Raw genomic sequence first — 72,089 nt, forward strand, 5'->3', positions numbered from 1 at the left:
TCTCCTCATATCACTGGGACAGTGGGCAAAGAAAATAGTTACTATCAGTAGGGACAACTGACCATGGCTACATTAAAGGGCTAGGATCACAGTTACATGATAGGGAAGAAAGGGACTTGTTGAAGACCCAGGAGATGCAGAGCGGTGCTTAAAATTCAGAGGGGTGGTAACTCGGAGCCTAATGATAACTCTAAGAATGTACTTGTAGCAACCATGACCCAAGAAAGCTAAGGTACCTTGGGGATGAAAGCTCATGTCACCCCATCAGACTAGCAATTTAGAACATACAAATTGCTGGCCCAGAGAGAGGGAAACATGAAATTTGTAGCAGACATGGAAGACGATAAATACTAATTATTCCTTTGGGACCACCTGCAGTAGTAGTGACAAAAGCCTGTTCTTCCTTTGTAAAGGCTGAATTTGACCACTATATTGAAAACTGACTGACTGGACCAAGGGATAAGAGCACTTCACAAGGTGTACTACACTGATCACTTATTTTACCTTACCTTACATCTTCACTCCTCCCCGTCCCCAGGAACTGCACTGTCAACAGGTTCCTTGGAGAGATAACCTGACAGCATCCTTCTTCCACTGCACCGCACAATCTGCTTTCTGCCTGGTTTCTCTGATGTTACCAAGTGGGAGATCGGTGAGAAGCTGTATTGGCTCTCATCATATGAATATCCAATTAGTACAGAAATGCAGTATATACAACCCTTGCAATGGAGATAAAAGCCAGGAAATACATTCTCTCCTCTCCCATTTTTCAGGTGGACTAATCTGAGAAGTGTTCTATGCACCACTTCAGATGGTCCCAGCAGGATAGAGACCAATTCTTCGTAGCAATCACCAGCTTGATAATGCACCCTGGTATTGGCTTTCCCTCCTTCCTTTTGTCTCTTTCCTTGTCCCACACCTGTTTCATAAGCTCAGTTCCAGAAACAAAGTACTAACATGCAAGCCCTTCTCTCACTTTCAGCTTTCTGAGGGGTACTAGGTAGGCTAAGACAGACATTCTTAGAAGATAAAAATATAGTTGGCTGAAATTAAAATACATGAAATCAAAAGACATGTTGGAACACAGCATAAAGAAAATCTCTTAGAATGTGAAAAGGTGAAGAAATGAAATACAGTATTAATCTAGGAGTCCAACTAAGATGAACTAAAGAAAAAAAAAGGAACTGAGAAAGTAAAGAGAAAATTAGCAGAACAATGCAATTAAGTTTTCTAGGGTACAGAAATGTATATGATCTTCAAAATGAAATGGCCAATAGAGAGCCAAGCTGGATGAATAAAATATTCATTTACTGTGAAATTTCAAATGAGGATATACGGAGGAGCCTAAAAGATTTTTTGAGGGGAGGGCGGAAGAGGGAGAATTACCTGAAAATAAAAAGGAATTACATTGCCATTAGCCTTCTCATTAGCAACAAGGAATGTTGGAGGATATTAGAGCAATATCTTTATATTTCTGAGAAAAAATTATTTTTAATCTAGAATTTCATCTCTCCAAATTAACAATCAAGTGTCAGAAAACAACACCATTTCAAATATTCCAGGAATCAAACAAATTCACATATCCTTCCTACATCAGACAGGATATACTAAGTTGTAGAACTCAAAAATCTTCCTAACCAAAAAAAAATCTTCCTAACCTAAACAAAAGTTTATTTCTCCCTCATGTTACATGTCCATTGCAGGTATATTCAGAGTTCTGTGTCAAATTATCCTTATCCCAGAAACCAGGCTGACAGAACTCTTTGTCTGAAACATTTTTGGTAACTGTCACACAGCACTTTCACTGGAAAAAGCAAGTTACTTCAAGGCAGCAGAAACATACAATTTTACCGTGTTTCTGAAAGGTGGGTGGTGTGTGGGGGGCAGAAAAATATATGGTGAAGAGCATTAATGACTATTAAACTTTCTTAGGAAGTTACATTTAAAATTTATTACAACTGGGCCAGTCGAGTAGCTCAGTTGGTTAAGAGCACGAGCACTGAGCAACAGGGTCACTGGCTCGATTCCCACATGGGCCAGTGAGCTGTGCCCTAGCTGAGCTGCCGCTGAGCTGGTGAGTGCACGTGCTCTTAGCAGCAAGGATGCCAGTTCGACACCCATATGGTACGGTGGGCTGCGCCCCCCGGCTACTAAGATTGAACATGGCACCTTGAGCTAAGCAGCCTCAAGCTGCCGACAGGTGGCGGTGGACGGATGGTTCAGTGTGCAACAAGGTTGCCGGTTCAACTCCCACATGGGATGGTGGACTACGCGGGACAGCAGCGACTAGACTTGGAGCTGAGCTGTGCCCTCCACAACTAAGACTGAAGGACAACAACTTGACTTGGAGCTGATGGGTCCTGGAAAAACACAATGTTCCCCTTCCTCAATTCTCCAATAAAAATCTTTAAAATAAAATAATACTACAATAAAACTCTAAACCAAAAAATACAGAAAGAAATTGGAACCATTAAACAGTGGATTCACAATGAATTTGTTGTGCTAAGTTGAGGTAGTCAAGGTTAGAGGAGGAGGAAGAGGAGGAGGAAGAGGGGGAGGGGGAGGAGGAGGGGGGAGAATTTAGTTGAAAAAAGTGAGATGATGAAAATGAATGGAGGAAGAGGAGCCGGAAGAGGAGGGAAAGAAGATTAAGAAGAAAGAAGAGAGGAAGGAGAGGGAGTAGGAGGAAAACAAAATCCAATTAAAATTTACCCTAGGAATATTATCCAGTCAGGAACATGGGTGTCATGGAACATATAAAGGAATAAATAGCATTACAACTTACTCTTGAACACAGGTGTTAACTGCACGGGTCCACTTACATGCATTTCTTTTCAATAGATACCGTAAATGTATTTTCTTTGTGATTTTCTTAACAACTTTTCCCTAGCTTACTTTATTGTAAGAATGTAGTATATGATTCATATAACATACAAAATATGTGTTAACTGACTTTTTGTTATTGGTAAGGCTTCTGGTCAACAGTAGGTTATTAGTAGTTAGGTTTTGGGGGAGCCAAAAAGTTATACTTGAATTTTTGACTGCACAGGGGTTCAACACTCCTAACTCTCACTTTGTTCTCCGGTCAATTTGATTTAGCTTTGGAGTAAATAATAATATTATAATATTTAATTTGCAATATGCAAATTAAAGGAAATGACATTTATTGACTATGTTAAGAATTAACCTACAAATTATAGCTTTCACTATGGTTACAAAACAATATAAATGTTACAACCTTGACTGTATAGTTGTTAGCTGAAGGCAACAAGTTAGAGAGGACAGAAACTAATGTGTTCATCTTACAAAAGGAAGACAAAAGTGAAGCTTTCTCAAAAGAAAAAGAGAGAGTGGTTGCAGTTCCTCAGTGGAGGAACTGAGACTAAAAGTGTGGCTGACTTGGAAGAAAGCAAAAAGTTCCTGAGGGTTGGGTAAAAGAATTAAATACACATCCATAATCTAACTTTGACAAATCTAGAAACAACTACATAAACATATTTAGAAATATAATAACCATCAGAAGAAACAAAAGCTGAAATGGCTAAATAAGGCTGATGGCAAGGAGATAGTTGTTTTTCAATATAAACCCATATACGAGGTCTGACAATTAAGTTTACAAACTCACCCTAGAAAAAGTGCTACATACCTCACTGCTGAATTATCACTATGGTCACCTTTGAAGTACTCCCCTTAGAAAGCTATGCACTGACGCCAGTGCCTCGCTCACCTGTCAAAGCAATTTTGGAACTTTTTCTGGAATGGCCATCAGAGCTGTTGTTGTTTTACCCTTGAGGTCCTGAATGTCATCAAAATGTCTTCTTTTCAATATTTCCTTTATCTTCGGGTAAAGAAAGAAGTCACTGGGGCCAGATCAGGAGAGTAGGGGCGGTGTTCCAAAGTTTCACTTTACATAAAGAAACCAAACCCCAGCAAATAATTCCAGGCAATCTGGCTCTAACATAGCTTTTGACTTCACTTTCAACTATACTCTTCTCCCATGTTCCATCACCCTCTTTTTATCTATAACATCTCTAAATCTCATCTATTTCAGCAATGCTGCTTCATCATCTGAATTCATACGCTCTATTTGAATATGTTTTTTATCTCCATATAAGATTTAATCCCCTTGAAGGTAGTTACTGTCTTTTATATCTATACAACTCCCAAAGTGTACCACTGGAAATGTTTAATATATTTTTACTGAATTTTATTAATGCAAATTTTAGCGCTGTATTGAACATACTTTCAAAATCTATATTAGTTGATGTTTTCTACTTTTAATGGAAGCTCTAATGTTTAGATATAAATGTTTAGATATAAATTTTTAAAAAGATGGTTCAACATGGCAACACAGGAAGATTCTAAATTCGCCTCCTCCCACAGACACACCTAATCTATAGCTACATGTGAAATAATTTCCTCTGAGAATGACCTGAAAACTAGTTGAGCAACAACTCCACATTGGGCAAATGAGAATGAAGCCACACCAAAGCAAGCAGAATAGGCTGGGACTGAATCTTGCCATAATCAGAAGGAAATTCACAAACCCGGAGCTTCATCCCGAGGAGCACAGGGTTCATGCCCCAAATTAGACATGACAACTTTTAAGACCTACACATAAGAGATGAGCCCCCAAAATATCTGGCTTTGAAAAGAAAAACTATGACAAGCAGGGGAAAAAAAAAGGAAAGAAAACCAATTGGGGTTAGTACTTTCACAAGACCCAAAGGGCTGCAGCAAATGGCTCTTAAAGGGCTCACACTGGAGTCATTCACCATTCACCAGAGCCCAAAACGGCAGCAGTTATTTGAAAAGCACCCAAATCTTATGTGAAAGAGATTCATGTGTTAATCTTAAAGCTTCAGCCAGAGGGACAGGTATGTGCTGGGATACTCTTCAGAACAAAGGCTGGCGGGCACCATTATTTTCACCATCTTTTTTTTAGTTTTTCCTCTCTTCTCAGTGGGTGCCATCTTCACACTCTCCATCTGCTGTGCTCCAGAGTGCCTAAAGAGGAGATTTTACAGGCGTCTGGTGTCCCAGTATTTACATCTGATGTCCCAATTTGCGGAGATGCGACCCAGGGGATGCCCCTTGATTTTTTGGCTCCCCCTTGACTTCTTGGGGCTCCAGAGGCCAGGGGGGCTTGCATCCTGGGTCCCATGGGGCTATAACAAACAGAGACAGTTCTTGGCAGACTCCTCCCTCAACCCCCCACCGCATGCCCAGCACTGCACCGACAGCATACAAAAACAAGCCCAGTCTTCCCGAAAACAGGCCTATTTGCTTGTCTAGGATCTTTGGCCTGTGGGGTGAGTAGGCTTCTGGTCTGGCATACTTCTAAAGGTCTATGGAGGTGCTCTCAAGGAATTGTTAAAACTAATAAACTTAGTAAAGTTGTAGCATACAAAATCAACATACAAAAATGCATTTCTATACACTAACAAAATATTAAAAAATTAATAATCCCATTTACAATTGCATAAAAAATAAAAAAACCTAGTAATAAATTCAACAAAGGAGGTGAAAGATCTGTACACTTAACACTGTAATACACGTTGATAAAAGAAAAAAGACAAATAAATGGAAAGATATTCCATGCTCATGGATTGGAAGAATACTGTTAAAATATCCATACTACCAAAGCAATCCTCCGATTCAGTACCATCCCTATCAAAACGTCAATGGCATTTGTCACAGAAATTAAACAAGCAACCCTAAAATTTGTATGGAACCAGAAAAGACACTGAATAGCCAGAGCAATCTTCAGAAAGAACAAAGCTGAAGGCATCACACATGCCCTGATTTCAAACTATATGACATAGCTATAGTAATCAAAACAGTATGGTATTGGCATAAAAACTGACATGTAGATCAATGCAACAAAATATAGAGTCCAGCAAAAAACTCCGTGTATATAGTCAATTAACTTACGACAAAGTAACCAAGGACATACAATGGGAAAAAAACAGTCTCTTCAATAAATGGTGTTGGAAAAACTGGACAGCCACACATGCAAAAAAATGAATCTGGACCACTATCTTACATCATACACAAAAGTGAACTCAAATGGATTAAAGATTTGAACTTAAGAACAAAAAACTAAAAAACTAGAAGAAAACATAGGCTGTAAGCTCCTTGACATCGGTCTTGGCAATGATTTTTTGGATCTGACTCTAAAAGCAGAAGCAACACAAGCAAAAATAAACAAATAGAAACACATCAAATTAAAAAGCCTCTGCAAAGGAAATCATCAAACGAAACCTACTAAATGGCAGGAAATATTTGCAAATCATGTATCTGATAAGGGGTTAATATTCAAAATATATAAACAACTCATACAACTCAGTAGCAAAAAAACCAATACAATTAAAAAATGGACAGATCTGAATAGACATTTTTCCAAAGAAGCCAACAGGTACATGAAAAAGTGCTCAAAATCTTTAATCAGAGAAATGCAAATCAAGACCACAATGTGATATAACCTCACACCTTTTAGAATGTCTATTATCAAAAAGACAGGAAGTGTTGGCAAGGATGTAGAAAAAAGGGAACCCTTACACACCGTTGGTGGGGAACGTGCTGTATTTCCCCATGTACAAGACGCACCCTTTTTCAAAAAATTTGGGGTCTAAAAACTGGGTGCCGTCTTATATAGTGGTTTCAGATTTTTTTTACTTGCATTTCCCGCTTTTTTCACGCATGTTTTTGCGCTCATACAACCACTGTATAGGACGCACCGTTTTTAGACCCTAAATTTTTCGAAAAAGGAGTATCTTGTACATGGGGAAATATGGTATATTGGTGCAGTCACTATGGAAAACAGTATGGAGGTTCCTCAAAAAATTAAACTCCCTACCGTCCAGCAATTCCACTTCTGGCTATTTATCTGAAGAAAATGAAAACACTAATCTGAAAAATACATATGTGTACACCCCCATATTCATTGAAGCTTTATTTACAATAGCCAAGATATAGAAACACCCTAAGTGCTCTTAATGGATAAAGAAAATGTGATGTATATATATATACATATATATATATATATACATATATATATATATATATGTATATATATATATATATACACACACACACACACACACACGATGGAATATTATTCAGCCATAAAACAATGAAATCTTGCCATTTCCAACATGAATGGAACTTGAGGGCAATATGTTAAATGAGTCATGAGAAAGACAAGCACCACATGATCTCACTTACATGTGGAATCTTTAAAAGCTCATAAATACAGAGAACAGACTGGTGGTTACTAGAGGTGGAAGGTGAGGAGGGCGGTGAAGTGGGCAAAGGGAGTCAAATATACAAAACTTCTAGTTACTAAAGCAAGTCATGGAGATGTAATGTACAGCATAGTGACTATAGTTAATAATACTATGCTGCATATATGAAAGCTGCTAAGAGTAAATCTTAAAAGTCATCGTCACAAGAAAAAAAGATCTGTAACTATGTTAATTAGACTTACTGTAGTGATCTTCTCACAATATATAAGAATATTGAATCATTATGTTGTATACCTGAAACTAATATTGTTATGTCAATTTGCCTCAAAAGTAAAATTTAAAAAAATTAATGTTTTAAAAAGTATTTTGATGTTTTTTCCTTTGTTCCTAATCAACATCCAATCTGAACTCCTATTTTGCAAGATTGTACCAGGAAACACATTCCCAAACAGAGAAATAAGCTCTTCCTTCCTTTCACAGATTGTGGGTTAGAGTTAAAACAATTTGCCTCAAAGCCTGACTTTACTGCATGCTCGCAATAAAGAAAGTCCGAAGCACTTACCACAGAGATGAGGTGCACATTAAATGTGACATCATAAAAGTTCTCCCCCCTTCTCTTTTCTTCCCTAACCCAATTTTTACTATACAGCTCCAATATGCTCTGGACATCAACACTTGGGGGGTCTGATGAGTTCAGTTGGAAACACATCCCTGCCTGTGTGGCTTCCTAGTGAGCTGAAGCATACTTTATTAAGATCTATTTGTCTCTATTGATCCTGCACCCTCATCCTGTTTTATTCAGATCTATGACCTCTTCCGAAAGATTTTACCTTTTCTGTAAACTTGACTGTAGTTAGAGGGTCTTTGCGTCAAGGCCCAGTGAAGTAGAAACATTCCTTGAAGATTACAAAAAGCTCTATCCTATTCTATTACACAAGATGCTTCTGGCTTTCTCTCCTTGCTTGCTGGATTTCTCTTTAAACCAGTTCCCTGAAGCTGGCAAAATAGTAATAGCTCTGGACTTCACATTCATGTACCGCATTTCCCCATGTATAAGACGCACCCCTTTTCGAAAAATGTGTGCTCTAAAAACTGGGTGCGTCTTATACAGTGGTTCTATGAGCGCAAAAACAGTGGGAAATGCAAGTAAAAAAAAACCCCAAAACTACAACCATTGTATAAGACGCACCCAGTTTTTAGACCCCAAATTTTTCGAAAAAAGGGTGCATCTTATACATGGGGAAATATGGTAATTTAGTCCCCTGAGGTGAAAAAGTATCTCTTCCAGTGACTGTCTAAGAATAAATAAACCTCTTTTCCAGAAATCCTCAGGAAAACTCCCATGACATTTCATTGGCTTAAGGTCTGGTTAACTGCCCAGTTCGAAGCCAAATCCTGGCAAAAGGAATACCTTGCTTTGATTAACAATTCTTAAGGCAATGGTATAACACAGGCCAATCAAGTCCCCTCTCTAAAGATGGTGCCAGCTATTCCTGAATCACATGGGTTCAGGCAGGGTGGGATACTTGAGTGATAACTGAAAAATATTAGGATGGATAAAAGAATAAATGGAGTCTACACAGGAAATATGTAACATTCACTATAACCATTATTTAGAATTTGTTAATACGAGGAATCAGCAGTCTGTTCTCAGATTATCTCAAATTGTGTGACCTCATGTCAATGATGAAAGACACCTGCTATAGGACAGATAATGTATGTTTCTAAAGATGTCTGCCTACACAGCATGAGAAGAGCCCCAGTTCTTGCATAAGTTTTTCTACAAAACAGAACATGGGTTTGTGATTTTGAAATAAGAAATGATACTAATGGGGAATTTATCTTTATCGAAAACCCCAAAAATAAAGTTTGCACATAGTAAACATTATGTGATTTAGTTTTCAAATGACCAAAACAAACAAACAAACAAAAAACCCCACAAGAAAACATGTGTGTTCTGAGCTTAAAATCCCAATAATATTCTATCTCCTTACATTTCAGCTAAACACTCATCAGTTACACTGAAAAACACATTAAAAAAACAGGATTACTTCCACAGTAAAAGAAATACCTCTTTAATCTAGGATATTCCCAATAAAACCCACTTGAGTCTTAATTTTGTACGAAAACTCTCATCCATTACTGAAAGCCACTATAAATGAAAAATAGGCATTTTTGCATGTTAAAAGCCAGTTGTCAATTGATTTAATATTTACAGCCAAAGCCTAAGCTCACATTGCAGAATCATGAGTCCCTTGGAAACTGCAAGGCTGTGTGAGCTTTCTTCTGGCCACATTAATTTTCAAAAATAGTTCCTTTCAGTGACTTCAGTAGAAGCCAAGACTCACCAGGAGTTTACTGACCTGTTATACCCTGAATACCATTAGGATTAAATAAGATTTCAGATGCCATAGACAAGTTTAGGACACAGAAGAAATTGAAAGGGAAATACATAAAATGTAAGATTTAGAAACAAGGAAAGGCAAAAAAATTAGATGACTCGTAATACACAGGAGAAAATACCATGAAAATATTTAAACTCTAAGGTTCCTATTCCTACTACAAGAAACTTAATGTCTAAAAATTTGGGCAATCGTGTCAGATGTTCTTCTATTTTTAATGTATATCAAATTGCATTAGGAATGTTTTCTATCCAAATCAAAATTTTAAAAATCAGGATAAAATGATCCATGTATCAGTCACCCTTACCTTGAGGTCAGGGAACTCTAGTCAGTGAAATGCTGGCAAAAATTCATTTTCTTCTTCTTATCATTCCATATACCCGACATGCCTTGGGAATCATAATTTTTAATGGTATGACAAAGCAGGATCTATGTCCTTCAGAAGAGTGACCAAGGCATTTTACAGCAGAATGAGAAAAGATATCCAGGAACAGAAGGAAGCTATGCCTATGATGACAAAACGTTCTGAGTGAAAAGTCAGACATTCAGATATTAGTTCTTTATGAGATCATGCATTTAATGGTTATCAGAAATGTTACACTGTCCATCTCAACTGGGAACTCTCTCTCCTCATGTATTTCTGGTGGAGCTGACCCTAAGATCCCTTGCCTCTCCTCTTTCCAATACTAGCTACTCAAAGAATCCCATTTCCCTGGACAGATAAAATCAGAACTGGCTCCACGAAGCTAGCTAGCATGGCTATTCGGTCTCCTTTGGTGGAACTAATATGGAAAGTTGATGGAAAAATGAGTTCTCTCCTTCTGGCACTGAGAACCATATGGATAACATTAGCCTGAAGATGGTGATAGCCATTTTTAGAACACTTATTGACTTCACCTGAGAATAAGCCCACCAGCAATGCCCAACGACTAGTGACGCACCTGTATTCTATTTCATTCCCTTGAACTTTTTACTGATAAAATCCAATTGAATTTCTAAACTCTGAATAACTGAATTTTGTTTTTGACTTGGAATACATGGAAGAAATTATGCCTCTCACAGTAAGAAAGGCTGTCATAAATGTCTTTCAAATAACTAATCAAAAATGTCAATTTTATGTATTATTTTGACTCCTCTGCATAGAAAACAATTATGTGATATTTTACAACATGTTTTTGTCAGTTTTTTCATCCAAAAAAAAAATCAGGAGGGGTGAAACCTGTTATTATGATTAAATGAGCTAATAAGACTAATGTCTGGTGCTTAGTAGATTAAGTGGATACTAAGTTTCTTAACACTCAAACTACAACATATAGTTTAACATCTAAGTGCTTGGATATTTTAGGAAAACCCTCTTCTTAGTAAGAATGCTTGAAGGAAATATGTTTCATATTGTTAGCAGAACCTAGCACCATCATTTTAAACATTTAATTTATATTTGTTCCAAAAGAGATGAGGTAGCTTCTTTGGAAGTATTAAATTGTATAAAAATACGAGTAGAATCTTGGCTCCATCAATAACTACCTTGTAATCTTGGGCAAGTTATTAGCCTCTCTGGACCTGTTTCCCAACCATAAAAATGAGTGGGATGTTATATGATGATATATATGATGATAAAATAAGTCAGTACCTGGAAGCACAAAGTGCCTTTACATACTAAATGCTCAATATGATTTCTAATATTATTATTATTTCAGGAAAATGACTTTAATATTACTTACCAGTTTTCTATAACTGGTTATCTCAAGTTACATTTTTGGTGATTCTTCTACATCTTAGAAATTCTTCAGAGTTCAAGAACTTAAAAAAAAACACCTTAGGGGTTAACTTGTATAACTTACTATAAATACAAATAAAATGTCAATGAAATGACTTAACTTATACCAACCGGTTTAAAGGCAATGCTGAAAACAGAACCAACAACTCCTATACCCAGTTAAATGTTCGTTTCATTCTACCAAGTAAGATTTAAAATAAATCCTTAGGCTTTGTTTTTGAAATAGGTAAATAAAACTACTAATTGTAAATGCATGGGAAAATAGTCTAAATGCCAGTGAGAATATAAAAGCAGTAAACTGATAGTTTTAAATATACTTCAAGAGTGCAGTTCCTGCTTTCCCCTGTTCAGACCAATAAATATAAATGTAAAATTGTGATTGTGATTTGGCACAGAGTGCAATTACAAATATGACATTATGAAAACACACAAAAAGTGGTCAAATATTCAAATATCCCAACATTTAAATATTCAACCTAAGGCCAAAATTTCAGGTATAACTCAAGAAACTGAAATTCTTTCATAAACTGTTTTCTTGTGTGGTTATTTTATACAGCTTGTTTCTACTGGAGGGACTGATGGTTAACTTAAAATACGTAACTATAAGACAGTTAAATTTTTAAAGTAAAATAGAAAACATCCATAAATTAGTTCACTTATCAAAGATGAAAACCACAGAAAATCTGAAAGAAAACAATCCTGTAACCTTAGTAGATCCAAAAAATATTGTCAAATAAATGCTTAACCAAAATATCAACATAATTCCATTGTGTACCATTAGTTCTTACATTAGAAATAGATATAAGCTTTTAATTACATTGGCCTAGGTCAATCATTTCTGCTAAAATATGCAAAAACAGGCAAATGGGGTTCCTACAATTCCTAAACAAAGCATTCTTTTATGTCAACTAACGCTTAAGAAAACAAACTTGTATGTAGACAAGAAAGAAATGCAACAGGTAAGTGTCAATCTTTACCAATTTATTTTATACAAAACAGTAGCAATGTAGAATATGGGAATTATCTTCCGCTGCCACACACGCAAGTTGTGAATATTCCAAGCCAATTTATACAGTTTGGAAGGGAAGGCTAAACAATAGCATCAACCATGCTACTGAACATAGGAATTTTTTATTGAAAAAGATTAAAAATTAGATAGCAATGCCTTCTTAATATTGCTCTCATCATTGAAGACTGGAGAAAAGTAAAAAGTCAATTTTTAAGAGTTAAAAACAAGAGGGAAAGGGAGAAACCAAGAGGATGCTACAACACTGCCATACAAACCATCATACTTCAATATTTGCATACTTGATAGCAGCATTATTTTTACTGAACCGTGTGCAACTACATTTAGAAACACATCGAAGCAAAATATCATGGCAGTCATCAATCAAGATCCAAAAGAAAGAAAGCAAACAAAAAAATAACTCTAGGATAAACACACTATAAGTAGATGAACATTTACGGAGAATGATTCAATATCTACATTCTTGGACTGTTCCATTCTGCCCCAATGAAAGTGTCAACTAAAGTTGTCAACTGTGCATTTTTGGAGGATTTGAGTTTTTCCAGTTCTTATTATACTGCATGCTTGGAACAAAAAGGGTCATAATAAATCCTTCTACACAATGAACTTTAAGTAGACAGCTGAAAATAAATTTACTACTTGTAAACACACACAAAAAAAATACAAGATTTTTTTCTTTTAACAATCAGTGCTTCTGAAAGCGCCATTATCTTCTATATCGACCTCTCTCCCCACGGTCTCTGTCCCGATCACATAATCGCTCTCTTTCTCTTTCTCTATCACGTCCTCTATCTCGCTCTCTGTCTCTTCTGTTATCTCTAGGGCGGTCTCTCTCTCGTTCCCGATCTCTTTCACGGGGTCTACTTCTCCGACCACTGACAACAGCTTGTGTGCGACGAAGGAAATCATCCACCCTCATATCATAATCATGCTAGAAAAGGTAAGAAATTGGTTAGGTATGTAAAAAACTGAATGGAATTTATATATTGTAATTACTGTCTGGTAGAAAGAATCTACAGAAATTCACTAATACAGTAAATTCACAGAATGTAATTCTGACATTAGAAACAGGATTTTATGTTTTAGCTAATTAGATACCTACAACGGAGCGTTTTTCATATGTCATTAAAAAATTACTTCATGCAGTTGCCTATGCAACTTTAGTGACTTTTCTATCCAATCTTGTTAATAATATTTAGGCCTAAGTAATAACCTAGTAATGACCATTAACCACATCATGTATACATACTGCCAATTATGCTAAATGTCATTAACGTTTTTATGCAACAGGTAAACCCTACTGATTTTTTCCTCCTTTGAGCCTACAAACTAACCTGAACCAACTCTGCCCTCTTCAGGTGAAATCAGGAATTTTACATTCCAGGTTTGCTTTTAAACTAAACCACTGTTAATGACAACTTATGGAATTTGATAGTTTTAAGACAATATGTACTTCGGGTAAGACTGTGAAGTCTATTCCTCAGAGCTAATAATACACAAAAGGCTGAAGAAGACAATGAAAGGTAAGATGAAACAACTAAGTTGGTGCAAACTGTCACTGGCGCTAATTCTCAGCTTGATCCCCTGCTCTAGCTTTCTCTTAGTTCTCAACTCGCCTCTACTTACTGAACTTGGTCTCTTTTCAAACATACAGCATAAACATACAGAATATAAGATTCAAAAGCACAATGGCATGCTACCTTTCACATACAATGAATATGTGAATGTTATATAAGCATTAGTCAGTTAAGATCCTCAAACTGTTTTATTAAATAGTAAAGGCCCTAACATGACTTGATTTTGAAAGAGTAATATCTTAAGGAAAAAATGACAACCGATAACAGTATCTGAAAGACAGGCTAGGAAACTATTGAGCAGACTGGCCCTCTCAATTATGCAAGCTCTTCATCTAAGTGGGAAGGTAAAGGGATGTTTATTTGTTCCAGCACAAACTCATCATCTCGTGTGTGTGTGTGTGTGTGTAATTCCAAATTATATATCTTGCTTTAATTAATAACCAAACTATCCTTAAGGCTATCAAACTTATATACAAAGGATTTATGCTAACAACTGCCAGGAGACAATTTCACTTTTAAAAATAATAGTACTATTTGGGGGAAAAAATGATACCATTCAGTAAACAAACTCAGCCTGACTAGTATTATAATGAAAACCCAGAAACATCAAACTAGAGACTGTCTTTCATTCATCCTGTTTTGAAGGGATCAAAAAGCTTTCATATCAACCATATCAAATTATCAGAATCAATAACTACAGCAATTATTCTTCTGCTACATTTCTTAACATTTGTCTGTCATTTCCTAGCATTGTCGTAAGAATCTGAGATAGACAGGAGGTGAAACAATTCACTTGGTTACTAGTTTTAACAAAATTTGGTAGAATCAAATAAATGACTAAATGAGGCTGGAGATTATCCTTTAAATAACTAAATACACGTAATCTAGCCTATGAAAATTAAATGAGTCAGAATATACAAAAAGCTGAGAAATACCTATTTGCAATATTAACTGCAGTTTATAAAGACCCCAATACAGAAAGAAAATATCTTAGTTTACTACACCCCTAGGACATTACTTAAGAGTTATATGTAGGAGTTGCCTCCATGTAAACAGTTTGTGTTTGACCAGTAAAAGAAATAGTCTATTTAAATAATCCAAAGGGATTAGCCATTTTTAATAAACACAAATTGTGAATTACTCCAAAACAGACTGCAGTGAGAATATGAACAGTCCACCATTCAACATAATCTGCTAGCCCCACCCTGAAATTATCTACAGAATTCTAAGTATTGCCCTCACAATGCTGCCGTGTCGCGCACTTACTACTCGTTTGTCTCTGTATCTCGCTTCATGTGGTACTGGATGATGTCCTGAGTAAGGGGGGTGAGCCTGAGGGGGTGGAGCATGGTGCTGATAGTAAGGATGGTGTGGAGGTTGTTCCATTCCAGCATAAGGAGCCTAAAAGAAGGAAACCACTTCCATAAACATCTACCAAATATCTTCATAAATAAACCAATCTCAGAACTCCCATACCCGAACCATCGATCCCAATCAAATAATGTAACCCATACTAGTCATCTACTTTTTTGATGGCACAGAAGTTCTTCAAAATACCCTATTTGCTTGTCGAAAATATGCCCATAATAAACTAATTACACATCTTTTAAGGTTTAACATGTTTATACTTTTATATCATACCATTTAAATTCTAATAGAAATAGCAAACCCTTATGTACTATGAGCCAGCACTGTCCTAAGCACCTTACATGTCTCATTTAATTCCCACAGCATCTCTGTGAAATAGCTATTATTCCCACTTTATGAAAGGGAAACTGAGGCGTCAACTAGTTAAGTAACTTGCGCAAAATCACATTGCTAGTTAAAGAGGTGGGGATGAGGCACATCAGGCATTCCAGCTCTAGAATTAGTTATCTTAACAGCTATGTAGAAATCTAGTCTTTTAAAAAAAACCCTAAAAACCTCCAGGAGCTAACGAACTTTTAAACGACATTGTAAAATGATTAAGAGCAAATCAAAGGTTACTTCCCTTGTTAGTGCCAAGGTACTATCAAGTATTTTTACTTTTTAAAATTTCAGACTCTAAAGGAAAAAAAGAATCTTATAATTCATCAATCTGTATATAGCACCTTACATGAAACAAAAGCCAGATGAGGAGGCCACATTACAAGCAGCATTTAATTTTTTTTTTAAAGGTAGAAATAATAAAACTACTTAAACTTCTGGGGCCTGCTGAATGGCTAAGCTGGTTAAGAGCACGAGCTCTGAGCAAAAGCGTGGCCAGTTCGATTCCCACATGGGCCAGTGAACTGCACCCAAGCTGAGCTGCAGCTGAGCTGCCAACAGGTCAGCTAGTGAGAGCACATGCTCCTAATAACAAGGTTGCCAGTTAGACTCCTGCATGGATGGTGGGCTACGCCCACCCACAACTAAGACTGAACACAGCACCTTGAGCTTAGCTGCCATGAGCTGCCGATGGGCGGCTCAGTGGTTAGAGTGTGTGCTCTTAGCAACAAGGTTTCCGGTTCAAATCCTGCATGGGATGGTGGGCTGTGCACCCCCACAACTAAGATTAAACACGGCACCTTGAGCTGAGGGGCCGCGAGCTGCCAATGGGCAGCCAGATGGTGACTGGACTTGGAGCTCAGCTAGCTGCGTCCTCCACAACTAATATTGAAGGACAGAAACTTGGCTGTTCCCCTTCCTTAATTCCGCAGTAAAATCTTAAAAAAAAAAAAATTAAAAACCAAAAAAAACCAAACTTCCAAGTTTTTAACTTCTTGGGAATTAATGCTTCAGCTATCCTTAATATCTTAAAATATACTCTAAGAAGAACATCCAATTTTCTCAAAAAAAAAAAAAAAGTTAAAAATTAGGAACAGGGTTTAATTTACCTTATATTATATCGAGAATTTACTGAGTATTAGGATCGGGCACTATACACTGAAGTTTACATATATTTTGTCAATTTAGCTCCTCTATAATCCTATGAGATTGACACAATTCCATTAAATTTTAAGCCATACAAGGACAGGCATGAGGTCCATTTTGTTCACATATATATACCCAGAGCAAGCAAGTACCCTGCAGAGAGTAGGTACTTAATATTAGCTTGATGAGTCAATGAACAAATGAATGCCCACTGCATTTTACAGACAAGGAAAACTAAGAAAGAAATCTATTATGAAACTTGCTCAAGGTCAGAACTGAGAAATAAGGTATATGAATCCAGGCAGAGTCTGTACTACTAGTCACTATAATAATAAACCGTAACACTGATAAATTATACCTGCATTAACACAAATCAAATTATAAGTCTTTAGTTTTAAAAACAACATGCAATTATTTATCTCCAAAGATATATATTTTACATCTCTTAATGAGTAACTGTAACAATCATATTTTAAGTAATCACTCAAAATAATGAAGTTAAATAACTTGTAAAATAGAATACAAACCATTCCTTGCCACGGTGGTGGTGGTCCCATGTTATGAAATTCCCTCACATAATCATTGTAGGACTAAAATAAAAGATGATAATGTCAATAATAAATAGAAATCAAACCCAGAACTACAAAATAAATCAGATCTTAATTTTATGTACTCTAAATATATAAAATAAAGTGCTTACCCCATTTAAAAACACATCTCGGCGAACTCCTGAAAATCGTCTGTTGGGAATAAGATTTGTGAAACTAAATTCAGGTAATGCATAAACTAGTTCCAAGAATGTAATTCAAAACTAAGCAAGAGTGAACCCAACTTACCTGTCTACTTCCTGGTATCGTGGGTCCTTTAAATACCCTGTTCAAACATCAAGCATTTTAGTAAATCAAAAAAAATTTTTTTTTATTATGGCATTATAATAAACCTTCCTTACCACTCATTTCAATTCTTCCCATGAAATATAGTGATGCTATTAAGTGAAGCTATTTTTGAATTATTCCATGTTCAGATATTCTTCTCAGATTACATGATAATCTAGGAAGTAATTAAATAATTTACTAATATCACAGATTCAAACTGCACAAGAGGTTTTCACATGGATCTTCTAAATCCATACCCCAATTTTCACTAGATAGAAAATTTCTTCATTCTGCACCACAGGAAAGGTAAGGGCAGAGGAATTATCTTGAGGACACTGTAATAGGATTTCCTTGAAACAAATGTTTACCTTCCACCTTAGGTATACTCAGTCTTGCTAAATCAACCACAAATAATTTTTAAAAATGCAAACTTACAAGGAAGAAAAACAAAATTGCAAAAATAAAGATGTATACACTTTAAATTAAAAGAACAATGGCGATAAAAATATTCTTTCCTACCTTTAGTAAGGACTCAGCAAATTAAAAAGAAAAAAAACATTTAAATGGCGATGTTACTGGAAAAAAAGTAATTTCATTCTCTGGAATATCCCATTTTGGAGAAGAATGATTGGCTTATCAAGCCACTTCTTATGTAATAGTGCAGTAATGCTCACTAACACCAATTTCCAAATTGTCTAATTTTTATAAGTGTATCACTGACTGCTTTAAATAAGTATCTTAAGTATTGTTTGCCTTTTTTAATTCTGTTAAGGGAAAGACTAGTTCAAAAGTTGCTTTAAATTGCAAACAAAATACTTCTCCTCTAAAAACATGAAGTCAAAAATTTTTATTTAGAAAAATATAGCATAATATCAGTTTCCAATTTAAGCTATCCATCACATGAAATACTAAGTATCATTGGGAATAAAAAGCATAGAGTGTAAGATTACTGCTTTCCCTAACTACATCTAACCTTAAAATACATGTGCAATATTTGTGGAGTAACTATAAATTAGCAATTTCAAGTAATTAACAGATTTATGATAACAGGTCACACTAGAATAAACAACCTTAATAAAGGAGAGAAAGAATTACTAAATGAGAACTAGTAATCATTTCCTAAAGTTTAAGTAGCCGTGTCCTAAAACTTTTTCATTTTTAAAACTATACAATTACAATAGAAGTTTCTGTGTTGTTGTTGTGTAATAATTTTAAGTCAAATATCTGCAGGATTATAAAATATTAACCTGGTCTCTGGTGAAACTCAGGGGCATAGTCAATCCTTGGTTTCTTTCTGCTGTTATGAATATCATAATCTTCTGGTCGACGCCTACACAAATTAGACACATTAGAAATTAAACCAAAAACTGCTGGGAGAACAAACAGCAAAGTAAGAGTTTCTGACAGAAATGAGTACAGAGAACAGCCCATTATTTACTTTAAAATAACACCCAAATTTGTGATGAGCAAATAATCTTAAAATTTCTAAATTTTAATTCCTCAAATTATTATAAATCAATCTTTAAATGTATTGTTTGAAGTATTCTCTGCAATCCTCATGTTACGATGAGATAGTTGGAAAGAGTAATCTGCTCAAAATATGTAAATCACATTTTAGTACTCGAAACGAAAGTAAACGAGCTACTCACAAACTAATGTAAATATCCAGTTTAACAATTAATAAATACACTTTCCCAAATAAAGTCTTCATTCAGGTGCAAAGGAAAACAAAAAAACCCTATCATCATTATACAATAGGTAATTCTAAAATCTATATATTTAAACTTATTAATGTAATTCTAGGATAAGTCCAAACAAAATTAAGAATTTCTCAAATATTTTTCTTCTGCTTTGCACAAAATCATACTTTTCATATCATACAGAAAATGTGACTTATTAAAAGTGACTTTACAAGAAAGTTTTGAAATCTTAATACTACGAAAATTGAATTTCTATAGTTAATAACATTTAGGAATTAAGGAAATTTCTTCCAGAGACAATGCCTTCAAATAAAACTGGCAAGTAATGGGGCGGAGTTTTAACAGAGTTCATAAACAAGTTCAAAGTGTATTTTTTAGAAGGTGAAATTTTACTCTGCAGTGTTGCTGCTCTTTACTGTCTTCCATAAATCTTAATTGTTAATGTAATACATCATTAAATACACTTCATTTTACTTAGCATTTAATAAAGAGCTACACAAAATTTTTTAAATATCCAAGCTTTTTAGGTAATAATCTTTTACCCTTAACGTCAAATAAAAACTATCAAAAAACTGTCAACTTAGCAACACTACTTTTCCAGCTATTTCTCTGAATAACTATTTTCATTAACTTTTGCAACACAAGCTCATTCAAAGTTAAATGCAATAACCCCAAGCCCCACCCCCAACAGAATAAAAACAGTTGCATCTACAATAAATAAAACTAAGAAAATTAAAATCTGGTTTAAAAAATAAACATACCGCTTTCTTGTAGTTTGGGGAGTGTGCATAAACGACCGGTATAAAACTGATAGTAACAGTTCATATAGTAGTCCAACTACTGACTTTAAGCTGTAAGCCACATACATATAGGAAGGCCCTGGCAGGCTTGAGAGAAGGTGTAGTGGTGTAATAAGTATAGTTTGCAGTCCATTGCAAAACTGAGGTAAAAACTTCACTTGTATGTACTGTATTGCACTGGAAATTTCTTAGCTTAAAACTTCAAAAGACATCTTGGTGCTCAGTCCTTTTAGGCCAAAAGTAAGGGAGCTCTGCCAGGTTTCCTCCTACCTAATCGACAGTGTCCTTTTTAAGCTCAAAGAACTGGGGACTCTTGTTGGATTATCTGTACCTACCACAGGATGTTTCCACCAAAAGGAAACTTAACCAAACGTTTCATCCCATCAACCATACATCCAACAGTCTTTAGCAGAATACTTTAGATTTAGCTGTATGCAAATCTATACAGGGGAAGGTGTTGGGTAGAAGGGCTTAAATCAGTCCTTTGCAAAGACTTCTCCAATTCTGTAACAAGTTAAACCCCCTTTTCCTGGAAAATGCTGTTTAGTTCATAAAGTAGTGATCAATAACCATGGCGATCCTCTAAAAAACACTTTTAAGTCCACAGGTACTGCCAGCATCTGGAAAAGTTGTAAACAGACACAGCAACAGCCCTTCTTTTTGGTTTGTTGCCGGGTCTCCCAGGGCCACTTGATCCCCTTTGGAAAGGACCTACTGTTTTCAGAAGCTCAGCAAGATGTGTGAATTCACTGGGTACATGTTAGAGAATATTTGGCAATGGGGTTAAGACATCACGGTGATAAAATTTGAAACAGTCCCAATAATGCTCCTCTTGAATATCAAAATAACTTAAAATATTTTATCCTCTAAATGAGGCGTCATCTTCTGAAAAAATATTAGTGATCCTTTATAAAAGTCCCATATCTGATAAGGCTTATCCAGAGACATACCTGAAAGAAAAGGCTTTTTACAAAATATTAACATTTTTTGCGAATAAAGACTTCCTCCTCTTCCTCTTTTCTAGCCTGTTCTTAGCAAAAGGCCTACCTCATTTCAATTTTATACATTGTATTATCAGAATATTAACTAATCTAAACTGGTTATTACTCTTTAGCAAATAACTTTTTCTGCATAAGGAAAGATCCCCATTTTCCTCTTGAAAAATGACTGAGACCAAGGTGACCATGTGAAATCCTCAATGAAGCCACAAACTAGTCCATGCAGCTTGATTTGAGGATTTTCTCTCTTTCTTCTTTACCGCAGGACAAACTTTTGACGAATCACATTCCTCCATCATGTTATTCTGATACATGTGCCTATTATCAGTCCAAAGAACGTTTCTAACCTTCCCACATCCCGGACTGGTTCTCGACGGGATGGACGTCCTCTTGATCGGGGCTGAGAATGCATTCTTCTCTTGTGACGCATTTTATGAATGACCTGATACAAGTCAATACTTTCATCAGGGGGAAATAGAAGACAAAGCTGGGTTCCACATTCAAGTTCAATTTCCTAGAAGAGGAAAGTAGTAATTTACAAGACGAAAACAGAAGAAACCTTAGACTTGTATCTTCCTGATGTCCAAGAACAAAACCAGGCTGTCTTGGAGGCTTCCTTCTCAAACTTGATAATCATATGGGATTCCAATAAACTTCCTTGAAAGGTTTAAACCTTTCAATAGTTTCATGTATTTAATATGGGTAAAGAATCTCCAAAGTTAAATATATACACTTAGGCAGTTGCCTAAAACTCCATGATAATCGCCTGCTGCAAATATTTCTTTGTGCAAAATACAAAAACATCAGGACAAAGCCATCCATCCACCTCAACACAGTGGAGGAAAAACATGTATGTTAGTATGTGTCAATAACTTTGATAATTATGAACTGCTAAATGCAATGAAATAAATTAAGATTAACTACAAAAGCATAGTAATGTATGGGTATTTTAAAATTAAGTTTTATTTTCCAATTATCAACATTTTCATTTATGAACGATGAAAACATTACTTCTGGTTCAAAATTATACAGAAACTATGAAGATCAAAGGTTTGAGTTTATTTTAAATCACTGCTAATTTCATTTGCAGACTTGAAAATCTTAGTACACATATTCTGATCTTTTCATAAAGCTTCCTTCTATACAGAAAACATAAGCAAAGATGTTAAATGACATTTTTTGAATATATGCAAAGTTCAGAATCTGTTAACCAGTAATAAAATGAAAAGTCATTTAAAATCAATCCGGCCAATTCTCTTCAAAAAATTTTCTTTCATTTGTATCAATGAAAATACCATATAAAACTTCCAACATTAATGGAGGTCTTATTAATCAGCCATAATCACTATAAACATAAATCCCAAATAAGAACATTTTCCCTTATTCCTGCACACAAACTTTCAGAAATGGTTTAAAATGTCCTTCAATAAAGATCTCAAATAAGGTTGCTTAAATTCGTTTTTCAAAGAATCAATTAAAACAACCAACCTGTCCATCACGTCCAATCTTTACTGGTTTATGTTCATTCCAAGGATTGGTGAGATGAGCCGACTTAGTGAAGGGTAATTCACGCCTAAATACAAAGTAATACCAATTATATTCTTTTGCAGGTTCCTTTAAGAACCTTATACTCCCCCTTCAGTGGTGAAATCCTACTTGTATGTTAGTCATGATTTAAATGTGGCTAAAATTTTTAAAGCATCACTTAGACTGGCAGAGCTTATTCCCCAGAACGGAAGCCCCTTCAGAGATGCGCTCCTTCCACATTCTCCATAGTGTGCGCAAAAAAAAGCTAAATAATATAGTGCTGAAGAACATGAGCTTGAAAACTAAGACAATTAGGGGCTTGAATTCCGGGTCTCTCTCTTAACTTCTCCGAGCCTGAGTTTTTTCAGCTTATAAACAAAGGTATCACCACCTACTTTGTGTTTAGGTAGTGTACAATGACATATAAAATGTTTAGATTTCTTGATTCTGTGTATCAAAAACTGTATTTTTTATTAACTGATCAACAAACAGGTGAACCTTACTTAACCAGGTAGTTAATACCAAATGAAAATAACTGTCCCCTATCTTAGTTCAGGGCTGCTTTACCTGATTCCAGTGTCTTCCCCCTTTCAATAAGGCACTATTACCCACCATCCATGGAATGACTCTTAACAATACAAATGTTTAGCATTCCTTTTTCCACAGCTATCAAAAATAAACAAACAAGCACACGCAATTATTTTGTAGAAGAGTGGGTACCGTAAATAGAATACAGAAGTTTTGTTTTTAATGTGGTTGTTATATCTTCTGGAGAGGAAAATAATCAGAAAATGCTTCCTGGAAAAAGAGGCATATGGAATAATCCTGGAAGACAAGCGGCTCAGGAAAAACCACATGTAAAGCGGTAAGGCAGGGTACATGTGAAGCAATAAGAAGGGCTTGGAACAAAGGCAAAAGCAAAATGCAGAGGGAAAAGCAAAAGCAAGTAAGTTGGTCCAGTGAACAAGCTATATAACCATTTCTTTTATCTTACATGACTTTTCTTCAAGATGAGATATTGAATGCTCAAATTTTATGTAACTTTTTTTAAACCTCAGGAAAAAAACCTGACATTTACAGGGAAAGAAGTCTATCTAATGTTAAAGTAACAAGGCGGCACTCTCTGTGGTGGTGGTGATGTGGCTATATGGGGGAAATGAGCCGTGAGTGATAAAAATGCCCACTGGGTATTACTAAAAGACTGGGATTCTTTTTCACACATCAAGAGGGGTTCAAGAGTGCACAAAATATTAGGATGATGAACTATTTTGGATTTGTACACCTTCTGTTGCTAAATGCATTTCATACTAGTAAAATAGCCAATAAGCCAATGAAGAGAATATGAAAATAATAACCTATGAATAGATTAAGTTCATCATTTAAAGTTGACAAATTTCCTTATCAATAATTTGAAAATGAAGGTCAATAGAACAAGTACCATTCAAAACACAAGTTGCAGCAACCAATCTAAAACTGGATAATTATTTTTTCTCCTACTCCTAAGAAAGCATCATCTCCAAATATTTTTAAATGACATCAATAATGTTTCTAGTCATAAAACCATAGACTAACAAACCTGTCCTTTAGCCTTTACAGTTATCCATCTGAATAATAAAAAAATGTCTATCTCCGCTGAGAAATAATTGATACGTTGCTTCCCCTATACACTGCCAGATTTTTTAGTTTTATTGATTATAATTTGATTATAACAACTACAACTTTGATTTCTGAGGAATTATGAATTTATATTTAAAAACTCTGGGTACAATGGAGTAGCAGGATATCACCTAGTCTTACCACCCTAACATCACATGCCAACATGGACAATTATTTCTGCATATTACGTTTAAATAACATAACGTTACTTAACAAACCATAATTAACCAATTTCCTATATGGAAAATTTGGATTGCTTCTAATTTTTCCCTACAGAAAATAATGGTAGGATGAGTAATATATATTTGTATGCATATACTTTTTTGCTATTCCATTAACAATCAACCTAATACATTATCTCCACTATCATTGCCCATGTATTCTCATAGTTCCTCACTGTCCCATAGTAGAGGTTTAACTCCTTAGGTTTTCCCACATTACAATTTATCTTTCCTTTTGGTCTTCTCTTTATTATGTGCTTCATAAAAAAGGTGACTCCTTATCTCCTCAACATATTTTCCCCTACCCCTACCCCAAGTTTGTTTCCATGTTCTTCCTTGTGCTAGTCTGCCTTCCTGAATATGAACAGCAGTTTTCCTTCTTATTCTTATCCAATTCCACCATTCTCATCAAAATCCAACTCTTAAGCCAACTTGTAACTTGCAAAACATTACTAGGATCCCTTTCAGGTAAGTTTTATTTAACATTTTATTTAACATTAATTTTATAGGTAATAGATTTGTACATGCCATATAAGGGTCACTTAAATAATTAGCTTTTTATGCTCTTTAAATAACATTCTATGCCCAAGATGGAGATACTTGTACCCGGGGTGCCACAACAGCAAACTGAAACTTAGATAACTTTCATGTCCCTATAAATGCTCTGCTTGACCAAAAATGCAGTAACACAGTATATCCAGTCAGACAATACCTAAACACTAAGCCAACTCCAGGCTTTCCCACCCCAAACAAGGTTGACAATGTAGATAAAGCCAATTTAATATTTCCTATTTGTGTTTTCCTTGTTCATTATTCTTTAGCCTATAAAAGATTTCTGCCTCCTGCTTCATTGTGCAGTTCTCCACAGGAGACTGTCCATTTCATGCAGTGTTCAAGTTTTGTTTGTATAACCTAAATTGACTTCTTTAATCATTTTTTAACATGTATAATCATTCAGTAAGAACATAACAGTGCTAATAGCTCAGTGTTCAAAGTTAAGTCTATTTTCCTAATAAACATATTTAAATATTAATTACGAGTTTCAAAAAATGCCAACTAAACACAGTTTGTTAACTTTCTTAAAAAAACTATTTGTTCACAACTGAGTCAGCTCCAAAATGTAAGCCAAGACAAAAAGTATTTTCCCATTCCACAGTAACTAAATGACATGTAAAATGACAGGTAACATTCCAAACAACTGTGTGATTCGTGACAAATTTATTGCTCTATTACTAATAGAGAATAAAATAAAGTTCGACTAAACCTTTGCAAATTGCATCCTATATTAGATTATAAAGGTAATGAACAAGACAAGCTAATCATATTGATGTTATTTTTACTTTAACATTGTTAAATTATATGGATCCAAATCAACCTAGAATGAGACACACACACACACACACACCCCCCCCCGCTCAAAAAAAAAAGAGAATAATCAGAAATAATAATAAATTAAAATTGAACAGCCGTGGAGTTTTAACATTATTCCCAACTGGAGTGGAGGCCCATTCATTCAAAACAAGGGGAACTTTAATTATCTACACTTGTAATTTACCTGCAAATCCAGTCAATTTTAAAGACACCTCCCAGCATTTTAGCATTCATTCCTGCGGGAAGCACCCAATGTATAGGTGATCCTCCATGATGTGACTCTGAAGAAAGTCTTGCAAATCCTAAGGGAATCAAATCACAACATGATATACAGATGCTAATAAAGTATAATCAATGTTTTTATATATATACAAATTATTTTTATTCTTACCTTGAAATTTTCCACTCTCTCTGACAGAAAATATTAAGATAACACTCCTTGCCGATCTGAATGCAGCATTTAATTTCTTCTCATTTACTGGCAGCGTGGACCACACACCCTACACAAATGATGTAAAGATCACAGATTGAAATTAATGCAAATCTTTCATGTTTCCAATCATATTCACAAAATAAGGCTACTGATGCTGTTGTACTTTACATTCAAATAAGCTATAATATATCAGCTGTTCAATAATAATTCATTAAAAGCTCAAGAAAAATATGGAGAAAATTACTAACCTTAACGAAATCATTAAAACAACTAAACACATGGGGGGGTGGTTTTCAAATCTTATGGGGTATGATACTATATAATAAAAACAATCAGCTACAATTATTTTAGTATCATCGCCATTTACTGTGGTAAAACATGCTGTTTGAAGGTGAATCACAACATATACATTATTCTTGAAAAACTGCGTACCAATTTAAAATTATTGTTATTATTAAACCTATCAAGTGAATTTCTGTCAACTTTCTAGCATTTCTCAGTTTTCTACTGAAAATTTTTAGTTACCAACAGTTTGGCTAGAGAGGCCTGTGTTCTTTAATAGAGCCACAATACAGTTATTAATTTCTGAAGCATTTTAAGCAATTCTTTGTTCATGAAACATTAAGAACGAACATGGTAAGGTTAAGGCAGAGGCTCTAATTCAGTTCAATCTGCTCATTCAAACTAGATCTCATTCACACTAAGGACTTAATTACTTCTGACTAAATCCACTGCAGCTGAAGAATAGAAACTTCCACTAGAATAGCTATTTGCTATATAACGTAATTCTTTCCATCTGTAAAGTTTGATGGGTAATACACTTAAGTTACAAATGTAGAATATTTATACTGACAGAAATATGGTTAGAAAAATGTTTAACTTTAGTTTTTAACTTTCTAAAAATCAGTAAAAACTGTAACTACTCATTTTAATCCAAGAATAGAAAAGATACAATAGCTGGTATAACAAATAGATGTATTTTTGCAGCAAAAACATAAAATCAATATCTTACAACATCCTATAGCAACGGGGCCTTATCCTTTTTTTATAAGGCCTGGAGTGGGCCATTAAGCTAACTCTTCCTTATCTTCTAAATCCAAGTGATCTTACTTCTAAAAATAAAAAAAACTCTCCATAAAGGAATAATACCTTTTCAAGATCTCAAGGTATAAAACCACCATCAATAGCAAGCAAAAACTGGTTAATTAAAGCTTTTTAAGAAAGTGTTAGTATAATAAATTAGCAATTCAATATAGAAACACAAAAATCAACAGAAACGTATCTTTTACTGTACAAGTATAATATATACATATATATTCTTTAATATCCAACATTTAACTTCAAAATTGTCTTTTAAAGAAAATTTAAATTCTATTAGGTTGCCTAACCAACCACAAAGCAGGCCCTAAGTGGTAACTGGGCTCTGGATCTTTAAAGCTTTTGGGGAGGAGGGGGGGATCTCATCTCAGAATCTTAAGCTATTCAAGATACTCAAGTCAGTCAACCCATATAAAAATGTCAAGATTAGGATAGTTTTAATAGAATTGATGCTAATACCTTAGCTTTGGCAAGAGACACATTCTCATGGTTGTTACTCTTTATGAGAAAAAATCTTGCATCCTGTAGGACATATTTGAGTTTACTCGTTTGATCTGAAAGAAAAAAAATCCGAATTTATTAATGAGAGAACATTATCACACAAATGGGTGTAAGTTGTACTAACTGAAATTAGCCCTCCACACCCACCTTAACTTTTAAAATTCATAATCACCCATTCAACCTGGAAAGTTAAGCCACAACATATAATAAAGCAAAGCTAAGAAAAGAACCAGCATTTTGAGAGAAGGAAAACCTAATCCAGTGATGTTCCGATATATCAGATCCATACTTAAGTATGAAAATGGCTACAAATTTTATAGATTTCTTTCATCAGATTATTCATTTAAATAATGATAGACCATTATGCTATTAAAATATATACCATCCATTTTGTCCAAAAACTGTAACATATCCTATGATGTTGCTACTGTTCTAAAGATATGCAGTAAGAAGTGAACATGGAGCTCTACTGTACAGTCATATTATTAAATTTTCCCCTTAATTTAATATATCAGAACATTACTATTGATACAGTAAAACCAACTATTAATGGAGAACCAATAAGGCAAAATAATGACTTTATGCAGCATGCAATGAAAACAATTTCAAATTTAAATGATACCTTTTCGGACAGCACGAACGGAAGATGATAATTTCTCATGCTTCTTTTCTGAACCTGTATTTAGCCAAAGTACATTTGTTCAGATTGAGCTTTAATAGAGATAAGACAAAATTTCTACAGTCTTGTCACATAAAGTTTTCATTCAAGACAAATTATTCTTCCTGGCGCACCCACACACACAAAAAAAAATACTTCTCAATGTGTACGAGTGTTTGGCTTTTTGGGTTGTTTGGATTTTTTTCAAAACAAAATGTATATCTGAACAGTTTCCCACTCAGAAAACTAGTCACTGAATCATCATCTTCCAAGAAAAAAAAGTGAAATTCCACTTAAGCAGTAACAGAACAAGATTAAAATAATAAGAAAAAGCTTAGTTTCCTCTATAATTATTACACTGAACATGCCAAAAATCAATACTAATGGACATCAACAAGTTCACACTAAACTACAGCCTCCACACTTTCTACAGCAGAATACATTAGATTCTGTCAGATAAGATCAAAAATAAAGGTAAAATGAGAATACCTGCATATGATTCTGATGCAGAGCTTCCACTCCTATCAAAAACAATTGGCGAGATGCCTCTAGCTCTCTTCCTTTCCTTCTTTTTCTCATCTAAAAAAAATTCAAACAAGATTTTAAAAAACATTATAATATAGGTACAGGTAACAAGAATGTATCATCATGTATCTGTTTTTCAATATCATCCCTAAGTATTGTTATTGCTAATCTCTCTCCTGATCCCTCAATTTCCTCAGAATAAGGTGTTCCCTTTCAAAGACAGTTAAAAAATGAGGAACATTTTGTTGCTTCTCCCACTATTTCAATAAAACACATGACCAGAATTGAAAACTATTTATCCTAAAGGTGATCTTGAATAAAGTTTTCCAAGAGGGGAAACAAAACCTGCAAAGCAAACACAGCTTTTCTTTCAATAAAATTTACTGTATTCCCTTCTATGCATCAGGTGCTGCTATTCTAAGTCCTGTTTTTTAAAAGTATACTATCATTCTTCAACACAATTCCAACTCACTCTATCTTAGATGTCTAATGAACTCCAGATCCAAAGCTTTTCAACTTAAAAAAAAAAACAAAAACACTGTAGTAAATTAATTATTCCTTTCTGGTGGCCATTGCTTGCTTTTATGTCTTCGATTCCATTCTTCTTAACCATCTCCTTCCTGACTTACTGCTTTTATTTCCAAATTCAATTTAAATTTAATTCCTAATATTTTAATGATACCCCATGTATTTCTGTAAAAAAGATGGGAATCTTCAGTAGACAGATAAAATTTGCCATTACCTGTCATTTAAGAACCATTTCAAGCTTAATTTGGAACTTTATAAGCATGCACATGAGACCTAAGATGGAATCAGGCTCTCATGTCTCTTTTTATTGTTATTTTAATTATACCAGCATAAGCTCCTTTACTTTTCAGCTAGGAGATAAGAAGAACTATGAAGGGGAAAAATGGATATACATATTTTTATTTTAAAAAACCAGAAAGTTGATATATAATCATCAATGATCTTACATACAATCTCCTATAATGACTCTATAAACTACTTTAAAAGCTTTAAGTAAATTATTTTCCTTAATATTCATTAACAAGCTCATGAGATACATAATGCCATTATTCTCATTTACAAAAAAGGAAACCTCAAGAGGGGTAGTTAACTTGGCCAAGGTCCCACAGTTCCTGGGTGGCAGAACCTAATTTTGAGCGCAAGTCCTGTAAATTGAAAGTACAAACCCTGAGCTCTATCTTTATTGACCAAAGAGAAAAGGTATTTTACTACTATTCTTGAAAGAGGATTCTAGGTCTAAGTAGTTTACAGACAGAAAACTGCAAGGGCATCATAAGCTTCTTGTCTTTTAAAAGTTTAAGCATCTTTCCCTTTGTAATTTACTAATAACTGCTTCTCCCTGTGGATGTAAGAAGCTTCTAAATGACTGATTTTCCTAACTTAGGGTTGAAAGGGAAGAGCAAAGAAGCACATAATGGCACAATTACAAAGACAAGCCCATATAAAGCTGGCAACCATGAAGGAATAGTATTTCAAATAACCAGCTATAGAGAAAAGCATTTATTTCCAGGCTTGCTGGCTTTGAAAATTGATACCCGACTTTCAAAAGTTTTAAAATCCTTTCCCTCAGGGCAAGCTATAAGACTTCAAGTGAATAGACTGAAGCCTTTTACTATAAAATGACTGAGAATCTCACCTCAATAGATGAGAAACAGGTTTTGTTAAATCCAAATCTTCCTCATGCATGTCTGCTTTGTTCACTGACTGACTACACATTCTATATAGTCCCTGTATATAGTAGGAAGTGGATTCACTGAATTAATAAATATGACATCCATATGAAAGAGATTAGAAAAATAAAACCTTGTCCAAATTGTTTTACAGTATTTCAAAAATTCTAACATGTTTCTTTACATTTTTCCTCTGAATATTTAGAAGTCTTAGCCTTATGAATTGATCACTAAGGATAATACATCTTCTGTTGCTATTTGAAAACAATACTTTATGGGCGTTAAACATATGGTGACCGAAGGAGACTAGACTTTGGGTAGTGAGTATACAGATGCTGTATTATAAAGTTGTATATCTGAAATTTCTATAATGTTATTAACCAATGTTACCCCAATAAATTTAATTTTTTAAAAATTCCATGGTTCAAACTACTAAAAAGATCTCTCACTATGATAATGCAGAAAAAAATAACAGGATTCTGCCCAACTGTTTTTATGTAATGTTAAATCTGGCATCACTAAAGGATTTTTTAAATCTTTTTTGTATAAATAACTCCACTGCTCTTAAGTTATGATCCCCTCTCCAAACTATTATCTTCAGATCTAAAGGACAACGAAAGTCATCTAACAACCACCTTTACCCACCACCAAAGTGTGACACTTTTGTAAGGAAGTTACTGAAAATTGGAGAAAAAATAAGGTAAAATAAACTGAAATCTAAAAACTTGATGACACAGAAACTGTAATCCCTTGTATTTAAAAACTGACATCTCCTAATCAAGGAGTCCCAAACCTATTCCATTTTTCTTTTGCACATTATCATAAAGAGAAAACACCCCATGATAAAAAGAATAATTTCTTGCATACTAGATACAATCTCTAAAACATGTTCCACATAAGAGATCGTCCAAGGAAAATTTGCAATTTTTCCTTTAATAAGGAAAATAAAGACTCCCAGGTACCTCTTTTTAAACAATGTATCTCTTCTCTTAATAGTTTTGATATCAAAGTTTTATAAAACCATTCAATTTGAAATATCTACAAAAATATAAAGAATCAATAAGTATCTTACTACAGTATCAGCATTCTCTAGGAGCTTGTTAAAAATGCAGATTATTTCAGGCCCTATCCATTTAAATCAGTCTCCTTTGTAGGACTTAAACAAGACAAACATTTAATTCTAAGAAATAGTTTCTAACATGGATACCAAAATGAAGAGCCCTATAATAAAATGTTCCTAACCCCATGTTATACACTTCTCCACAATAAATGAACATTCTTTCACATTACCAATGTAAATTTTGTTCTCGATAATTATAAATTATAAAGACATATCCCATCAGTTTTCAAAATGTCTGAGAGTAGTATTAAAAAACTTGATTCCACAAGTTTTTAACATCAAACCCAACTACTCATCTATTCAGTTTAACTCTTTAAAACCTTCAACCCCCTTTGAAAACCTGTCTACAATTCCCAAAGTTAGATCTCCAGTGAGCAGAAGGTAGAAAGCACTTCAGTTGCCAATCCCTAGAAAATAGCTGGCCATTTGCTTTATCATCTATACTATATCAAGAATATGACGTACTAATAATGTACTACTAAATTATTAAAATTCTATAATGACTACGTAACTATCCTATATAACAAAAGAATAGTATTTTTCTTGTATTCCAATGTTTAGTACATTTTGCTTATGCAGATCTGGCTGCATCTTTACATAAGACAGTTTTGAGAGTATAATCATCATGTAATGGCCAAAGAGCTATAAGTACCCTGACCTCTCCTTGCTGTACCTTCAGAATTTACCCCCAAAAAAGCAACCCCTCAGCCTAGTGACTGCAACTACTTAAGATTCCTACATTTACATGGATTAGACAGGGATAAAAATGGTAGGATGTGTAGTAATGAAAGAATGACCCAAGATGCTCTTACCCAACCTCTCCACTTTTAATACTCTTATTTTCCATTTTGTGCCTTTATACCCAGCTCTCTAGAGACCCTGCCCCAGTGAGTCAACGCACAGATATGAAAATGAAATGAAAGTTTGTGCTACCAAGAGAAAGAAATAGAATTCTTTTGATTTTTATTGCCACATGATGAAAATCTAGAAGCATTTAATACCAAGTGGATGGGTTCTATATAAATATACTTCAAGTACATCAGTGTCTAAATAAGCTGCTGTTGACTAATATGAAAAATCTAAGAATGTGTAACATGAAGACCTGAAATACATTTCCCTTATAGAGAAAAAAATTTGGACTTCTGTTCATTTAACACAATCATTTGTAGCTGTGAAATGCCTTTACAAAAGTATGTAAATCTTATTCAAATGCATGTATTTATAATACTCAAGAGCATATAATTAAAAAGAACCGCAAGACGGTCTTTCTCACATTCTTCATCTCCTCAAAAACCTTATAATTCAATTTAAACATGTTTAAAAATAAAACGAATCAGGTCAAATATTTTTTTAAAAAAGAAACTTTTACATACAAGAAGTAGTACCTGATCCATCTGTGCCTGAACCAGATCTGACAGACCCATCTGTGAAGGAAACGGATTCAGACTCAGAGTCACTAGCCTCACTTCGAGTGTCATAATCATTTCCCTCTTCCTTCTGATCTCGCTCGTCCTGTTCATATTCCTCTTCATCTTCCTCCTCCTCCTCTTCCTCCTCCTCTTCCTCTTCCTCCTCCTCCTCCTCTCCATCTTCATCCACCTCATCTTCCTCTGCATCTTCTTCTACTTCTTCATCTTCCTCCACGTCTTCCACCCCTTCCTCCTCATTCTCAGTGTTGTTGCCCTGCTCATCAGAAGAACCACTGCTGCCAGTCTCATGGTCAGAGCCATATTCTTCAGAGTTCACTTCTTCCTTAGAAGATTGGCTGGATCTGCTTGCACGTCTATCCACTTCAAGCCCAATTCTCTGATGTTTAAAGAAAAAGGGAATTAAGAGTCATATAATAGACAAGGTCAGAATGAACAAATAGTTCTAAAGCCTCAAAAAAAATTGCTGTTTTATATCTGCAATAATATTTACTACCTCGGAACCATCTGGTGTAGGCGATTTGGCCCTCCTTTCAGCATCCCTTTTCCGGAGACAAGTTTTGTCAGGCTGACTCTTGTAAGGTTCTCTGGAGGCACTGCTTGACAAACGAATTTTCCGATCAGCTTCTAGACGCTTGTTTCTTTCAGATCGTTGATATTCCTCATTTTTGTACTCTGTGACTGACTTTCCTTTAGTACTAACTAATCTTTTATTATTGCTAACTGATGAGCTCAGTGGCTTAGAAATCAATTGTCTTGAGTGAACAGAAGGCTTTTGTCGCTTAGTGTCAGTAGATTCCATTCGATCACTTTTTCTTTTGGATCCTTAAAAATACAATTTAAAAAGACATAAAAGTTATTTGTGTATTCCATTTATTTCACCAAACATAAACAGATACTGTGTATCATCAGAGAGGAAAAAAGCCTCATTTATTTAAAATATCTTCTGAAATATTTTTACTCCAAAGTTAATCATAAAGAAAACATAACTCTCATACAATGAAATAAATTCATCTATTTGGGATGTTTCACACATTTGAAAAAATATTACTCTTATTCATATGGAATTAGGTACCCAGTTTATAATTGTACTTTTGGTATTAACTGCCTCAAGAAACAAGTACAAAAGCAAAGTCACTTTCTTAAAAAATTAAATCTCTCTTTACACTGTTATTTTAACAAAAATAACAGAAATCTTACATACCCTTTTTCTCGTTTTTATCTTGTTCACTCTCTGGATTATACAGCTCATCATCCTGTTCTGGTACTTCAGTCAAAATATCATCTAAAACATTAAGTTCTCCATCTGAAAGCAAGAAAAGTCAAAATATGGAAAAGTCATTATCATTAAGCATTTATTTTTGAGTACTTGCTATGCTGAGGCTACAGAAGTATAAGAACATAACCCTCAAGAAGCTTTCACTTCAAAATTAAGCTATACAAATAATTCCTATAAAAACCACACAAGGTAGACAGAGGGCATGATACAGAGTCTGCTCTACAAAGCCAGGAGTATACACCCCAGAGTGTGTGGAGGGATATACTGGGGTACAAAAAGAAAATGTCAGCACTTCTACATTTGTATCTCACTCCTTTAAGTTCTACATTTTGTAACTGCTTAAAATGTGCACAATAAATTAGTATAGAAATACGTGTGTATAATATAAATATACATTTATCAAGGATTATTATCCCTGCAAGATACTTATTGATTACCAAAAGAAAAACTGGCAGACTCCAGAATAACCAAGTAATAAAAGTTATCGTCAATGGTGGATCAAATCAATATCATGGACCTCCTGGTATGACGCATTGAGAGTAGAACAACTATTTTGTGATATTCCTATGAAAAATGTAAAATCTAAACCTATACCCGAGGAAACATCAAACAAACCCAAATTAAAGGTCAAAAATGTCAACATGATGAAAACACAAACAATAAGGAAGTAGTCCAATTTAGAGGAGACTAAAGTGACATGATTAACTGAATATAGCACTTGATCTGAAATATAACTAGAAAAACTAGTGAAATCTAAATAAGGTCTATAGATTTTAGTAAGTATCAATGTTAATTTCCCACTTTTGATAGTATGTACTATAGTTAAGTAAAAGTCCTAATTTTTAGGAAATACATACTTAAGTATTTAGGGGCAAAGCAGCAGCGTGCCTGCAACTGACAAACGGTTCAGGAAAAAAGTGTGTCTGCATGCATGTATCCACATACACTTAGAGACAATGTGTGTGAAAGATAATATGAGAGAGAAAGACAAATGTGGTAAAATGTTAACATTTGTGGAATGCGGTTAAAAAGGAAAATTATTTGTACTGTTCTTGTAGTGATTCTTTGTCTGAAATAATGTCAAAACAAAGTTAAAAGAAAAAAATTGATGTGCTGTACAATAAAAAATGTTTGAGGCTGCTGATATGGACTAAACAAGTGTAACTTGTTCAGACCAGGCAACTACTGACTATAATTGACACACTATTCAATGATCATAAAACTCAGAACTCAGTTTTGTCACCCCATGCCCACCCTCAAAAATGAATCTTAAAAATACATGCACATGTTTACTCGTTAAACTGATTTTTTTAAAATAATGCACTAAAGGTAAATGTTTTCAACACTAAATATTCAGTATCAAAAATATCTTTCTGAATTTAAAGTGTGGCAAAGAGAGGTATAAAGTCATGAAGCTGATAAGATCGGACAATTTGTGGCTCCAACCAAAAAGCAAAGCACACTCAAAGTATAGCAAGGGTTATTAACCTGAGGTCTATAAACAGGTTACATGGGATTCATATTTCCCTAAAAGGTGACAGAAATCAGTGAGTGAAAAGAAATAAAACAGTTAATGTAGTCATCAAAAGAAGGAAAGCAAGGTTAGGTAGGATATGGAAAAGGTTAACACCTTCCTCTGTATTTAGAGCCAGACAGAGTTGCTATTTCAGAACATCTGAAAATTACATATGCCTGGAACGGCAGAGCAATTGATTTCTTTGGGTGGCAACAATGTTTATCTGTACTTTACCACTTTTCTAAAATGAATACATACTATATTTTTATTTTTGTTTACTTATTCTTTAAAATGTTATTTAAAATCAAGGCATGCCAATCAAAAAGTCTTCTCTCGTCTTCTGGATTCACCTTTTTCACCAAGGAGGAAATTCTCTCAAGATCTGAAAGGTGGCAAACAATTTTTAGACTCTATATTATAAATAAAAAAATACATAACTTGATACAAAAAAGTTCAAGTTTTGCAGATATTTAATGATTCTTGGGTAAAAGCTCTCCAGTTAGTAAAAAAGTGGATCCCAACAAATCATGGCACAATTAAATACATTTGTAGAAACAAAAAATTTAAAACTATCACAACAAAATAGGCAAGTTAATACAGTGCTACACAAATCTCTGAATGAAATCACTACTTCTTAATTAGAAATATCAATCCAAAGCTTGAATTCACTTGAAATGATGCACTTTAACTTAAATCAATTTAAATTTCAGACATACCTAAATCATGGTTTCCCTATGTAAAAAAAGTTTTTTTTAAAAAAGCTTTAACAAATATATTAGTCAAATTCAGAGATTTGTTGAATCTTTAGAAAGCATCTACAAATTTTTAAGACAAATATTAAACAATGCTTTCTTTTTCAACACTATCACTTTCATACACATCATATTTACATATCATATGAAACATGTTTTATCATCCATTACTTTACAGATAAAGAAATAGAAAATAGAATCTTAGGGCCGGCCAAGTGGCTCAGGTGGTTAAGAGTTGACTTAAGAGCGCAAGCTCTGAGCAACAGGGCTGCCGGTTTGATTCCGACATGAGCCAGTGACACTGCGCCCGAGCTGAGCTGTCCCTGAGCTGCCAACAGGTGGCAGGACGGCTCAGCTGGTGTAACAAGACTGCCTGTTCGATGGTGGGCTACACCCACCTGCAACTAAGATTGAATCAGCACCTTGAGCTTAAGAGGCCATGAGCTGCCGATGGGAAGCCAGATGGCAACTGGCACCCTCCACAACGAAGACTGAAGAACAACAACTTGGCTGGTCCCCTTCCCCAATTCTCCAACACTGTTCTCCTCCCCCAATTCCCCAGTAAAATCTTTAAAAAAAGAAAAAGAAACAGAAGCTCAAAAGTTCAAGTTGACCAGATTTACTTGTCTAGAAATGGATGAGTCTAGAGGTCAGGCTTTCTAAACCTAGGGTTAAATTAGATGAGAAATATTAAAAGCACCTTTAAACAAAGTATAAAAAAACAACAACAAAAAAATGCAAGTGATTAAAAGGTAGCGTGCACTAATAGATTGATTTCAAATTAGTGCACCACACCAGAAAGCTCTGTATTACTAACATTACTGCATCTTAAATTTACTTGAAGAAGAACCACAACATCCTCATTTAATGGTCTACACATTTTCATCTCTATTATAGTCAGTGATATCAATAAGCTAACCAATATGGCAAACTAAGACACACAGGACAAATTCAGCCCATAGCTTGGTTTGTGACCCATGAGAAAAGGTTTCTGCATTTTTAAGGTTGTGTTTAGAAACAAAAAAAGCAAAGAAAAATATATGACAATGACCTTATGTGGCCCACATAAAGCCTAAAATATTATTTGCTATCAGGCCTTTTACAAAGTTTGCCAACCCATGATATAAATGTCTACATTTTAAGTTACCTTTCTCCATTAATGAACCACTTATTTGTTTACTGAAATATGATACACAGGAAAGAGATCTGGATTCAGAAGTAGTAACAAAATCCAGGTTATCATTTAAGAGCTAGGCATTCTTGGGGAAATACCAATCTGAGCTCCAGTTTCTTCACCTCTGGTAAGAGGCATTTAGAATAAAGTATCAGTGTTTGGAGAAGGGAACTGGTAGGCAATTATGTGAATCTCCAGGTGAGCTGTCAACCTATAAGTCTTTTCCTGTTACTATCAGATTCTAATAAAACCTTGCCTTCCATAAGCCTTGTTAATAACTAGTGTACATGACATACAAAATTTGGTACAAAACACAAAACAAAATCTTTCACTAAGACAAAAATATATGCATGCTCTGATTATCTGGGATGTAACATGCCACCCCAGCTTGGTGTTTTAAAACAATAAATCATTATTGCTTATGTTTCTGGAGTTCAACCAGGGTCTCTCATATGGCTGCATTTAGATGGTGGCTGTGGTCAATCACCACCATGGCAGCTTTCAGGGTAGGCAGACCTCTTACATGGTAGTTTAGGCCTCTGAAGAGGTACAGATCCTCCACATTGGCAAGGAGGAAGTAAAACTGTCATTACATGCAGATGATATGATACTATAGAGGACCCTAAAGACTCCATCAAAAAACTATTGGAACTAATAGACAAATTCAGTAAGGTAGCAGGATAAAAAATCAATACTCAGAAATCAGTCGCATTTGTATATACCAATAATAAACTATCGGAAGGAAAAATTAAGAAAAACAATTCCGTTTACAATCACTTCAAGAACTATAAAATACTTGGGAATAAATTTAACCAAAGAAGTAAAAGACCTGTACTCTGAAAACTGTAAGACACTGAAGAAAGAAATAAAAGAAGATACAAAGGGAAAAACATTCTATGCTCATGGATAGGAAGAATTAATATAGTTAAAATGTCCATATTGCCTAAAGCAATATATAGATTCAATACAATTCCTATCAAACTACCTAGGGCATTTTTCACAGAAATAGAAAATATAATCCTAAAATTTATATGGAACCAAAAAAGACCCCGAATAGCCATGGCAATCCTGAGAAATAAGAACAAAATCGGGGGAGGGATCACGCTTCCAGACATTAGAATGTACAAGGCTACAGTAATCAAAACAGTATGGTACTGGCATAAAAATAGGCACATAGATCAATGGAACAGAATAGAGAGCCCAGAATTAAATCCAGGCTTATACGGGCAGTTACTCTATGACAAGGGAAGCAAGAATTTACATTGGGCTAAAGATAGTCTATTTAATAAATGGTGCTGGGAAAATGGGACTGACACATGCAAAAAAATGAAACTGGACCACCTCCTTATGTCATATACAAGAACAAATTCAAAATGGACTAAAGACTTAAATGTAAGACCTGAAACCATAAAACTCCTAGAAGAAAATATAGGGTCTAAATTTGCAGACATTACCCTGAGCAATATTTTTACTGATACATCCCCGCGGGCTAGGGAAGTAAAAGAAAAAATGAACACATGGGACTACATCAAACTTAAAAGTTTTTTCACAACAAAAGAAACCATCAATAAAACAAAAAGGAAGCCTAATGAATGGGAGAAGATATTTGTCAATGAGATATCTGATAAGGGGTTAATATCCAAAATATATAAAACGCTCATGCAACTCAACACCAAAAAAACAACCCAATTAAAAAATGGGCAGAGGATATGAAGAGACATTTCTCCAAAGAGGACATACAGATGCCCAACAGGCATATGAAAAAATGTTCACTTCACTAATCATTAGAGAAATGCAAATAAAAACCACAATGAGATAGCACCTTACCCCGGTCAGGATGGCTATCATCAATAAATCAACAAATAACAAATGCTGGCGAGGTTGTGGGGAAAAGGGAACCCTGGTGCACTGCTGGTGGGACTGCAGACAGGTGCAGCCACTATGGATATCAGTATGGAGGTATCTCAAAAAACTGGAAATGCAACTACCTTATGACCCAGCAATTCTACTCTTAGGTATTTATCCAGAAAAACCCAAGACATTAATCCGAAAAAACATATGCACCCCTATGTTCACTGTGGCGCTATTCACAATAGCTAAGACTTGGAAACAACCAAAATGCCCATCGGTAGACGACTGGATTAATAAACTATGGTACATTTACACAATGGAGTATTACTCAGCTATAAAGGAGGAGGAAATAGTACCATTTGCAACAATATGGATGGAACTAGAGAACATTATGCTAAGTGAAATAAGTCAGTCAGAGAAAGACAAACGCCATCTGATCTACTTCTACGTGGATTCTAAAAAACTGAATAAATGAGAAATGTAAACAGAAATAGTCTCAGAGACAGAGGAAAAACTGAGGGTTGCTAGTTAGGAGGGGGTGGGAATGAAGGAGAAGGGGAAGGGACGTGACAATACAAATTGGCAACTACAATATGGCCTCAGGGACAGACAAGACAGTCTGGGGAATATAATCAATAATGTTGTAAGTATTTTTTAGGGGGCCAGATGGACTCATGTCTTGTTAGAGAGACCACTTCATAGACAGTGTAGAGGCCTGACCACCGCACTTATATTTGAAGCTGATGTTGAATTATAATGTATGTCAACTATAATTATATATACATATAGTCACGGGACGCGGAGTAGAGTGTGGGAATGGAGTCAATGGAATTGTAATAGACAAGCATGGATATCGGGGGTGGGAGGGCAGCAGATGGGGGAAGGGGGGTTGTTACTTTGTGAGGGGTGAAAAGGATAACTATTGCATTGTTCTGTGCACTAACAATAAAAAAAAAAGAGGTACAGATCCCAACAGAGAAAGGGCCAGGCAGAAGAAGCTAAGCAACACTACGACATTTTATTCAGAGGTAATCACAACAGTCTATGTACTCAGGTTTAAACAACAGTTTAGTGGTAAGAGGGTAGGGGAGTGGTAGGTGAGGGTAAGTGGGGAGGAGAGTGGTGGATGAGGTACCAGAGGGTAAGGGGAGAGGGGGTGGTAGATGAGGGTAAATGGGATCAAATGTATGGTGATGGAAGGAGAATGGAATCTGGGTGGTGAACACACAATGTGATATATTGATGATGTATTACAGAATTATACAACTGATACCTATGTAAATCTACTAACAATTGTCACCCCAATAAACTTTAATTTAAAAAACCAAAACAAAAAAACAGGAGACAAAGACTCCATTTATTGCTGGGAGAAGTGTCAGATACTTGGTAGATGTTTTCAAAATGAACATCTATTTAGTTTTGTTTAAATTTAATGATTAATTATAACTGTAAGGTGTACTTAAAAAAAATTTTTTTTTAATTGGGGAACAGCCATGGTCATTGGTTACACATTGCTTTCATGCTACAATGGCACAGTTGACTCTTTTAAGGAGGGCGTAACTCACAGTGGCCCATGCGGGGATCGAACCGGCAACCTTGGTGTTATCAGCACCACGCTCTAACCAACTGAGCTAACTGGTCACCCTCTGTAAGGTGTATTTCTAAAGCCCAAAATCTGGTTTTAAAAAAATGAAAGTTTACAGTATTGGGTTATAAAGCTAACAAACTGCTTCCTCTGACCCCTTCTTTCATTGGCTAGAAAAGTACACTTAGCACATTTTTTAATTCATTTTTTCAATTTTGAATGAATTGGCCATGAAGAAAGATTATTTTAATATTTTCAGAAGCTACTGCTGGTTAGAGACCAATTATCACTGGCATATCCTTTTTGGAAAGAAATAACTCTTTGAGAGATACAGTAATGTCGGCAAGTTCTCTAGGGTGACTTTCTTTAAATTACCTTAATAAATGTTTCAAATCACTCTCTGTCCTGAAATTTAACATTATTATTCTGTATAGAAATATGTATATATTCAATTACTTCATAGTAGTTTGACAGCAGCAACCCAACCTAAGGATAATAATTAAATTAACAAGGATTAGCAAACGCCAGGTTAAGAAGAGTTCTATGAACATATGACTCATGTATGATAAAAATAACTCTAATACAGTATTTCTATGATAAAACACCTCACATTAAGTTTCTTTGGTAAGTCTACATAAAGAGTTATGGTCTGGGCCTGCCAAGTGGTTAGTAGGTTAAGAGTTGGCTTGGTGGCCGGCTAAGTGGTGCGTTGGTTAGGAATTGGCTTAGGAGTGTCAGTTCTGAGCAGCAGGGCCCCGGTTCGGATCCCACATGAGGGCCAGTGATGCTGCGCCCTCTACAGCTAAGATGGTGAATAACAGTTCGACCTGGAGCTGGGCTGCCATGAGTCACCGGTGAAGGCATAGGCTGCAGTGGGGCTGGCCAGCAGTGGGCGTGAGCTTTCGTGAGCTGCAGTGAGCCACTATCCAAAGGGCGGTGACCCATCTGCCTCACCCAGGAAGAGCGCAACAATACCAACATGGGCCAGGGAAGCGAAGTCCTCCACAACTAGACTGAAGAACAAAAGGACAGCAACTTGTCTCTTCCCCTCCCCCAATTCCCCAATTATATCTTAAAAAAAAAGTTGTGGTCTTTAAAAATTATTTTAAAACGTGGAGAACTAAATTTAACATGCCACAATAAAATGAATTCTCTCACATGTCAGTGCAATGAATTAGCTCAAAGAAACACAAAATGCTTCAATGTTTCCATTTACAGCTAAAATTCAAATCAACCCAAAAGTTATACTCGTAACAGCCTGAAAAAAAATGAATCTTGTTTTTTTTGAAAACTCTAAAAGATTTAATATAAAAAATCCAGATCCTATATATATATATATATATATATATATATATATTTTTTTTTTTTTTTTTTAAATTGGAGAACTGGGGATGGGAGCAGCACTGGGGAATTGGGGGAAGGGGAACAGACAAGTCGCTGTCCTTTTGTTCTTCAGTCTAGTTGTGGAGGACGTTTCTTCACTGGCCCAAGTTGGCACCATCATTGCACTCTTCCCAGGAGAGGCAGATCAGTTGCCAGCTTCAGGACAGCCCATTCACTACGGCTGCTGGCCGCTCACGTTGGCTGCTGGCTACACATGGTAGCCCATGGCAACCCACCGCAGCAGGGGCTGTAGCCTACGCCTTTGCCAGCAACTCACGGCAGCCCAGCTCCAGAATGAGCTGTTGTTCAGCATCTTAGTTGTAGAGGACAGTATCACTGGCCCTCATATGTGGGATCCGAACCGGGGCCCTCTGACATCCCAAGCCAGTTCTTAACCAATGCACCACTCGGCAGGCCCCAGATCCTATATTTTTTAAAGGACTATTTAATCATTAGAGGCTCCAATATCAGGAGCAGTCCTGATAGTCTTCTGTTAAGACACAGAGAAGATAATATATGTCAAGGTTTTGCATGAGAAAATCTGGGTTTATGCCTGGTAAACCCAGTGTATTTACTAATACTGCCTGAACACAGACCATACTTGGTTTTACTTTTTTAACCTAATACTCACCATCACCTATTGTATTAAACAAGTACTTCATCTGCCTAACCTTAGTATGCATATACGCCTGCAACTCCTGAATAAAATACTGATATTAAATAACTGCAAATAAATTGAAGGTTCAGTTCAACAGACACTGAGGCACAGGGACACCCAACAACTCTAGTTTTAGCATATGATACTTCGTGAAAAAGTAGGAATACTAAAGGGGACAAGCCTTCTCAATCCAGTGGGTTAACGGCCTTGACACAATGCAAGCACATATTGTCAAATCTTCCAAATTTTCAAGAGGATCCCCGAATTCAGATTTTTATTTGGAATTGTATGACTTTTAAATGTTGCCTCAGTTAAAAACAAAACAAAGCAGGCTGCTGCTAGCTTGAGTCCTCTGTAGAAGTGCAATCATCTGTGAATGTTTTGCATTCACAATATATAATGTATATGAACTTCATTATGATCACTGGTACAAGCTAGCACAATCTCACTTATCATCTCAAACTGTTAACAAATTGAGTTTTGAGATAAATGTACAGATTTAGGGGTATAGGAGGCAAAACAAGAAAATAAAAAGAATCATTTTTAGAGCCTGTTCAAAATCTGTTAAGATATTAGAAGTAACAAGGCTTGTATTTTATTTTGTTGCTTGATTGGGGGATTTTTGTTTGTTTTAGATAAACAGGGGAACTTAAAAATCTAACTAGCTTTCAAAGTAGTTTTAACCTTTAGAAGGTTATGTATGTAACAAGAATTCCAAAATGAAGCCCACAGAATTAAAAGTGATGACTTAAAATCTCATAACTAAGAATCCAAATGTAGTGCTCTTTCCACTATACCAGAATTAAACCTTAATCTTGAAAAACCTGGCCCAGGAAGACCACAAACCTTAACCTCAGGGATATCAGCATAGAAAATTGACCTTTAACTGAGATGCAGTTTTTTTGGTTTGTTTTTCCTTTTTTGACCCCCAGAAGCTTCTCCGTTAGGAGATACAAAGTATTATTTATTTCAGGGTCCAGCATCAGACTTAAATCCAGAGTGTTTAAAGGAAGAAAACTGGGCAGCTAAATTTACTATACATTTTGTTTTCCAAAACAGGGCACCAGAATACATTATACTTTTTATTTTATTCAGTTATTATAGTTTGAGTGGGGTTTGACAATTGAACAAGATTTCTTAGAACCTCCCCTTGTGTTACATTTTACATCAGTTACTTTTGTGACATTCAAAACTGTCATTCCTCTACATGAAGTGTAGAGACTAGGATTTCCCATCCCATCCAAATTTCTTGTCTTCCCAAAAGCATACAATTGAAGTCTAAGGACAGCATTTTAAATTTTTTATCCTACTTCTACTATGGGTAAAACAAATACGTTAGCATATCAAATACACACTTTATACTTTACAGATCCCTAACTAAAGTGGACCAAGAAAGTCAATTTTATTGACTTATTATAGTGAGGGCCACAGTATGTATATACATGTGTGCATACATATAACTGTGTGTATATATTTATATGTATTTGCCTGCATCAGTGTACATATATAATTTAAACTTCGAAACTCTTGGCTTTGGACAGATAGCAAATGTCACAAAAATGGTCAGTTATTAATGAATTCCTTGGGCTAACGATTTACAACCTTGTAAAGAATTCATGCAAGGCACAAGACACAATTACTGTACAAGGGAACCTCGTGAACAAGAGACACACTCCGGGCCCTCTTGGAGCTTCCAGTTTGGTAATACAGAAAACATGTTACTTATAAAAATGGTAATTATCCACACTGGGTACGTTACACTTTTATAACTATGCTTTGGAGAGAACTTTATAAAAGCTTAAATAAAATTTATACAAGGTGTTTATAATATAAAAGATGTTTCTTTCAACGTCCTTCAAATCTACTTTTTGGAATCACCACAGGAATCAGAGGCAGCTGGCAAGTTTTCCAATTATATAGGCTTCAGTTTCTAAGTATGGGCATCACAGAAGCACTATAGAACTTAATGTGTTTATTCCACAGCTAATGTACAAAGCCCAATAATCGAAGGACTTTATAACCAAGTCTTTTAACTGTTCTGTGATTAATAGCAAATCTCTGCAACTTAAACTATTTTCTTTTCAAAATCTTACACCATTTATGAAATCATTTAGGAGGGACCTGATTTATGTAATCATTTAAAAGGTGACATGTCTAAGATTCTTACAGGGGTTATCTTTATAATTTTCTAATGTTTCTTAACTGATGACAGTAAATACTTAGCTTCCTACTTTCTCTTGTTCAAGTATGAGAAGGAAGAGTCAAGAGTTGCTTCTAATTCTGGCTATTATTCTAGCTGGGTGACAATGATCAAGTAAGTGAGATACCCTGGGCCTCAGTTTCCTTATTTACAAAGTGAGTTATTCTAGAAATCTTCCCATTCCAAAATTAAATAAGCAATTCTGGTAGGACATTATTTGCTAGCTTCCCCAGTAAACTAGAGATAACCTTTGATCTAAACTATAAAAATAAGCACTTATATCAGAAGTTTTAAAATACCTACATAAGTTCAAGTATAGATATTAAGTTTTTTTAAAACTACAGAAACGTTAGGCCTTTCAAAAATTGGACAATTTATACTAAGTATTGGTAATAGGTGCATTACTACTTCCCAATTATAAAGTATGTATTTGGACTGCATTATCATCAATAAATCTGTTTCTAAAACAAAATATTCAAAACATCACCCACTTTCCTTCCTCAATGTACATTACAGTGTCTATTACTGATTTATAACTATGATCATCTTAATGAATTCTTGAGAGTACTGAGTTTTACTCATTTTGTATTTGGTTCCTCTCACCCACTGCAACCATCCATCCACTCCTATACACGAAGCTCACAGATTACACTCTGAAACAATCAAATGTTGACTAGTTATGATTAAAATCATCTAGTTTAATAACTGACTTTACTCATTAAAAGCTGTTTCCTTTATTCACTAACACCATGCAATCCTATATTCACATTCCTTCCAATTTCTCAAAAAAGTAGGGATGGAGATTTTTTAGGATTCACTTAAGAAATTAAACTACTATAACCTAATTAATCATTGAGCTGCTTTAAGATAGGAGCAATATCTTAACAACATTCCCACCCACTCCCCTTCCCAAAACTGTTGCTATCCTAGCGCAATTTGAAGTATGAAGACCCTTCTTGAGAAAAATTAGAGAAGAAAAAAGCACAGGCCTGGCGCAACTATAGATTCTAGAGCCCATTTAACAAATCCCCACCCCAAATTAATTAGGCACATAGAAGGGTAGATCTGTGAAATACAGAACGGTAGCTGTACAATATTTTTTCTTTTTTATCAAATATAACCTTTCCAAAACTATCATGCTAATTATAGGGTTGGAAAAGAACTTAAGGAAGCATCTAATCTCCAAACATGTATTGATCCAGGACCTACATTCACATCTCCTGGTCCAGAGAGGTCGGTATTTCAAAAGGCATGACGTTCCATTCGGATACCATCATTTCTTCCTATATTTCTCCGTTAATTTATTCCTCCAACTCTATAAATGACACCCATCTGTTCCCGGTTATACCCTCTGGAAGCTATGCACAACTTGTTTCTATCAAAATAGTGGCCAGAATTGTTTTTGCCAGGCCCAACTCATATAATTACCTTTTTTCAAACAACATGTTTTCCAAAATAAGTATTCGAAGAACCAAACGGGCAATTCTTGCCACCTTGCCCACGTAACAGGAACAGACTGAAGTTACTTGTAGATATTTCTCGAGATTAATAATCCACCTATACTTCTTAAATACGCTCACTTACTAGACTACCAGCTTTGATCGTGGCATTAAGGGCTTTGAAACGTAGCCTAACAGAAAAGGATGTGCTGAAAAGACGCATTACATACGCATAAACCAACCAGGAAATAAACCTAAGGGCCCGCAACTCAGAAGAGGCTTTCTCTCAGCCGCGCCCAGGACAGCTAAGCGGAAAGTGGAGAATTAGAATCAAAGAAAAACCGTAGGCTAAGATGAAGTGTTAGGTCAAATGGAGACCAAGAAGGAAAGGCCAGGCCTTGTCTCTTCCAATGAGTCCAAGTGTCTCGGAGTGGGGGACCGGCTCCGCGCGGGGCAAGCTAACCTCCCCAACCCCCACCCCGCAATCAAGAACCGCGGTTCCACCGACCCTCTCCCGAGCCCCGCCTCCGCCCGTCACCTTTCTCCGCACTAACCTTTCTCCTCCCGGCTGTCGGCCGCCATTGCTCCTCTCCTGTTTCCGCTGCTGCCGCTGCCGCCGCCGCCGTCGCCGTTCCGACGCGACTCGCGCGGTGGCCTCAGCCGCGGCAGCACTAGCACGGGCACGTCCGTCAGTCCGTCCGCCGGGCTGCGGGCTTCGCACCTTGGCCTCCACCACTCGCCTTTCTCGACTCACCCTTTTTCTCCCCGCTTCTTCCCTTGCTCTCTTCCCTCTTTGCACTCCAGCCTCCGGAGGGCTAGGCCCAGCCTTCTCGCTGCGACTCGGGGACGGGAGGAGGTAAAGGGGAAGACTAGGGAAACAGATGGCAACGGCCAGAGGCGCTAAAATGGAGCCTGCTTCCTGCGTGAAACACTCCCGCTCCCAAAATGCCCTGCGCTGTTTACGCTTCGTTCCTCCCTGGGAACGTCACAGTGCGGAGAGGGGCGGGGAAGCGGAACATGCCAGAGAACGTGGCGTAACGTCAGCACATCGTCCCGCCTCCTGCAGCCCGGATGTCCCTGGAATAAGTCTTTCCATAAATTAGGTTGTGTGAGTTATTTGCGGGTCAGTTGGCTGCGTGTACTGCGCTTAGATGGCTCAGTTTTCTCACCTGAAACACTTACTGGCGGACCTTCCAGCCTCAGGGCAAAGATGTTTTCTGTCGCTCCGCAGGACTCCTGCTTCAGTTCTGGGAACCGAAGACTTATTTAGGACAAGTCTGGCTCGGCCCTTTGGCAGCCACCACTTGATCGGCTATGAGTACTGGAGGTGCTTTCTTAGTTGGTGTCCCAGGCTTACTTACCCAAAGGCAGCTCAGGATGCAACCAGCTCACTTGTCACAAAAGCCTACTAGTTTTGTCTTTAATAGAGAAAATGAATTATTTGTATTTTAAAATAGCTTCATAATTCACATAACAGATTTGATGTAAACATTTATGGAGACTCTGGGGTACACAATTGATTTAAACAGACTTGAGAAATTGAAACTCCAGAAGTGACCAAAAATTACTTAACTACATATTATGGTAAAATCTGCAAGGAAACTTTAAGTTCATTGTTCAAAGGAGTGAAAATAATTTTGTTTCACTGCTTCATAACTGGCTTTATAGGGAAAGATAATTTGAAGGAAAAAAGGTAACATTGTTATATAAAAACAAATACCATGTTCATAGAAAGAGTCTAGAGTGTCTTGGTCCTTGATGGTCATTGTAACAAGTTGAGACCAAACTGAAGGCAGTGGAAAGATTTATTTAAGCATGGGAAAAACACAAATAAAAACAATTTAAATACAAAATCCAGCTATGTATCAGATGCTTAGGAATCAAGGGTGAACAGGCAGTACTTCTGCCTTTAAGGAACTTTTAATGTAACATAGGGAAGAGACAAAGTAGCAAATTACTGTGTAAGAATAACAGCTACAAATTGTGTTATTTACTGTGTGCCGGGTGCTCTTTTGAGAACTTGACCTACACAGTCTGATTTCATCTTCCAAAAAACCAATTAAGTTATATTACTAGCTTTATTTTACATAAAGGGAAAGTGAAGTGATATGAAGTTAAGTGCAGAAGGTCAGGAGTAGTAGTAACATGGCTCAAACCCAGATAATTTGGCTCCAGCCCCCACCCACTTGATAGTACACACTGCCTCATATAGAGTAAGCTCAGGATATTATTGGAGTCCTTAGGGGCATGTCACTCAGACTGGGGAGGGAATAGAGGATAGATAGAGTCAACAAAAACAGAAAATAAAACCTAGTGGAGAACTAAAAGACTGTTAACTTAGATGAAGGGGAGAAAGGCAAGGGTAGTGGGCAAGATAGTTTTCATATAAAAAGAGGCCCTAGGGGACGGCCAAGTGGCGCATTGGTTAAGAGCTGGCTTGGGACGCCAGAAGGCCCTGGGTCAGATCCCACATATGAGGGCCAGTGACACTGCCCTCTACAGCTAAGATGGTGAACAACAGCTTGACCTGGAGCTGGGCTGCCTTGGGTTGCCGGCGACGGCATAAGCTGCAGTCCCCTGCTGCAGTGGGCTGCCATGGGCTACCGTGTGTAGCCAGCAGCCAGCATGAGCGGCCAGCAGCAGCCGCCGTGAGCGGCCGTCCAGAGGCCAGCGACTGATCTGTCTCACCCAGGAAGAGCACAATGATGGTGCCAGCTTGGGCCAGTGAAGCAACATCCTCCACAACTAGACTGAAGAACAAAACAACAGCAACGTGTCTGTTCCCTTTCCCCAATTCCCCAGCATTGTTCCCCTCCCCCAATCTCCAATAAAATCTTTAAAAAAAAAAAAAAAAGAGGTCCTAGGTGGCATATCTGCCAATGGTTCAATTCTGGTTAATATTCAATGGTTAGGTTAAAAAAAGCTGAATCAATAAAAGTTTTATATAATGTTCTATTCACTTATTCAGTCAACTAGTATTTAATAAATCCCTATTCAGGCCCAAGTTTATTCTAGGCTCTGGGGTTAAAAAGACATATATAGTGTAGGATCCGGTTTCTCTTTTCAAGGAGTTTAGAGTGGTCCAGAAAAAGCCAGAAGCTAGACAAGCAAGGAGAAGGATTCTTCCCTATAGGTTTCAGAAGAAATAAGGCACTGTCAACACCTTGATTTCAGACTTCTACCTTTTAGAACTATGAGACAAATTTCTATTTTAAGCCACCAGTTTCTGGTACTTTATTATAGCAGCTGTAAAAAGTAATGCTATGGCCTGTTTTGGATACCACTTTGAGTACATGAATATACACACACCACCAAGCTTTGAACAATGAATGAATGTCTGATGATTTCGAAAGAATTGCTGTTAATTTTTTTGTTGTAATAAGTTATGTTTATGAAAGAATGTTTAGGACAACCAGGTGGCTCAATTGATTAGAGTGTGTGCTCTGAGCAACAAGGTTGCCGGTTCGATTCCCACATGGGCCAGTGAGCTGCACCGTCCACAACTAGATTGAAGACAGCTTGAGATGAGCTGCCAATGGGCGACTGGATGGCACAGTTGGTTAGATCACATGCTCTTAATAAGGTTGCCAGTTCGACTCCAGCACTATATTGAAAATGGTGATTAGACTTGGAGCTGAGCTGCACCCTCCACAACTAAGATTGAAGGATAACAAATCGACTTGGAGTTGATGGGTCCTGGAAAAAACACATTGTTCCCCAATAAAGTTTTAAAAAAAAGTTTATAACTTCATGATACTAAAATATTTACAGATGAAATGATATGGCACCTGGGATTTACTTTAATGTATACTGGTAGATGGCAATGGGATATGGGTGGGAGTTATTGAGGAAATAAGTTTTGCCCATGATTTGAAACTGGGTTATGCATATGTGAATAGACATACTCTTCTCTCTGCTTTTTTTTTAATATTTGAGATTTTCTTTAATAACTTTAAAGTAAGGTACTGCAAGAGAAACAAGCCAAGAAAATTGAGGTGAGGGCTGGCCAAGTGGCTCATCAGTTAAGAGTTGGCTTGGGAGCGTGAGCTCTGAGTAGCAGGGCCACCAGTTCAGATCCCACGTGGGTCAGTGACGCTGTGCCCTCTACAGCTAAAATGGTGAACAACAGCTCGACCTGGAGCTGGGCTGCTTTGAGTCACTGACGATGGCATAAGCTGCAGTGGGGCTGCAGTGGGCTTCCATGAGCTACCATTGAGTGGCTGGCAGCCGGCATGAGCTGTCATGAGCTGCCATGAGCCACTGTGAGCCGGCGACCAATCTGCCTCAGCCGGGAAGAGCACAATGACCACAATACCAACATGGGCCAGTGAAGCGATGGCCTCCACAACTAGACTGAAGAACAAAGGGATGGTAACTTGTCTGTTCCCCTTCCCCGATTCCCCAGCACTGTTCCCCTCCCCCAAATCCCCAATAAAATCTTTTTAAAAAGATGACATTTTTCCTAGTCCATATTTATCCTATCAGTAGTAAGAATTGAAAATAAGCTTTAATGTAAATATTCTATATCTAAATCTTTGTTATTAAAATAAAGTTATGTAAAAAAAGAGTACAACTTCTTAAAAATGTTATTGTCTTTCATTATGTTTATAAGAAGGAAAAGTTTTCAGGGTTTTAAGGGATTGAGCTCTAGATTTGTTCGTTTATTCATGTAAATGATTGTATAGTGATAAAGAGCACAGGATTTGCAGTCATAGTGAGCCAGTACAAATTCTGGCTGTACCACTCACATGAGGACTTAGAGAAATTAACCTCTAATCTTTAGTGATTTTTATAAAGGAAAATTTAGGAATTAGTTTGAAAGAGTTGCTATAAAAGGGTTAGAAAAAGGCAGTTAAGTGTTCAATAAGCTGGAGCTATTGTTGTTATTTCTGTAGCACAGGAAAGGTAGATTGTTATACTAATTGTTGTTGCTGAAACTAACCAGAAAATGTGGTACTAAATGACTCTAGATAGATTCATGGGTAAACTGAAAATGTACAGCCAATTCTCTTCAGACCTCAGGAAATATCACAATATTATTTTTTAAATACAGCACAGCTTCTGAAGGGTGAAGCTCCTTTTAAACTGATGGTATGAATTCTGAATTGAGATTAACAGAATTTAGGTAGCAATAAAAAGTGCACAGAGGTAACCTGTGCAGGGAAGAACCATGAAAGGATTACCAGATTTCAGCTACTTTTAGGTTGATACCAGAACAGAGATACTAGAGCACAAACAAAGCAAGGTAAAGAGCAGTGGTAGAGAACATTGGAGAGGTAGCCCTTCTAGGAAGAGACTTCATCAATACTTCATCAAGCCCCTGATATCTAGCTGATACACCAGAAAGGCCACACCATAAGAATAAGGACATTGGCCTAAGATAAAGTCTAATCATGACCTACTCAAAGACTAAAACCAATGCTCAGCAAGATTCACAGGGAAAACAAAAATTGAAGACCCTTGTATGTTAAAGTTAAGGAACAACTTGGGCTTTCCACAGATCTGTACCTATAAAGCATAAATCCAATCTACAATACTCAATTTCAGTGATCAGTCTTCATATGATTTCAGCCCTAATTTGACTACAATTTCATGAGTCAGAACTACCTAGCTGAGTAGTTTTGAAATTCCTGACTCACAGAAACTGTGAGAGATAATAGGTACTTAAAGTTGTTTTTAAGCCACTAAACTTAGGGGGTGTGTTGTTACACAGAAATAGATATCTAATACACAATGTCATATGTAAAAATCAATTGTACTTCTAAACATACCAACAAACAGTTGGAAATGAAATTTTAAAACATTTACAACAGCATAAAAAAATACTTAGGAATACTGAAAACTACAAAACAGTGTTGACAGAAATCAAAGAAGACCTAAATAAAGAAAGAGATACTCATCATGCATTAAAGACTCAATATTGATGTCAATTCTCCCTAAACTGACCTATAGATTCAAAGCAATTCCAATTGAAATCACAGTGGCCTTTCTTATAGAAATTGACAGGTGAATTTGAATTTGTGGGGAAATGAAAATGACCTAGGATAGCCAAAACAATTTTGGAAAACAAAACAATTTTGGAGGACTAGCACTACCTGATTTCAAGACCTATTATAAAGCTATAATAAACAAGACAGAGGTATATTTAGTAAGACAAATAGATACATAAATCAATAAAGCGTGACATATTCATACCAAGGCATGAAATACAACATTAACTGCATAGATAATTTGTGTTATATTCATATACAGTTATGCAATACAGCATTCAAAATGAACTAGAAATAAATAAGTAAAAAATGAACTAAAGTTACCTGTATAAACATGGTTAGATTTAGAAAACACAATATTAAGTAAAAAAAGAGTTTTCAGATTTCTATATATGGTATGATGCTGTTATTTAAATGTTAAAAACAAAAAATACATTCTTTTATAGATACAGAAATCATGTATGAAAAATACAAAGTTATAGACCAGAAATTATCTTCAGAACAGTATTTACTGGGGCTAGCCAAATGGCTCAGTTGGTTAAGAGTTGGCTTGGGAGCACAAGCTCTGAGCAGCAGGGCCACTGGTTCGGTTCCCACATGGGCCAATGATGCTGCACCCTCTACAGTAAGATGGTGAACAACAGCTCAACCTAGAGCTGGGCTGCCGTGAGTGGCCGGCAACTGTGTAGGCTGCAGCCCCTGCTTCAGTGGGCTGCCGTGAGCTACCATGAGTGGCCAGCAGTTGGCAAGAGCAGTCGGCCACTGTGAACCACCATGAGCCACCGTGAGCCGCTGTGAGCGGCGGTCCAATGGCCAGAGGCTGACTGCCTCAGCCAGGAAGAGCGCAATGATCATATAATACCAACATGGGCCAGTGAAGCAACGTCCTCCACAACTAGACTGAAGAACAAAAGGACAGCAACTTCTCTGTTCCCCTCCCCCAATTCCCCAATAAAATCTTAGAAAAAAACAAAACAACAACCAAAAAAAAAGTGTTTACTCCTGGAAAGGGAGGAAGAAATGAAATGGAGAAGGAATAAATACTAGGAGGACTTCAACTTTCATCAGATATGCTTTATTTATTTAAAGACCAAAAAGACCTGGAACATATGGCAAAGTAATAACATTAGTGAGTACATGAGGATTACATTACTGTCTTCAGTGTTTTTGAAATATTTTATTTTTAAACTTGCACATGAAGAATGTTAGTCTAATTTCAAAATAAAACTCATTATTGCATAATGCAACTGTGTTTATAATAGTTGGTCAAACCAGTAAAGAAACTGACACTCCCATAGTCTTTGTCTTTTGGTCTTTTCCACTTGGGGCTTTGTTTCTGCTCATTCTGAAGAGCCTGATTTAGAATTAAGAGAGTTTCCTAACCAAGTGTGTGTAAGTGAGAGGAGAATACAAGATAGGGCTGTGTATTTTTTATTAAGATGCCTATCTGAACCTTCACATGCATAAAGCCTAGCTTGCTGTGGAGGAGAGCCTGTTGCATGACATGACTGCTGTCTGTCTCACAAGCTGGACAGGGCCAGAACAGAGGTAGCATCCTGCAAATCCCCTTTAGAGACTGTCTGATCAAAATCAATGTTTGTCCTGACATAAATCAGCACCCTGCCGCTGCCTCTGGCTATGTTCTGGTTCCTGCCTTGTCCTGACCTGGTCAAGCATGTAATTTCCCATACCTGGTAACATTCATGTACTAATACCCTTGACAATTCCCCTTTTTTGACCAATATAATTCCTTGGCACATGTAAAGTGGTGGGAAGGATTATCCATTTTGTCTTGCAGCCAACAAAGATGTGTCTTGTATGTTAAGTTTCCCTTAAAAAACTGTTAATTGTCAGACTGGGGAGGCCTGCCTGTTTCTTCAACCTTTCCCTCCACTTATGGAGGTAGATTTTCAGTCTTCAGGCTTTTCCCTTAGGTCTGCTTGTACTAACACTATTTTCACATTCCAGCCTCTCTTCTATTTACTGCCTGCCTGAGTACCACTGCAAGTAAGCTAATGTGGTTGGAACTACTTTGCTGTTCTGGCACTCTATCTTTTCCCATCTTCACCCATGCCTGGTAAGGATGGGGTCTTTTTGTAAAATACCGTATTTCCCCATGTATAAGATGCTCCCATGTATAAGACACACCTTAATTTTGGGGCCCAAAATTAAAAAAAAATGTATTACATAAAGTTATTGAACTCAAGTTTTATTAATCATAAATGTTATACAACTCCTCATCACTTGCGGGAAATGCAAGTAAAAAAAATCTACAACCACTGTATAAGACGCACACAGTTTTTAGACCCCAAATTTTTTGAAAAAGGGTACGTCTTATACATGGGGAAATACAGTAACATACCAAGTGGTCTAGCATAAAAACCTAAAACAATATTAGCAGGAGGGGCACAAATGTTCAGTTACACAATGAATAAGTTCTGGGAATCCAATTTACAGCATGGTCACTGTAGTTCATAGTACTATATTATATACTTGAAATTTGCTGAGAGTAAATCTTAAGTGTTCTCATCACGTAAAATAATGGTAACTATGTCAGGTGTGGATGTGTATATTAACTTGCTTATGGTAATCATTTCACAATGTATACATATGTCACATTGTATACCTGAAGTACCGCATTTTACTGTGTATAATGCACACTTTTTGCCTGAATTTGTGAGGGGGAAATAAGGATGCACCTAATACCTGGGTAGGACTAACTCCATATCTATATAAATGCTTTTAATTCTCTTGCTTATGCTTATGAGTTAAAAGTGTAACTCTAGAAATCAATAGTGATATCATATGTAAAATAATACCCTGGAATACGATAATCAGTTTTGTTGAACTTACTACGAACTTGCATCAATGAAGAGTTCTTAGCCTTTTATGATGCGTAAATATTATAAATTTGTTACCGGTACATAAAATTTCTTGTACCCTGTATCTGTTCTGGTGTTTTGTAATTATTTGTTACATAAAATTTCTTGTACCATAATATGTTAAAAAAATAAATGCTAAAATTCCTTTATAATACAAAAAACAAGTACCAAAATGTAAAAATAAAAATTTGAATTAAAAAAGTAAAACAAAAAATTTTTTCCCTGAAAGTTTGGGCCAAAAACATTATACATGGGAGCATATTATGCACAGCAAAATACGGTAATAGCTGTTCGACATATAATTTGTAGATGCAAACATGAAAACTCAATCAAAAATGCTTTTTTTTATTTGCAAACGTTTGAGATTCTGACTTCAAAATCTCAATTGAGTACAGGACTATTACTGAGGTGATAAGTAATAGATGGGTAAGGGTTTTATATATGTATGTGTGTACTGGGAGAGGTAGGAAAACTAGAGATGAAAGAAACAGATAGATATATGGACAATAAGGTCCTAAGGTAACTATTCAATATTTACTGAGTAATTATTAAATGCCAAGCACTGTGAAAAGTGCTTTAGTGCAATCTCACTTAACCCTCATTTTACAGAATGCTAGATAGAAACTCATGGCTAGTATATTGCAGAACTAGAGTTTGAACCTGCCTTTTCTGATGCTAGGGTCTGTGCACTTAAACACTATCCATTACTGCGCTGATGATAAGATTAGAAAAATGTTACAAGTCAATCATTTGAAGAACCAATTCCTCCATAAGTAATACATTTGTATGTGGTGTCTTTGAAGTCTCATGAATAATTAAATTCAATCATGGTAACCAGGGTATACACTCAAATTGCATATAATGATTAGAATGTCAAACATTATAGAAGGAACAATTGTATTGGAAGCAATTGTGTTAAAGCTAGTTTGAAGGAACTTATCTTCTAGTACAGTAGAAGTAGTAGATGGTAGGGTATAGGGTAAATGGTATTTTGACTCCTTTAGCTCACTAGAAGAAAACACCTTCTTTATTGTGTTTGCCAATTATTGTGGTGTAAGTACTCCCCTCCATTATCTATTTTAAGCAACTGATGTGACACCACATCACTAAGCAGAGCTGAGAAGTGTGCAATATAATACACAATTAGATAATATTTTCATCAATACTGATGCAATAGATGTAAATGTGTATAACCTCAAGAACATTGATAATATTAAATTTTAGTTGAAAAAATTAGGAAGAGGTAAGTTTTGAAATTTATTGTTTTTGTTTTTAATATAATTTATTTAATTATAATGTTATATAATCTAATTTGTAATAACCCCTGTGTTTAACAACCAGTTTGCAAAATGTTGAATATATAACAATTGGCTCTTGTAAGTATTATGAACCAACTCCAGCACACTACTGCCCTTAACTGCCTCTCAGATGCACAGCTCCCAGTAGCCACATTTATATAATGTTATTATATACAGTATCTCCTGGCCACAGCTAATGAGAGTAAGTAGGCATAGCAATAAGTCCCAAGTCATTCTGATACGGGACAAGCGAGTAACTCCTCCACTGAAAAACTTTAAGATTTCTTTCTTATAGGGATTTTAAGTTTCCTTTTCCTTAAAGTTTCCTTTTTCCCAGTTTCTTAACTCCTATGCCCCCTGCTTCTTAATTATTTTGTAAATCAGTTCCTTAATCTTAGGCAACAGATTGTTTTTTAGCCTGAATCATAAGAAGTGTTTTTACCTCCTGCTTTAGATAATTATCCTGAAATTTGTGATTTGTACTAGTTGGTTGTAATCATTGAAGCCTAATGTTCTTTCCAACCTATTCTGGGCCCAGCTCCTCGCCACAGGCTCCGTAAGAGCTAACAGATTTTCCATCACATAGCCACCCCACATTAATAGCTTTGAGCTCTGCTCTTTAAGCCAACACTTTTAAATTCATTAGTTAAAATCTAATTTTCCTCATTCAGGCACCTTGGGGATACAGATGATACCCCAGCAAGATTACCGGTCCCAACCAAAGATGCCAACATGGTCTTCCAGGTGGATCCTGAGATCCTTCCTCTCATCTAAGATCAGATAGGACGAGAGTCCCGTGAATCCCCCAATAGGTAGGGACAGCTCTATACCACTGCTCAGCAGGGAGCACATACAGAAGAAAAGACTTCCTGTCCCTCAACTTCCCATAGAGATTTTATGGGGATCACGTCTTTCAAGGAGAAAACAAGGCAGGCAGTTAGAAACAGGCATTGGGGCTCTGCATTCCTGCATGGCCCACAGAATGCAACTGCCCAAAAGACTTCCCCTGTCCACCCAAAACTTCCCCTTTCCATTGTAATTATCTACCCCTACCAGGAAACAAAAGGGTACAAAATACCTAACTAGATTAGACCAGTCACTCACACCTGTGCAATCCACAACGCCCTTCATTTCACCTGGGCCTCATTATACCATCATTATAATATCACACATATGCCCAGAAGTTCATTAATATCATTATAACAGACTGAATTCTGGGAAGGAACATGCGCAGTCTAAAAAGATGAGGTAATAGCCTGTTGTCAATCACAGGTGTCAATCAAGTGGTCCCACGCCCAGAGAGGAATAGCCCATTCTAGAGTAAAAAGGGATAACAGCTGCAACTCCTAGCCAGCCTTGTTCCTTGCCCTGGACCTTTGAGCCCTTTGAGCCTTTGAGCTACAGCCTTTTTGAGCCATGCTTTTACTTGGGCCTGCTCCTAACCCTTTGGAATGTACTTTCTCTTCTAATAATGGACACGAGCCACTGCCTTCTGCTCGGCCTGCTTCCAACTCTTTGGAGTGTACTATCTCTCCTAATAAACTTCTCTTTCCCCACTTTACCTCTGTGTCTCGTTCAATTCTTTGCTCAAGATGCCAAGTGCCTGAACACCGAGCCAAGGAGGGCCCATCCTCTGGCAACCTAGCGGTTAGTGTTCCCAGTTTTGCTCGAAGTCCGGGTTCGACCTCTGGTGTGTGCATCTAACCCAGGCTCCACCAGGTTGGACCCCTGGTGTGGAAACCAAGCCTGGACACTGTGCCGAGAAGGGCCCACACTCCAGTAACAATTCCCCTCAGAATTTAGAAATGGAAGCAAACCAAGGATCATTTTCTCTGTGTGGCTGAAGCTACAACTAACATGTGAATATTTTAATATAATCACTTTTGACCATAATGTGGATGTCGTAGCAGACAAGACTGATCTTTCAATAAAAAATAAAGGGGAAATATAAAAGGAAAAGCAGAAATGGAAAACACACATCTTGGTTTTTTTACAGCACTGTGGTTTTCCACTGTAGTTCTGCCTGAAGCCTGGCTGCATTTTACCCTTGGACTTGGACAGATAACTTTGCTTTCTGTTTAGTTAAACAATGAGACCGAGGAAGCTCCAATGTCATGATGGCCTATGTAAGCAAACCAAAACCTAAATCTGTAAATGTTTCAAGGTTACTAAATCAAAACCCCTAAGGACAACCAATCACAAACAACCAATTCGGATTTAAGCAATAGACCATCAAATAATTCCCTTTCTTTGCTTCTGCACTTTCTGTATACTGTATAAGTCTTTCCCCTGGCTCCTGTTAGTGGAATGATCCTAATCCCATCTGGTTTAGTGTTGCCCTCTTTGAATCTATTTTTGCTCAAATAAACTCTTAATATTTGTAATATGCCTCAGTTTATCTTTTAACACTGGTCATGATACAAAATGGTATAGTCACTTTGGAAGGCAGTTTGGCCATTTTTTACAAAACAAAACATACTCTTACTATATGATCTAGCAATCATACTTTTTGATATTTATGTGAAGGAGTCGTACATGGATGTACATGTACAAAAATCTGTACATGGATATTTATAGTAGCTTTATTCATAACTGCCAAAATTCGGAAGCAGCCAAGATATTCCTCAGTATGTGAATGGATAAATAACTGTGGTACATCTAGATAGTAGACTATTAATCAGTGCTAAAAGGACATGAGCTACTAAGCCATGAGAAGACATGGGAGTAATATAAATGCATATTATAAAGTGAAAGAAGTCAATCTGAAAAGGCCATGTACTATATGTTTCAAAATATATGACATTCTGGAAATGGTAAAACTATGGAGACAGTAAAAATATCAGGGGTTAGAGGTGCGGTAAGGATGACTAGGTGGAACACAAAGGATTTTCAGGGCAGTGAAACTACTCTATATGATACTATAATGATGGATACATGCCATTATACATTTGTCCAAACCCACAGAATGTACAACAGCAAGAGTGAACTCAAATGTAAAGTATGGACTTTGGGTGGTTATGATGTGTCAATGTAGGTTCATCAGTTGTAACAAATGTATCACTCCAGTGGGAAATGTTGATAATGAGGGAGGCTATGTGTGGGCACCAGGGGTGTATGGGAAATCTCTACACCTTCTTCTCAATTTTGCTGTGAACCTAAAACTGCACTAAAACATAATTAGGAGACTTTTAACTTGGGTAAGTTTGAATTTAAATTGTGCCAGACTCTGAAGCAGCTTCTAGGCCAAATTTCCAGGAAAATTTTAGAAATTTGTGGGAAAACTGGAACACAGATGTGCAGCCACTACATTTGTGCACATGTGATTGTGCATGCCTCTGAAGGACCACAACACAAGCTGTGCTTCTATAAATGAGTGCTTCTATTTAAGCTGATTCATTTGACCAGAAAAACCAGTCATATGCCATTACAAGTAGAGAAAGGTGTCATGAAAAGAGAGAAAGAACGAAAGGCATTTAAAAGCTAAGTAAATTTACACTTAGTTAATCATTGCATTTGCTTTTCAAGGGCTACCTAACTTTGTGGAGAAAGAAAAACAAAGTACAAAGCCGATGGATGGTTGGAATTAATATATGCAGGACTTCTGTAGGGTATTTAGTCTATCCTCCTTATCTCCAATTTAAACCTTAATTTTATCCAAATCTCAAGTAGCCCAACCTACCTTTCTCACTTCCTACCCTCCCTGCCTCCTTTGGTATTTTTTTTTCCTACAAGTATTTATTGAACATCTGTTGCATGGTAGGCACTGCCCAAGACATTGGTTTTTGTGCCAAAATAAGGAGTTTGTACCTCTTTATCCAGAGTTTTCAAACTCACATCTTATACTGTGCATAAGATTCACAAGGACAAATGTAGATTCCTGGTCTTAAACCCAGAGCCAGTTTCAGGGGATTGTTATAAGCCCAGGAATCTGCCATTTTAACCATATCTCAAGTGATTCAAGGGAATAACATGATTGGATTTACATTTTAAAATGATAACTCTATCAACCTTTATGCATCTAGTAATTTCGTTTATGGGCAGTCTTTCTCTGCAGGTTTTTTTCTCTTTGGATTCAGGCTCTCTGTTCTAACTTAGACTCTGCTGCTCAGCTATTGGTCAAATTAATCTCTGTTTATTCTGTGTTCTAACCTGTGAGGGTATGTGGGAATCAGAATACCTATCTCAGAGAGTTACTGTGCAGATATAGCAAGTAAAACATGTGTGGTGTCTGGCACATAGCAGTAAGTGTTCAAAAAATAAAAATTATTATTATTGTTTTTGTTATTGTATTCATTGGTAGCAGTTTTACCATTGCTTCTTTTTAGAGGGAAGAGAAGGATGGAAAGTTTTGCCCACAATAAGTGGTCAGGCTCTTGGGGCATGACTAAATGAATACTTCAAAAGAGAAAAGCGTTCTCACTGCTTCTATTATCTAGAAATAAGGCCGAGGTCATTGTGTTAGTACTGTTAAAAGAAAACCACAGGCCTGAAATAGCATCATTCATGCTAAAAGCTCATGATACTAAATTTAGATTTAATACCTGATCTAATTGCAGTTTCAACCTCTCCCATTAATGTAATCTTGATTAACCAGTCTGGAATTTTCTAATCAAGCACCAGTAAGGTAATCTGTCACGTAGGCCTTCTCAATCCCCCATAGAAAGAGGCAATCTGCATGATTGCCCAATGCCTCTATCAGCAGAGAGTTACTCTGGAAATTACGTGCTCAAATAATCTTTGCTCTTAAAATAAACCAGCTCCACCTACTGGTTCTGACTGAAAACCCATATGAGCTCCATATGCTCCTGGAAGGGGAGGACCCAACCGCAACACTGGAGAACAGGTCAGAAAATGCTTCAATCCCTCCATTTGGGCAAACGGGAACTGGTAGAACCAAGAACAGTGAATTGATACAAATAAGACTGAAGAAGGAGGGGCCCAGCCCCCTAGAAAAGGCTGTACCCTCTCAACCTTGAAAGGCATCCAACCCTTGATTCAAAAATTCAAGGATCTAGGCCTTATTCGGCCCTGCCAGTCACCATATAACAATCCCATCCTGCCAGTTCAAAAACCCAAATCTCTGGAATATTGGTCTGTTCAGGATCTGCAGACAATTAATGAAATAACGAAGGATATTCACCCAACAGTCCTAATTTATACACCTTGTTGTCTGGCATTCCCGGTACTTCTCAATACTATACTGTGCTGGATTTGCAGGATGCCTTTTTCTGTATACCTCTGGACCTCCAGTCACAAGAGTTGTCTGCCTTCAAATGGACTTGCTAGTGAGAACTGAATATTGTTGGCCTCTGTTGCCACAGGCTTTAAGAACTCCCCCACCCTCTTCAAGGAAACCTTAGCCCATGACTTGCAGACCTTGCAACTAGAAAAAAGAGTGTCCCTGCAATATGTAGACGACTTGTTCATCACTGGTTACTCTGAACAAGATTGCCTAAACAATACTATAGAAACTTCAAATCACCTGGCAGAATGTGGGTACAAGTTCTCTTGAGAAAAGGCCCAGATCTGTAAAAACTGGGTCACCTTTCTAAGGTTCCTTCTTGAGCCCAGAAAGAGAAGCCTCCTCAAAGACCGGAAGCATTTAATACAGGACTTGAAACTCCTACAACTAGGAGTCAGTTACAGGAATTTTTAGGAATGGCTGGATTTTGTAGGATTTGAATTTCTAATTTTGGCCCCATCGCCAAGCCCTTATATGAGGCCCTAAAAGGAGAGGAAAGATTGCCCCTTGGTTGGACTACTGAATGTTAAATTGCCTTCCAAAAATTAAAGAGCACTTAAGCTCTGCTCCTGCTCTTGGGCTACCTATGTGTCTAAGCCATTCCATCTACACGTTCATGAGAAATAAGGTTTTGCCCTGGGGATGTTAACCCAGATGATTGGGACTACTCAGCAGCCAGTAGCTTACCTTTCTAAAAGCTTGGATAATACAGTGCAGGGATGGTCCAGCTGGCTACAGGCCGTAGGCTCCACCTGTGAACTGGTGCAAGAGGTGGGAAAGTTCTTTCTTGGACAGCACATGATTGTACTAGTGCCACACCAGGTGCTGACATTACTAGAACAAAAGGGCAGACTCTGGTTAATGGCTGGCTGGATTGACAAATATCAAGCCATCCTCTTAGATAATCTGAACCTCCAACTCCAAACTGTCTCTGTCCTAAATCCAGCAATACTGCTACCCCTCCCCCATGAACAATTAATACTGTGGAACTGGTTTATTCCAGTCGGCCAGATCTACAGGACCAACCCATCCAGGACCCAGATTGGACTCTCATTGTGGATGGAAGCAGCTTTGTCGACAATGAGAAATGGGAAGCAGTGTATGCAGTGGTTACTCTGGGCTGAACAATAGAGGCCCGACCTTTATCGGCAGGTACGTCCATACAGAAGGCTGAACTCATCGTACTAGTCTGTGCACTTAAACTAACCAAGGGAAAATGAGTCAACATTTACACTGACTCTAAATATGCTTTCCAGGTATTTCATGCACATGGGGCTATTTGGAAAGAATGTGGCTTCCTTACAGCTGGGAAGAAAGAAATAAAACATGCCTCAGAAATTTTACAACTACTTGAGGCTAAGAGTCAGCCCAGGTAGCCATGATGCATTGCCCACAGCATCAAAAAGGTGGAGATCCATTAGCAACAGGAAACAGACAGGCTACTTTACAGCCAAGGACGTAGCCCATTTAGATACAGTTACTGCCCTGGATCCCATAATAGATCTTCAGAGACATCAGCCTGCCTATTCAGAAACAGACCTACAAGAAGCATCCAAGAGGGGCTATGCACAAAATAGTTTACCAGGGGAATAGAAGGTCAACTCTGAAGGGAAAGTCTTCATCCCCTCCTCACTCCTGCCATCAATTTCTCCAAAAAATACATTAGACCACGCACTTTGGGCAAGGTGCTTTGCTTCATTATATAGCTCCCTGGATCACTGGACTTCACTTGACACAAATAGCTCAGGACATTTTCAATAAATGCTCAATTTGCCAGAAAAATAATCTGAAGATACATCCAGGCTCTAGAGGCCAAGGTTGTCAGTACAGAGGCCAGCTGCCTTTTGATGACTGGCAGATTGACTTCACTCAAATGCACAGAGCATGGGGAAATTACTGGCATCTGCTTGCATGCATAGATACTTTCTCAGGGTGGATAGAAGCATTCCTCTAGTGGAAAAGGCAGCTGAGGTATTCAAGGCACTGCTCTGAGAAATTATCCCCAGGTATGGACTTCCCCGAAGTCTGCAAAGTGACAATGGACCATCATCTATCTCAGCCATCACTCAGAGTGTGAGTACGCAACTTAATATTACCTGGAGACGTCACATGCCATGAAGGCCCCAGTCCTCAGGAAAAATAGAAAAAATGAATCATACCCTTAAAAAGACCATAGCAAAACTCTGCCAGGAAACATAGCTACCACGAACTCAAGCACTACCACTTGCCCTGCTGAGGGTCTGGGTGGCTCCCTGAAGCAGGCTTAAATGAAGCCCATTTGAAATTGTTTATGGGAGGCCATTTCAGGCCCTAAGGACATAGCTCCATCTTAACCATGATTTGCATATTAGGAATTCTCTTAGGGAACTTACCAGGTAGTAGAGACCATACATAAATTTGCCCTTAACAGGGAGCCGGCACCATCAGAGGAACCCTACCATCTTTTCAAGACCAGAGACAAAATACTACTTAAAACCTGGAAACACCAAGGACCCATTGACCAGCTAAATGAATAGTGGGCCAGACCATGGATGGTGCTTCTGACCATGAGCTCGGCCTTCAAATTTGAGGGTATCTGGCCTTGGATTCACCATGTCAGAATAAAGAAGACAGAACTAGAAGATAGAAGAGAAGATACTGCAACGTGGAGATCCACACCAGTAGAGGACCTCAAATACTTGCTCTCATGGCAGTCCTCCCAGTATGTTCCTTGGAAGGACCAATACTATTCTAAAGGATTGAAAATGTCTAGGTTTATCTAGCCAAACATGTGCTTAATGTCTCTGATTTTTGCCTTTCAGGAGAGACCTATGTAGGACAGACCTTCACCTCCTGCTTAACAGGAGTTTGTACCCCACTAGAGACTATTATGAATCACACCATGTTCCAATTTATTGACAAGCCTATGTCATACTCTGACATCTATAACTGGGGTCCTATTGTCACCAGGAAGGACAGAGCTATGTTTTCCCACACAGTCTCTGCAGTGACCCCAGCAGAGGCATGTGTAACATTTACTGGTTGTACAAACTCTTGTCTTGTTGTTACAGCCAATGAAGACCGGAACCACCTTAATGAGTTATGCCAACAGACATGTTATCTGTTGGGTGGTTCCTCATACGTGGAAAAACTGTTCATTCTTATGTGTCAACCAATAGTACAGGAGGGCCTTGCTCCCTTGGAAGGTTAATGATTTTTACGCCACAGAGACCCCACCCAACCAGACATCACCGAGAAATGTAATAATGAGCTACACTTGTTTAGTTCAGCCGAATATGTAGCTTTGTCTCCATTTGTAATGCCAGCCATGACTATTGCCCTAAACACAGAAATCAGTAGAGTGGCCTCTTCTATGGTGAAAGCCCTGAATCCACCTCTCAGGCCATCCACGCTACTGGGAAAGAATGAGGACAAGTCAGAGAGGCCGTTCTTGAAAACAGGGCTTCTATAGATTATTTGTTGCTAAGACACACCATGGATGTGAAGAATTCAAAGGACTTTGCTGCTTTAACCTTACCGACAATTCCCAGCAAGTTGAGGGAAAGATTAAACAAATTCATGATATTGCATCTAATATTAAACAGAGAGAAGGGTTCTTTGGTTTTGATCTATCCCCACTCACCTCCTGGCTCCCCAACTTTGCCAGTTTAAAGGAAGCATTTCTTATTTTTCCTTTGTTTGTAGTTGTAGGGCTTATGTCTTGCTATTGTATTCAATGTAGCCCTGCTTGGCCGCCCATGGCCAGCTGGCTGCCAAAGGCCCAAAGGACACCAAAAGTGTGAGCTTTTCTTCAATGTCACAGTGAACAATTTCACCTCAAGCTAGTCTCATAGATGTGGACTTTGCCTTTTGACAATGGGGAATTGAAACAGGGCCTGTTTGGGACCCCATAATACAGGACTTTCAGTGTCCTTGCCTCACCTTTTCCTTGACCTATAGCTTCATAACAATAGATCATCCCCCTGAGGCTTGAGCTCAAAATGTCCCCTGTCCCAGTTCCCTGCTTTAGAAAATTACCCTGAAACTTAAGACTAATACCCTTATTGATCACAATCTCTATGGCCTAGCAATCTTTCCAGGCTACTCCCACCATTGCTCCTGGGTTTTTTACCACGATAGAGAGCCACATTGCAAGAGGGAAGGCTCCATGAAGCAGAAGAGACTCCCTAAAACCATCTTGTAGCCTCTGGAGAAATGCCCAGATTTTCCCTTAAATACCCTAAGCTGGTCTGGGACTGTTGAGGCAGTTCGTGAAGGTGTTAACCTGCTGCCTTCTCAGACCACCGGTGTTCTGACAATAAATGCTTATTCTCAATAGCCCAACTCCTGTGTCGGTCTATTGGCTGAGTGGTGCAGGCCGCAAGAGCCCCGGACTCGGTTGCCCTCAGTTTCAAAACCAGGAGGAATGTAGGACTTCCACCATTTATATGGGTTGGAGCCAAATTTGCGTGTACATTTAAGGACAATCTATTTTAGTTGATAACTGGGTTACAGCTAAAAACAAATGCTTTTGAGGAAAATTAGGTAGTACAGCAACAGAATTGTGGCTAACAGGAAAAGCAGAAGCAGGAGAGAAATCTTTTTAGTGCTCTATCTTTACAAATGTCACTTTGTAAAGATATTTGTGTATTTTCCCTATAGCTGTAATAGAATAAAATAATCAGTCTTTCTTACTCCATCTTGCTCGAACCTGCCCAGTTACCATAACATGTCGGTTAGCAACATTTGCTTAGCCTTGCAGGTAGGTATGCTAATTATTAAAGGAATTTAACCTGTAGCCTGGGAATTACTGAAACAACCTCCCTGCTCAAAACTACCTCCCTGAAGAGATAAGAAAGTATGTACAAAAATAATGATTGTTTATCAAAAGACTTATAGAAATCTTGTGACTGGGACCACAACAACTGGAGTTTGTTGACTAAAAGCAAAGAAGTTTCACTATCCCTCTTTGACCCTTGCTGACATGCAGATATTTGTGGTCATCAATCACCTCCTGATCTCAACCCCCTTTTAGTTCCCCCCTCTCCCCCAGACATAAAGAAAGCCTGAATTCTGTACTTTCTGAAGATGTTTCTTTGAGATGCTAGTCTGCCATCTTCTCGGTTTGCTGGTTTTCCAAATAAAATCACTTTACTTGCCCCAACTCCTTGTCACTTGACTTATTGGCTGTCCTTCAGAGAGCAGTTTGAGCTTTCACTCGATATTGTACAACTATATTGAACTACTCACCTGTGCTTAACTGTTTTCTCTACTAGATATAGAGGCCCTTCCCATATCATTAAATATTAAATTTGATCCTATGATTTTTAATTTGACATGTCATATTGCATTGTATGTATGTGCTATTGGATATGGTTCAGTTGTAGACTGTTCTATCTAGTTTAAGGAGAAAGGAATTTATTATTGGGTATTAGTTGTCTTAAACTCTTTGGAATTGTAAAAGCAGGCTCCAAGTGAGCTTCCAGAAATAACTTCCACTCCCCAGAATCACACCGCTAATCCTGCGATCTCCAGGCAACACTACCATTAGGATGTCAAACAGTGAGGCTGCAGCTGCAGGCTGAACAATGCAGGATCCACCTGGATTCATTGTACCATAAACAACCTGCTGTGTTTTGGTCCCACAACTAGGGATCCTTGTCCCCAGCTGGTGGAACCCAAACCCACTGCAACCCTAACAGCCAGGGTGTCTAGGAAATGTAGTTTTTACTTTCCAACCTCAAAGACACAGAAAAAATATTTGAAATAGACTGAAATAGAAGTAGAGCATTGTATTATAACTTACTTAACCATTCCTTAAATTTTATATTTTTCAGTTATGTATATTTCTCTATGATAAATAAATTCCTAGAAGTGGAATCCCTGAGTCAAACAATATGGGTACTTCTCAATTTTTTTATAATTATAGCACGATTGCCCTCTTGATAACATATACCAATTTATATTCTTTCCAGCCATCCTTAATCCATATTGTCAATCATGATTAATGCATTGTTAGTTCTTTTATAAAGGAAAATTACACACCATTTCACAACTAGAATTTCTTTTGCTAGTGAATTTGAACATTTTAATTCTCACCATATATAAATTAGAGTCAAGTCTTTAAACTACCCATTTCCTCAGTATTTCTCAGCAATGCATTTATGCATTATCTCAAATGATGGGAAACTTTTTTTTTGTCACCCATGTATAAGTATTACTAGCTCAATAAATAACTTTAAGATCGAGTGAGCCCTGCATTAATTAGTAGGTAGACAATACTGTAGGTCCTTCACATAAATACCAAGGAAACTTTCTTCTCTTACTGTCTCCAAAATTAAACTTAGTTGAAGTCTGTAGGCCTTAATTTAAAAGTAAGATTATGCAACTTGACTATGATGCAGCCAATTCAATTTAGCTGCAAATGTTAGACTTGAATTGTATATGTCTGAATATCTATCAATATAATTTTATAAGTTCTGTGATTACTTGTGCACTGGTCCAGGCTCTGAATGTCTTGCCACCTAACCATATGAGCCCTGGAAGAAAAGAAGCTATGTAAGGAAGAGCACTGTGACTCGGGGCAGTTTGAAGGGTCGAAAACACAGCTGTCATTCCATCTCCTGGAACCTGCTTAATAGAGTCATTACCCTTCCTTGATTTAAAGTAGCCAGATGAATTCCTGGGCTGTCAGAACAACAGTTCCCACATCTTTTTTTTCTAGCAGGTAACATGTACAGCATCCAGACTGAAATGTTAAGAGACAAACTGATTTTTTTTTTTTCTATTCCTGGGGCTAAAGATCCTCCCTTTTCCTCCCAAATAAGTACACGGAGACTTAGAGAAGGAATTAAAGAGGAAGCTTGTTTTATTCATATTTAATGATTTAGCAGGGAAAGAACTTATTTTTAATTCACCTTTGAAACTGGAATACCAATTTTTCACCAGGTTAAGACAAGACTCCATACATATGTATTATACTTAAACAGCTATCTTTAAAGGCTATGCTTACAAGACTGTCATACATAAACTGTCATCACTCTCCATCTAGTGGCAAGATAGATTAATTGAAAGCAAGCCCCTTAGAAATATTCTGAAACTTGAGTGTTAGAGCCAAATTTTAAGAAATGAACATTAAGTAAATTAACTTGTCAGATCAACCTTACCACTGTTTTGTTAAATTTGAATAAAAACCCTATGTAAAATAATCCATGATTGTAATTTGATATTATATTAGGTCATCTAACTTGGAAATTAAAAGAATACCCTTGCTGGACAGAATATTCATAACTACAGATTTTTTTGAAAGCATTTTTTCTTAACGATTTAAAAATTATTATTGTTCTTAAGAAAATGCTGAATTATTTCTTAATTGTTGCAGGGAAAAGATTTAGAAAATACGTTACCTATAAATTTAGAGGAAATCAACATCAGAATTGTGTCATTGGGCAAGAGATTTTTGGTACAAGAACTCTGCAATCTGGGGATATTAATTAGGATATGATGATATGCATAACTAGCAGAGGTAGCTGGTAGTTCCAAGTTAGGTGGATATTCAGCACTGAGCCTACATAGGTAGTTACAGTGGGGATCTAGCTGTTCCAATATGTTCAGCTTCTCTTAGGATTAGATGGTGTTGACACTATCTGGTTATTAAATCATTTAGATATTATTCCAGATCATAAGAACACAGGGAAAAAATGACAAAGTAGGAGCACTGCAAGTACTATGAAAAGCAAGTAAGCAAACTAAGAAATCTTTAAAAAAGGAAGCCAAATGAATAGACCAGATAGGACAAGAATTTTTAGAAAACATAATAAATCACGTTAGAGAAATAAAGGAGGAAATTTGAAACATTAATCAAGAAAGACAGTTATGAAGAACTAGTTGGAGATATGGAATATGAAGAATCAAATATATGAAATAATGGGGTAAATATAGTATCAGATATACCTTACTACTGTTTTGTGTATATGTTTTTTCAGAGTGAATATATTTGAAAAGCAGTAAGCTAAAAAATGTCAGTTAACATTTCCAGAAGGAATTAGGAAGGGACAACATGGTGCTAAAAACAGAGAAATTAAGACATAGTCACAGAATTTTGCAAGGTCAAAGAATGATATTAGTACTTAGATAGAAAGAGCACAGGGTAAGTGTTGAAATAAGAGAATTTTGAAGCCAGAATTTTTTGTTCAATTAATTATATATAAGGTTGAAATAAGTTATTGTAAGGTACACAAGGCCTCAGAAGGCTGACACACCAAGATTCTATCTGAATGCCGTGGGAGGAAGTGTTTAAACAAGGAAAGGAATAAATCTAGAAGGTAACTAGGTGTGGAAAGTGTGAAAAAAGCAAAGGTTTGCACTGAGTTCAGATCAGAAACTTCTGAAGGCATCTTCAATACAAACAGCTTCAGGGAGAGACAAGATCGGACTGCTTTCTTTACCCCAGAGATTTCATAGACCATACATGTGACACACATGTCATACGTAGATGTGTATATTTATTGGAGGAAAAAAAAAGGCCAAAAAAACCTCCCATGAATTTATTAACAATGCCAAATAGACATGTGAAAATGAGCTATTTCCTATAATCAGAGGTAATATTTAAAATACATAACATCTAGTACAGCATCGGGCACTGACCAATCAAAGCTGACACCAGCCAAAGTGCTGGAGCAATTACAGGAGGCTCCTGCTGTGCCTTTCACCTGGGGATCATCAGTACACTTTGGCGGGGTTGGGCAGTGGGGAGGCACCAGGGGGAGCTTCAGAATAGTGGCTATTTACCAACAGATATGAAATTGTTCAAAATTGTAACAGTTGGTATGGTCATGTACACTGCCAGAATAGCAACATGGCTTCATGTTTGACGACATCATAGAATTTTCTGAAGCACCCTTTACTTGTTTTTTGAAACAAACCTTGGGTAGATGTTATATTCCAGAGAGATTGAGACAGTTTCAGTAGTAAAAAAAAAAAAAAAAAAAAAAAACAATTGGAGAGCCTTATCTTCTTTACCTTAAAGAACAAAAATATAAGTAAGGGAATCTTATTCAAGAATTTTTTTTCTGACAAATCAACTTGCAAGGTTTTTCACTAGGCTTACTGGATTGTAAATATTCAGTACCATTTTCTCTCCTATATTTTAAAGAAAGGCGATTTAAAACATGGAAACTCTTAAGCAAAAATTTTAATAAGAATATAAAAGATAGTTTCTCTTATTTCAGTCCTCAACCAAACTCCGGCTGGAGCTAAGCCCAGTAGATCTCAGCAGAGCCACAACTTCCAGCAGACTGGTCTGCACACCCATAAGTGAGAAATAAATGTTT

At 36.8% G+C, this 72,089-nt stretch overlaps 1 protein-coding gene across 4 annotated transcripts; it reads right to left on the reverse strand.

The window, feature by feature from the left end:
• Positions 1-12,386: 12,386 nt before the first annotated feature.
• Positions 12,387-48,320, reverse strand: YTHDC1 (YTH N6-methyladenosine RNA binding protein C1). 4 transcript variants are annotated; one of them, XM_019631990.1, is made up of 17 exons: positions 47,921-48,320; positions 34,734-34,835; positions 34,026-34,354; positions 33,488-33,908; positions 29,250-29,339; positions 28,725-28,778; positions 28,061-28,155; positions 26,462-26,570; positions 26,255-26,372; positions 22,784-22,868; positions 21,643-21,809; positions 19,045-19,127; positions 17,759-17,795; positions 17,623-17,662; positions 17,450-17,512; positions 15,297-15,431; positions 12,387-13,384 (listed from the first exon to the last, which is right to left on the reverse strand). In XM_019631990.1, exons 1-17 carry the CDS (start codon positions 47,946-47,948, stop codon positions 13,160-13,162), a joined length of 2,181 nt encoding a protein of 726 aa, XP_019487535.1. In that variant the 5' UTR covers positions 47,949-48,320; the 3' UTR covers positions 12,387-13,159. The 4 variants fall into 4 exon arrangements, with proteins under 4 accessions (XP_019487535.1, XP_019487534.1, XP_019487537.1 ...); XM_019631989.1 differs by having other exon boundaries at positions 17,623-17,686; XM_019631992.1 differs by lacking the exon at positions 28,725-28,778.
• Between the last annotated feature and the right edge of the window lie 23,769 nt (positions 48,321-72,089).

Source organism: Hipposideros armiger, unplaced genomic scaffold (genome assembly GCF_001890085.2).
Source record: "Hipposideros armiger isolate ML-2016 unplaced genomic scaffold, ASM189008v1 scaffold_1059, whole genome shotgun sequence".
Classification (NCBI taxonomy): Eukaryota; Metazoa; Chordata; class Mammalia; order Chiroptera; family Hipposideridae; genus Hipposideros; species Hipposideros armiger.

Excerpts from the sequence above, each read along its gene's own strand:
- YTHDC1 (XM_019631989.1), bottom strand. The coding sequence starts at position 47,948 with ATGGCGGCCGACAGCCGGGAGGAGAAAG. Across the intron at positions 26,571-28,060 it reads TGTCTCTTGCCAAAGCTAAG|GGTGTGTGGTCCACGCTGCC; the intron begins GTATTAGCATCA and ends TCATTTGTGTAG. Across the intron at positions 13,385-15,296 it reads GATACAGAGACAAACGAGTA|CATGATTATGATATGAGGGT; the intron begins GTAAGTGCGCGA and ends TACCTTTTCTAG.